This window comes from Polypterus senegalus, chromosome 3, assembly GCF_016835505.1.
Source record: "Polypterus senegalus isolate Bchr_013 chromosome 3, ASM1683550v1, whole genome shotgun sequence".
Taxonomy (NCBI): domain Eukaryota; kingdom Metazoa; phylum Chordata; class Cladistia; order Polypteriformes; family Polypteridae; genus Polypterus; species Polypterus senegalus.
In genome coordinates this window covers 73,035,893-73,107,981 of record NC_053156.1, presented here as the reverse complement: position 1 = coordinate 73,107,981, position 72,089 = coordinate 73,035,893, and the positions used below count along the sequence as shown (strand labels likewise).

Below are 72,089 nucleotides of genomic sequence, written 5' to 3'. Positions count from 1 at the left end.
CTTGCAGCGCATTTTGGATTAACTGGAGGCTGTATAGAGAACAGTTTGAACAGCCAGTGAACACCGCATTGCAGTAGTCAATCCTACTAGAGATAAATGCATGAATTAATTTCTCACAATCCTGTTTATTTAGAAAGCGCCTTAATTTCCTAACATTTTTAAGATGGAAAAACATGTTTTGGACGACTTTGTAATATGCTTTAAATGACATGCTAGAGTCAAAGATAACTCCTAGATTGCGGGCTGATTCAGTAAAATTAATTGGGATTCCAACTGAGTTAAATGACGACAAAATATTGCTGTGATCAGCGTCATTCCCTCCAACAATTAACATCTCTGTTTTATCTGTATTTAAAGACAAGTAGTTCTCATTCATCCATTCCTTTAATTCACTAACACAACTAATTAAAGACAACATCGGAGAAACTTCATTTGATTTAAATGAAAGGTATAACTGGGTGTCATCTGCATACGAGTGAAAATTAACATTATGTTTCCTAATGAGAGATCCCAGTGGAAGCATGTAAAGTGAAAACAGTAAAGGTCCCAGTACTGAGCCCTGCGGACACCATATTGAACTTCTGTGTATAATGATGGAGTACTGTCAGCACATTTCTGTACATACTGGAATCGATTTGATAAATAAGAACTGAACCAAGCGAGCACGGGCCTGTAAGCCCAACATCGTTTTCTAGCCTGTGCAGTAAAATAGAATGGTCAATGGTGTCAAATGCTGCACTTAAGTCCAACAACATAATTACAGTGGAATTTCCTTCATCAGAGGATATCAGAATGTCATTTACAACCCGTGTTAGTGCCGTTTCTGTACTATGACCAGTCGAAAGCCAGACTGGAATTTCTCAAATAAATTGTAATGTAACGTGTGACTGAAGCTGACTGGCGACTACTTTCTCTAGTATTTTAGAGAGAAATGGTAAATTTGAAATAGGCCTATAGTTATTTAGTATGTGTGGGTCTAGGTCTGACTTTTTAAGTAAAGGTTTAATGACTGACACTTTTAGTGCATCAGGTACTGTGCCATGCAGTAATGAACTATTGATAATGGTTAGAATAGGGCTGCAAGAACATCCATTGCACTTTTACTAGTTTTGTTGGCACTGGATCTAGGGAACAAGTAGTGGGCTTCATTTTAGTAATTAAAGTTAAGACTTCCTGGTGAGTTACAGGATTAAAATTATTAAAGTGCTGAATGCAATGTGGCAGGGTCTGCTAAGCTAGTATTTGGTTTGTACTGTGATGCTGAGATCTGGGATCTTATATTTTTAATTTTCTCATTGAAGAAGTTCATAAAGTCTGTACTGCTAATATCTGTTGGTATTTTGCACTGTTGATCTGAATTCCCATTTGTTAATTTAGCCACTGCTCTAAAAGTACCCTAGGATTTTTATTATTGCTATCTATTAATGTAGAATAGTATTCTGAGCGAGCTTTAAAGAGGGCTTTTTTATATTTATTTACACTCTCTGTCCATGCAATTTGAAAGACATGTAGCTTTGTTGTTCTCCATCTGCTCCAGTTTTCGACACTCTAATTTAAGAGCTCGAGTGTTTTCATTAAACCAGGGAGAGTTTCTATGTGCTTTGATCACTTTTGTTTTAGGGGAGCCACTGTGTCCAGAGCATCTCTCAAGGTCACATTATAATGTGATATTAGCTGATCTAAATTGTTTTCCACGTTTACATTTGATGTTAACTGATCTAAATGGTTTTCCACAATTACACTCGACTTACTCAAGGTATCTATAAATTTTGAAGCAGAATTACAATCTAGATGTCGCACTGTCTTTGTTTTAATCTGAGAGCGCTGGCATGGGCAGAACTAAATCAAATGTAATTAAGAAGTGATCGGAAATAACTACATTTAATGGAGTAATATTTAAATTTTGAATTTCAACTTTGTAAGTTATAATTAAATCTAATGTATGGTTATGATTATGAGTTGGACCTTTGACAATCTGACAAAATCCTACTGAATTTAACAAATAAGTAAAACATTTGCTAAAAGTGTCAGTTTCCACATCAATGTGTACATTAAAATCCCCATCAGAACTACGTGATCATAATTTATAGCCAAATCAGACAGAAGGTTGCTAAATTCAGTCATGAACAATGAATATGGCCCTGGTGGTCTGTAGACTAGCACTATAATTGTGTTGGAATCTGTTTTAATATTTAAAATGAATGCCTCAAAGGATGTAAAGTTGCCTAAATTTTTAGGAGTGATTTGCATTTTGTTACAATGAATTATTCCAAGGCCTCCTCCTCGACCAGAATCTCTAGACTTATGAAGGAACGAGTATCCATCTGGTGACGCCTCAGCTAGGGAACAGTGTCACATTTACTAAGCCAGGTTTCAGTAAGAAGACACAGATCAGATTTTGTACTTAATATTATATCATTTACCAAAACAGCTTTAGTGCCAAGAGAGCGAATGTTCAATAAACAGCATTTAAAACTGCATGGTTCTTTCTGAACTGCTGATATATTTTTGTTTTAATTTGAATTAAATTTCTATTACAGATGCCCCTGGTGGAGTGTCTGGTTTTATCCCTTGGTCTAATTATACACCTTATTTTTGGTTATCAATTAATTTATGGTTTGTATCAAGACTAAATTTACTGGATGCCCCACAACAGGGATTATGGGTAACAGCTTCAGGAAAATAACAGGTGGGATAAAGAACAGCCTGTGATTTAAGATCACATGACTGCGGCCTGGATGGTGCTCTAATCAGTCAACCAGGCAGTTTTGCTGCCATATTTTGGGATAATACATAAGATCCCTCCAGTTAGGATGAAGACCATCTCTTCTGAAAAATCCAGGCCTTTCCCAAAAATCATCCCAATTGTTCACAAATGCTATGCTTTTATTTGCACACCAGGTTTCTAGCCAGCAGTGAAAGGAATGCAATCTGCTATAAATCACATCCCTCTATATAATCTTGGTAAGGGACCAGATACAATTAAATTCCGACATTTTGTTTTAGCTTTGGTGCATAGAGATGAAGTTCGCTTTAATACCTCAGATTGCTGTAAATAAATATCATTAGTGCCGACATGCAGCAATAAGGTAGATACTTCATCGTCGGCAACACGGTCCAATGCGGCCTTTATGCCAGAAATCTTGGCCCCTGCAAGGCACTTAACATTAACTGCTGGTTTAACATAGTTTGGAATTCTAACATTCCGCACTATGGAATCGCCAATTATGAGCACTTTATTATTCTCAGTTTCCACAGGCGCTGGAGAGCTGAGAACCTGTTCTGGGTCCGAATTGGTGACCTGGGTGCTGGGGACTAAATTTTGGATTCTTAGACCCCGTCTTACTGTTACCCACTCGCCCTGTGGCTGAATTGGTGCTGCTGATTTCGGCCTCGCACTGACTACAGTGGGACCTGGAGAGACTGAAGCGAATCAGATGTAGCCGAATTGTCTAAACAAACCGAGTCGATCCAATTTTCGGTTTGCCTAATCGCTATCAGATTCCTAACGCGGTCCTCCAATTCGCGTATTTTCCCGACCAACTCTAAATTAACTAAACATTTTTGGCAGGTGAAGCTATCTGCACTGTCGGCCGGAAAACCTGAGCTGTACATACTGCAGGACACACAACATATAAACGTGCCCTCGATGGGCAGAGAGCAGATAGAACTTACATTAAATGTTGAAGTCATCTTTGCCGTTTTATAGGTGCTTCGCGCTTTCCGTGTTCAGCTGAATCACCGCCGCTTTAAGTTTCCACCACCCGCTGAGCGATCGACTTTAATTTCTCACTGCCGGTTATTTCTACTGGTCAGCTGCCGGCTTTACCTCAGGTGAACTTGCTCGGGTGCTTTCAAGGGCTACGTGCCTGTGGGAGACGCCGCCGCTCTCTGCTTCCGCCGCTGATCCGCTCTCTGCTTCCGCCAATATCATCCACTTGCAGAGCCACAGCACCATACGTCACCGCAGTTTCAGACCCGCAGTTGTAGACCTGCAGTTGTAGACCCGGAAGTGTCGTTTCAGGACTGACTTCGTAACATTACTTTCGGAAGGTTTCGGCAAATAAGTCTTCTCCAAGTCAGAACTGACGTCACCGCAGTTTGAGAACGGAGAATCGGAAGATAACTTTTGGAAGGTTTCGGCAGGTCTCTTTAACATGTCGACAAAATTAAAATCGTTAAGATCTGTGTTATTTGAAAATAGTTTTCGTTTACATTCATGAAACGAAATATACAGTATAATTACAATGTTTGCACCACGTTAGATTTTAGTAAAACGTTAATAATAAAAGTGATTACATTTTTTAAAGAATAAACATTTTAGCCAATCTAATATTTTTAAACATGTATGTGAAGAAAAACGGCAATACGTTATACACTGAATTATGCTATATATTAATTGCCTTACATTGAACTTCTCTAGTTTTTATCACTTATTATTATAAGCCACCAAAAAAATATTATTAATAACCCTAATGTATTTATATAGCACCCTTCCTATGCCCAAAATTCAGAAAGAACAACAAGACCTATATAACATTGGCTACAAATATCTCCACTAAATAAAGATAAATACAGGATATACAAAACATTCAAATAGAATAAAAACAATAATCCAGACTAATATACAACATATAATACTACAACAAATTTTTGAACAAATAACATAATTTGTGATAAGGCAAACCCCAGTACTTGGACAGATAGAGGGGTAAACTGAAAGGGCAGAATGTCAGGTCTGTTTAATGTCTTCCTAAACGAATGAGTTAAAAACAAATGAATGGAGTCAGCTGATGTCATTAATTTTGGGAGGTCATTCTACAGTCAGGGCGCTATATACAGCTGAAGGCCCTGCTGTCACCCACAGAGTGCAGGTTAGTGGGGGGCACAGAATGAGAGGACCTCAGTGGGCAGGTCAATAACAGAATTTGATATTCAATCCTGTAAGACACAGGGAGCAGTGAAGCTGCAGGATGGCTGTGATGTGCTCGCCGTTGCCAGTCCCTGTCAGGACTCTTGCAGTTGAGTTTTGAATCAGCTGGAGCTGTGATATACAGTAAGATTAGAAGTGGCACCTGCCAGTAGTGACTTACAATAATCAATGCTGGATGTGATAACAGCAGGGACAAGATTTTCACCATTAGAAAGGGACGGAATGAGCAAACATAAGAAATGTGACACAGGTGGTAGTTTCTTAATGTGGCTTACATGGCTGAAATAAGAAAAGGAGGAATCAAAGTGACACCGAGATTCTTTGCAGTAAAAGAAGGTCTGATGAGACCATCACCCAGAATGGCTGAAGAGGAGCTTGTTTTCTTAAGTTCTTAAGTTTCTACTTTAGTGCCGCTTTGCAGGAGATAAGTTATGTTGCAATTTAATTTTAAAGAGTTTTGCTCTGTTCAGGTTTTAATTTTAATTTAATTTCACTGAAGCAAATTGTGAGCTGAGAAGGCTGTGATGAAGTGTCACTTTTAACATTGAAACAGATCTAAACATCATCTGCATAAAAATGATAAGCCAGTCCAAAGCTACAAATAACTTGCTCAAGGGGAAGCACAGAGGATGTCATTTCATTAACAAGGGGAAGTCAGATGGAGGAACTCCTGTGAGAAATTAAGGCATGAGGCTTACCCTGGACATGACATAAGCTGCATGGCCACAACGCCATATGCAATAACTTTTACTTTTACACAAACTGGGACAGGAGCTCCTCAAGATGAAGGTAACAATGCTTAGCTCAATAAGGAAAAATAAGCCAGAGCTCCCATCTCAACTGCTGGCCACACAGAATAGGCCAGTGAAGACCTTCACGTTTGTATAAACAAATGACACATCCTTGGTGCACAATGTGACCTGCACAGAGAGAGGAGATTCCATGGCCAGAAATGATAATGGACGCTAATTCTACAAAAAGAGGAGTGGAGAATTTAGACAAAACATTACGCTGGATGCTGGCCACAGACAATTTTTTCAACGTATTGAACATCTCATAAAAAATACTTTTGTCATCTGGGCAACCTTGAACCGAGGCTGGAACAGGGAGAAGACAGAGCCATCTTGAGGAGCAGAGTAAACCATTGGTGACACCTCACATGCTACTGGGATGACATGTGCCAAAGACCCCAGCATGTACAGCCATTGTGTCGATTCAACAGTCCAATCCACAGAGGAACCAATGATGGTACCTGTAGTGTGTATGCATAGTGAGTGTGTTTGTGTTTCTCACTGTGTGAACTGTACAGTTATTACAGTATTGTGTAGAAAATGAAAATATTAAATTCTGCTTGATAAACACATAGAATGTGATCTGAGAGTAAACAGGTTATTTACATTGCTTGTTAAACTAAAGTGACCTTCTGATTTAAAAAAAAAGTCCCAATAGTACATACGTAGAAAAAATGTAATCATAAATTGAGATTCAACACAATTCTTTCATGCTTCTCAAAGAGAAATTAAAATATGAGGTTTGTAAACTACTGTATTTGTGAAGGACTGAAGTGTGAGGCTATCTAAAACTACCATTGAGTGTACTTCAGTAATGTGTTAGTGACTTAGAAAACCACAATATTACATTATTGCACATCAGCATCTTCATAATGTCCAAGACCTCAAATCTTTCACTGCTGTACCAAAATAATGTTCTGTCCTCCAAGGAAACCCTCAAAAAAACACTACATTATCTCCAAAAGGAGACATTTTTACTAATTTTCGTGTTTGTTCTGTGATGAACTATTTTTAAAAAATATTTTAAAGGAGCCTTTAGATAGCACTAAGTGGGCTTTAAATGAGCAATAGACCCAAAAAAAGACTTGCAGTTAAATTGTTTATTTTCAAAAACTACCCACCATCAAAGGAAAACAGAAAAATCAAAGTATTATAAACTGAAATCAACAGAGTATTAATGCACAATAAAATACAAGTAACAATCAATGTAGCAACAGACAATAATTATACTGATTCATTAAATATGCAGTTTACTTTAAGTTTCATTTTATCCCGACATTCCCGAGTGAAAAGTTCCATATCATCCCTAAACTGAAAAATAAATATAAAGGGTTCTTTTGCCAAAATTAAATCTTCAGTTTCAACTGCATCGATGATGTCCTGGAGAGCTCGGCTTTGGTCCTCCTCCTCCATCTCCAGAAAATGGGGCTCAGACACGGCACCTCTGAACAACTGTCTATGTTGGCAACCATTTTACTGCAGTGTGGAGGTCCCTTTTTATTAGTGGTTCCTTTAGATAAAGACCACAAAGAGAATTAAACAAAACATGTATTTCTACATGCCTATTTAAATAATATTAGATATTACATACAGTATATACCTCCTCACTGCTCTGGGTCTCATTCACACTCTCCAGTGCCCCTTTAGTGAACGCCTTTGTCCTGTAAGAAATATTCACACGTTAGCCAGAGAGAGAGAGAGAGAGGAGATACCTTTCAACAGCAAAATTCTCCAACAGAATGAAGCACCACCACCTCCTGATCAAGGGTAAATCACACTGCCATGCAGATGGAAAAAACAAAGTACATTAAAACCAGTAACAGATATTAACAAATAATCAGAGACATAAGTGAAAGCTTACAGCTGTGAAGTCAAATGGCATCCAAGACAAGGTGCAGAGCATACTGTGGAGCACACAAAAGAATTATCTTAAATTAATATTTAATCTATTTGCATACAGTACAGTGCACACTCTACTTATTGCAATTTATTTATAGTGATTCTAAAGAATTCCCAACCTAAAAAATAAGTTTCTTTGATTTTCTCACCATCAACATGAATACTCCACAATCCACTGACCCAACCAACTGCTGTGGAAGATTCTGAAATTGAAATGGATTCATATCACCTACTGCAAGTTACAAAAGAATGTCCATTACTTGTAGTCCTCTCAATGACATTCCTATAAACTAACCTTGTTTTTAATTAGTATCCATGTGCCTGAAGATATTCGTTTTGTCATGTTACTGTAACAAAACAAACAAACAAGTCTTACACATACAAATGTAAATATCCAATATGTGCTGATATTTAGGTAGAGTAAGAAAATCTTGATGTAAGCAGAATATAAGCACAACTTCTTAAAGTAGGCATGTGTTATCAATATTAGTGTGACGGCATTTTGCATATACGGGTTGGAAAATGGATGGATGGATGGATAACTTAAATATTTATAATATACACTTGAATTAAATAAAATATTGTAGTCTGGCAGTAGGGGCAGTGATAATGCTGTGATGGTCTGCAGTCTAAACCACATCTGTGGATGGCAAAACCTAAAATGTGTAACAGTATAAATTGTTATAATGTAGAATACCGAGTTAAAGTATACAGTATGTACCAGTACTGGACATACATTAAAAATAAACTCTCAAATGAATTTACCTTCATGGAGAACTGCCTTCTTGAAATGACTCTTCAAATGCTTTTTTAATTTTTCCAGTTTGGAGGGCTTAAAAACATTACCACTACAAAAAGGACAATGGAACAAGGTGCAACATCTGTTGCATTGAGTCAGCAGTGGTACTGACTCTCCCAATTGAATAGTTATGTGTTTCTATAAAAATGACAAAAAAGCAGGATAGCTTTAGCAAGTTTAAATTCTGTATCTACAGTAATCACTCACAATACTAAATAACTGTTTTAATCAAGCAATCAAATTTGAATTATTTTGTGCATTTTACAATTAGTATTGTCACAAAGCAGCTTTAACTATTTCCAGGCCATAAACCTGGAGACAAAAATCTTGGTGTCAGTACCAGATTATAATTGAACAAAATAAAAAATGGTCTGTTTTGTTTTACACAAATTAAAAATAACATAGCAAGTTTAAAAAGAAAAGACAAAGGACAAATAGGAATGCAGATTCATTGTAAATTTTACTTATTGGACTGACTAAGCAAATATATTTTTATCCTAGATTTGAAGGCTGACAGACTGTCAGAATCTCAAACCACTTTGGCAGGGTTGTTCCTAAAACAGTGTGCTTTACAAACTACTGTTTTATTTCCAGCTACAGCTTTTTTTATTCTAGAGACAACAAGATATTCCACTTCCTGTAAGAGTGATTGTAAGGAATTAAAAGGTAACTCAAATATTGAGATCCTTAACTATGCAAAGTGATACATGTGATCACCAGTACCTAATAATTCAATACAAAATACAAAATTTGCAGAAAGAAAATGTAAAGAAAGCAAAACAGGGTGATATATACTGTTCATATTTCCTGGCTCTTGTAAGCTCTTCAGCGCTGTATTTTGAACTAAATTAAGTCTGTTATCAGCCACAAAGCCTTATAGTGATCCATGTAGAAGTAATAAAAGCACGGATAAGTTATTCAGCATCATGGAATGCTAACATAATCTAAGTTTTGCAATATTTCTTAAGTAAAATGAAGACTACTCTAGATACATGTTTAGTATGTGTATCAAATGAAAGATCATCATTTTCATTGTAGATATATCCAAGTTTAGAATTAGTGCATTGTGAGTGATAGGGGTGCCATCAACAGACATGTTACATTCAGACTGACATTTTAGCAGCTTTCAACCAATGACTAGCACTTCTGTTTTTAGAATTCAACAAATGAAAATTTCAAGGAATCTACTTTCTAACAGGTAAACCTCTATTTTAGAACACTGAGATGGTTCATGTAGTTGATCAGATGAATATCATGGTCTATAGTATCAAATGTGGCACTTACTGTAGATGTAATACTATGGGCCTAAAATGCAACCTTCGTCAGTGGAGTGCAAATCATTGAATACTTTGACTAAAGCAGTACCTGGGTGAAAATGTTACAAGAGATTACTTTTATTTGCAAAAATATAGAGAACCACTTACCTACACCTTTCTCTAAATTTCAGAAATACAAGAAAGATTAGAAAATTGGTCTATAATTTGATAGATCACAGTTAAAAAGATTTCTTTTTTTACATTAAGAAGAGGTTATTAGCCAGTATAAATAATGTAGGTACACATCCAAGATTTAAAAACTAATTTATAATACTTAAATGTGGCTTACCAAAGAGAAAGAAAAAGATCTTTCACAAATGTAGTAAGAAAATGAAGGAAGATTTAGACTTGTTAACTAATGCACCAAATTCTGAACATTCAATTTGGGCAAAGGATTTTAATTTCTCAGCTTTCTTAAAAGCAACATCATTTGACACTACTTCACTGGCTAAATAAGAAAACATAATTTATTATAAAGTGGTGTAGAATTTTGAAGCTTATACCTAGATTACTTTCTCATTTGAAGACTTAATGTTCACTTCTTAACCGAATAGGAATATGTTTGTTTCATTTTCATTAAAAGTCGCCCACCCCCAAAAAGAAAATAATTAAAAGTTAAATAAACACTACGTTAACATTCGTTAGGAAATGAATGGATGGATGAATACAATTTATAAAATATATTACAAACAACAAAACGAAACTTAAAAGATCTTAATTTAGGTTAAATATCGTCTTAAAGTATTGGGAATTTTCCGTTCATCAAGAACATAGACTGAACTTTGAGCAAAATGCATTTTTATCGTATTTTGCTGACAATGCAACATTAAGTGTCGATTTCTCCAGTTTTACGAGGCAAACCACCGTAACCAGTGTTGCAGTCATTAACAATTAGCTCGCCAGCCAAAGATTACATACATGTAAACGTAAAGTTAACTTTTCAAACTGTTCTGAAAAACGTTTTGCAAAATGTACAGGTTTATAATTATATTAAGAATAACAGTAGTAATAATAATAATAATAATAACAACAACAACAATAATACCGTGCTGTTTTCTGTCATATTTTGTTCGTGCTCAAAATGCTGCGCTCGTGCTAAAAACTAAGACTTGTGTTCGATAAATGGAGGCGTTGTTTTCGCCTTGCCTAGAAATGGTAACGTCACTTCCGGGTCTAAAACTGCGGGTCTACAACTGCGGGTCTGAAACTGCGGTGACGTATGGTGCTGTGGCTCTGCAAGTGGATGCTTCGCTTCCGCTCGCTGATCCGCTCTCTGCTTCCACTCGCTGATCCGCTCTCTGCTTCCGCTCGCTGATCCGCTCTCAGTTACTCACAAACCCTGTTGATGGCTGGGAATTCAAAGACATCAGCTGCAACTAAAAAAGTAAGTGGATCTACTCTGTGCAACAGTCTAGCCAAGCACTTTGGATACTTGAAATTGACACCATTAATATTTTAAAATCATACCTGTTTATTATAATACATTACAACTTGCTGAGATAACTTGTTATTTTTCCTATATACGTTTTATTATGGATGCCAAAAAGGTGACCGGAGCTGTGTGACAGAAGTGCCAACCACCATGTCTCTGAGAGATCAAATATATTTCGTCAAAACAAAGCAGAAATGCTGATATATTTCGTCAAAACAAAGCAGAAATGCTGAAATCATAGTCAAAAGTCAGAAAAAGTGTGTAGATCTTTGAAAGGCAGAAAATTCAAAGTGGCATGTCATGATTGAAACTGCTGGTTCATTCTATGTTACGGGGAAGGCTCTCTAAATTGTTTGTGCTGATGCTTTGCACTCTTTATTCTATAAAAAAGATAGAAACTTGTAAACAGTAATAAATCTTTTGTTATTATTATTTCATAGAGTCTTCTCTATTTGGGGGTGGAGTTAGGTGTCAGGCTCCTTCAAGATTTGTTTTCACTCTTGCCACGCCACTTGGCTAATTATCAGATAGATATGCATGGATAAAAACATCTGCTCTCCTTTACTTTGCCTTAGGGACTGACTGTAGTTACTGTGTTTGGAAACTTGTTTGTGATCATCACTGTTGCTCATTTCAGGCAGCTTCACACTCCTACTAATTTATTTGTCCTTTCACTTGCTGTGACAGATTTTCTAAGTGGTTTTCTTATTACGCCAGTTAGGTCAACAATGTTAATAGGCAGTTGCTGGTATCTTGGGGATGCATTTTGTCTTTGCTATCAGATATATTTCTATTTTCTCTCTTTTATTTCTGTTTTAAATATAGTAGGTATATCAGCTGATCGCTGCTTTGCTTTATGCGATCCATTTGTTTATAGCAGAAAAATTACAAATTCTCTGGCAGGTATATGTATAATTTTCATGTGGGTCTTAGCATTTTTCTACACATATGTATTGATCTTTTATACTGGAGGTTTAATTAATACAGAATTTTGTGTTGGTATATGCCTGTTTCAAATGGGAATTTATTTCTGGCAAACACATAACATTGTAACACTTCTATTGCCTATGGCGATTATAATATGTTTGTACACAGTAGTATTTATTACAGCAAGAAGACACGCAAAAGCTATCAGCTGTATAATGAAAAAAGGAAAATCTGCTGGCAGCAAGAAAATGGTCATTTCTGCATCATCTGAAAGAAAAGCTGTTATGACTTTTGGAATTGTAGTAATAGCTTCTCTTACATTCTGTTCAAATAATTTTGTGGCCTTTATAGTAGAAAGATATATTTATAGATTTGATATGTTGGTAGTTGTGCAAGATATAATTAATTATTCATCAGTAATCGAATATTTCATAGTAATGTTTTTCTGTATAGACTCAATTATTTATGCATTGTTCTATCCCTGGTTCAGGAAATCCTTAAAGATGATTGTGACACTAGAAATTTTTAAATCATCATCATCAATGATGAACTTATTTCCAAAATAATTTTTAAATACATATGGTTGTCAATAATTTTACTGAGTATCTTCAAAATATAAACCTGACTTATCAAATAACATAAGGAGGATTGTAAAAAAGGCTCCTGTGCCTTTAAGGTGCTGAAGCATGATCACGTGAAAACCGTGGTGTGTGCAGTGAGCATGTGTGTTTGTGAGATGTACCTCGTGAAAGCCGGAACTACTGGAGCCAAGTTTAAGTTTGCGTGTTGTTGACCAAATATAAGTGCTTATGTACATACTGTATTTAGAAGTTAAGTGTTAAAAGAGAGAAAACTGTTCTGAATTAGTAGTTAGGTTAATATTTTACGTTTCCACATTGAAATTGTAATTGCAAACACCTTACGTTGAAAGTGTGAAGCTATAGTGCCACCTATTGGATATTTGTGTGTAGAATAGTGAGATAACATTTATATATGTACTAAATGTCTTATTTTGTTGTTTGCCTGTTAGAACCACACATTCACCTACTCACCTACCTGTACAGTTGTTCTACTTCATGTGAAATTTTGGCATCTCAACATTAAAGCGATGTTCCTGAAATGGTTGTATTAGTTCCTGTGTTCTAACCAACACACCACGGCGACTACAGCGTATTGCAAGTCTGCCTTTCTTCAAAACAAGGATATAATTTTATCCCTTGTTTTTGACTTTTTCTTCACAAAACAGGCACTGTTTTCAGTGATTAATACTTTCCAACTTTATTTTTTTTGTCTTGGACTAAGTCGCTTCATCTGTTGCAGCTGTAACACTTTTTAAATAATTTAGGTTTATGTATATGTAAATTAATTTTTTTTTTTCCTACACAGGAACTGTCATGTGCTACAAACATTGACATTTTAGGTAAAAAGGTATGTTTTTACATGCCTATATATAATTACAGTATATAATAGTACGACAGTCAAAAAAAAAAGGCACAGCCTGTCATGCAAGAGTTAAACAGCATCAGCTGGACCCTTGTGTAAAAATGTGTAGTCACTGAGTTCGAAGATTAGTGTGCATACTGTAGTCCTCATAATAAATTATATCAGCTGCATAGAGTTGATAGTATGAAGATATTCACTGGGTACAATGTAAGTTATGTTTTAAACTAAAAAATAAAAGCATCAATATAGTTAAAATATTTTTCTGAGTCTAGTTAATGAATAAAGAACATTGCAAACATTGATATGTGTGTGAGTTTATCATATTAAAATCTGTAATAATCATTTTATCAAAATATTGTTGTATTACAATACAGCATTAAAAGGACACATGTACTTGTATCTGTGTTTGTAGAGAGTTTCCATAATAGTTAAATATACAGCTACCAGAAAGATTTCAGCAATTAGTATGACCCATGTATAAAACATTCCACCATTCAGGTGTCATCATTTTAAAGGTTTTACTGAAATTCAAAGTAAACAGTTCACACAAAAATTAAAAAGTTGATCATATGCACATTCAAAATAAAATTCTTCTGATGTGTCATTTAAGGCTTAAGTGTCTTGCTTACATTTCTTACAGTTTCTATATGTTGTCTCATACACTAGGACCTGTACGTAAAGGTCAGAAAACTATATGCCTTTCCGTCTGACAGCTCATGTTTTTATCTAGCTGTCTACCTACAATCAGATCATTGTGTTCTCTAAACACAGCAATAGGGCAGAGCAATTGGAATATTCAATTATCACTTTAGCTTACAGAATCTTCCATTATCTATGTTGCTATATTAAATTTATATTCTATTCAAATTAACCATGAACTTATCATTAACATTAAAAGTTTTGGCTCTTAAGCGTACTCTGTGCATGTACATGTATGAGTGTGGATATACTGTATATATTGCATGATGGTTCTTTCAGTTTCCACGTTACTTTGTTTTTATAAAGATTGCATAGTACATTGGGTTCATAAGTGGAAGAGTGAATAGCAGAAAAAAATAACATGCAGTGTACATAGGCAGCATAATGGTACTGAAGGTAAATATTAAATTAAATACTAAAATGAAAATGAACAGTATGTTTACGAATTAATTTTGCTAGTGTTGTTAGAATGCACAACAAAGAGGAGACTTTTTGTCCTTATACTAGCTACATTTAATTGGCAGATATTAAACTGATTATTAGAGGCATTGCTGATTCTAAATCTGGAATGTTTTTATTGAGACAAATCATAATGTCAGATAATCTGATGGGATGGGTTCACCTGTCCAGGAAATTTAAACCTATAAATCAGAACAATGTTTGCTAAACAAAATTTTGATCACTTTATATCCATTATAACGAGAACAAACAGAGGAGACACAATGATAAAGGTTTGTGGGAATTCCCTGTATAGTGTCAAACGGTCCAAGTAATCTATTCAGACTGATACAGCTAGAATGAGCCATGTGCGGACAATGAAACAAGGACATGGTATTGTTATTGTTTGTTTTACCTGCATTTTTATCACTCTTTAATTTAATATTGTTTTTTATCAGTATGCTGCTGCTGGAGTATGTGAATTTCCCCTTGGTATTAATAAAGTATCTATCTATCTATGATCAGACTTTTATGTAGAAATGACAGGAAGTGATGTATACAAAAGGAAATGATGATGAGGATTAGCAACAGAGATGACAATAGAATCAGAAGCTGAACATGAGGTCATCAGGAATGGACCAGAAGTGAGGTCATTGGGTAGGGATGGAAGGAGAAATACTCATTCCTGAGATGGCGAAGTGAAGTTGTCTTGTACAAGTCGAAAAAGGACATCAGCCAGGCGGACTTCTGAAAGATACAATATTCAGTCCTTCGGTTTTCTGCTGAATAAGGGAGAGAGGTATTAGTGCTCTGTTTTAAACCCATATTTCTCATTTTGTTGTGCTTTGTTGAGCTCGTTGGCTGCCCCCTAATCGCACGTGTGTGACACCATGGGGTTCAAAAATTAACAAACAAGTTCAGCTGAGATTTTGATTCTATGATCTTCAGTATGTTGCATCAATTTTGAAACAATTCAAACTTTGAAACAATCTTGTGCTGGAACCCAGACTAGGCTCACAACTACACTGAAGGGAGAAGAGAGAAAATCACTCACAGGTTCCATTCCTTAATCTGTTTCCACAGTACTTTGGACTGCTGGACTTCATTTCCGGGTTGCACCTTTGCCTTTCTCATGGTGCCTCACTTTCTCTGGAGTGACTGGTCCTGGCCAATGGAACATCCTTGATGTAGGGTATTCCCTTGCCTGACAGCACGTCATGGCAATCTTGCCTAGGTATGCAAGGATGAAGGCAACATAAAGTCACAGAATCGCCCTCATAAGAGGTAAACACAATTTACTGGGTGATCTTTCCCTGGTAATTTTAATCGCAAGGCAAGTGTTCCGTCTCCCTAAGAGCTTCTCTTGGAGTTCTTCAGGAGATGTGAGCCCATCCTTGGAGATATCACTTGTCCTTCAATTTTTCTGGCCTCCCAGCCAGTCCATGTGTGCTGTTCATTACATTGCCTGCCCCTCAGCTGAGCCTTGTTGGGTTAGGTGGCCAGTCCCACGTGGGGTACATTCCTCTGCAAGAAGTTGTTGTCTCCACACAGTCCATGACATCTGTCTTTAATTGAAAAAGAACAGTCAGTAAAGGAATGATCCTGCCTGTAATTATGGTCTCTGGCCTGTGTCGTATAGGGGCAATGTCTCCATCCATGCCCAAGCCAATGACACTCAGAGCAGCAGATCTCTCTCTCCAGATGTTGTGTCTTGCAAGCACTGAAGCAGGAGAGAAAGCCTGGCTTTTCTTTCAGCTCTGAAGATTATGGCTCCGCCTTTGTGTCTTCTAGGCTCACTGGGGAAAATGCAATAGGAACACGTGACCCCAAATGCTCTTGCGCTTGACTTTTAAGAGAAGAACACCTTTTAACAGGATTCTCCTTTCTACTTTGTAGTATGTAGATGGTCTTGGACACTCTATGAAGTAAAGACAGACTCCTTATTCTCCGTACCCTTTTCACTATGGTTTTAACAATAATGGGATTTATAGGAGTCAGAAAAGTCTAGACACTGGCATTAAAACAGCGCCCCTTTTAATTCTGAAGTTCGTCTTTCTTACCCAATGTGAACTCCTCAGTCTAAACAGTTCGTTCTCTGACTGATGGTCCAAGTAGTGGGAGATCAACCATCATACTCTGATGAACTATCAGAACAGTGGCGACTCGGTTTCCTTTACCTACATCTCGAACTGCTTTGCCCTGTGTTACTTTATGCTGTACTGTATAAGGATTGCTCACCTGTGTGGCCAGATCTTATGATGGTCCAGGTTAGCTCCATTTTCCCTGTTGCATCCGGAAGCCACTTGAATCCAAACTTTCGATAGTCATGAACCAAGATGAGCCAGGCAAATGAGGATACTTACATCAAAGGAAGGGTTACAAGTGTCATTGCTTTTATTAACAAATTCAAAAATTGAAAGTGCAATTAGTGCAGTGAATCAAATGTTCTCCTCTTTTAAATAAATAAATAATCCATAAAATAGTAAAATCTTTGGATGTTAAAAATATTTCAAATAAATAATCCAATAAAAACAGAGATAAAATCCAGAGACAATTTGTAAAAAAATGTGAACCCCAAGTCTACCCTCTAAATCATGGCATCTGCTCAGCTTATCCTGTCCTGACCGCACAGTAAAGGGGAGATGCCCACCGACAGGTGCAGTCTACTTTCACTTTCAGGCTTGTGTCCCCATTACCTGATTTAAGCGCATGAGGTGCCACACCAACATGTAGTGAAGTTTGTGTGGATTTAGCATTTTGTAATCTCTCTATTATATAAAAAAATCTGGGGTTGAGAAGTGATTTTCTTGGAGACACTTTAATGTCCTGCAAGACAAGGAGGACACCTGCTGTACAGGCTTTTAAATGTTTGAAACACTGTGTGTCATGCAGATCACACAGCATAGCACAAGAAGCAGCAGCAGCAAGCCAGCTGATCGAGCACAGAGGAGGTTAAAAAATACATTTGTTTCCCATTGTATCACCGTTTAAGAGGGGGTTTCGGAAGAGCGACTGCATCTCCTTAGTGTGTGTTCAGCCCCTCTCTTCACAACGTGATAGGCAGAAAAATTAGAAGATGGGTGAGCGAAGCGAGCAGGGGGCAAAGCCCCCTAGTAATCAAAATAGAATTGAGGGTGTATAGGTTATTGAACCACTAGGTTCAACTGACCATAATATAATACAGTTCTCAGTGTTCTGTAAGAGTGCAGATGTAAAGACTAAAATTGTTAAGTTTAACTTTGGTAGGGTAAATTTTGAGCAGATGAGGCAAAGTATAAGGAGGATAAACTGGGATAAGCTGTTAAGTGTGGAGACAGTTGAAGAGCAGTGGAACAGGCTTAAAAATGTTTTACATGTGATGCAGGACAGATACATACCTAAATTTGGAATTAATAGGAAATTTAAAAACAATCCGCATTGGGTTAATAAAGAGTTAAAAAAGAAGCTACAAAGGAAAAAAAACACCTGTATAAGTGATATAGGACTAATAACTCCAAAGTGAATTATACGGTGTATGAGAACAAGAGGGCAACACGGATATTATTAAAAGACAGTTGGAGAGGAATATAGCACATTAGGTGAAAGAAGACCCTAAGAGATTCTTTCAGTATTTTACTAGTAAAAGAGCAGTCAAGGAGGAGGTGAAGTGCACCTGGAATAGTAAAGGAGAATTAAAAGATAGAGACAATGAAATAACTGACACCCTAAGCTTACATTTTTCTGAGCTCTTCATAAGTGAGGAAGTGGATAACCTCCCAGCGGTAAACAGGACTACTAAGGAGGTACTGAAGGATTTAGAAATAGTAGAGGGAGAAGTACTGGTTAGATTAAATAACCTGAAATCAAACAAATCAGCAGGACCAGATAATATTTACCTTTGAGTTCTTAAGGAGGCTAGTGAGTACATATATAAACCCTTGACACATATTTTTAGGAAGTCACTGCACACTGGGGAGATTCTGAAAAACTGGAAAATGGCAAATGTCATCCAGTTATATAAAAAGAGTGACTTGGCAGATCCAAGCAACTATAGACCAGTAATCTTAACATGCAAAAATAATGGAAGGAATTACAGTATTAAGGATAAGATTGAGCAGCACATGGCAAGTGCAGTAGTTTTTCTGAACAGTCAGCATGGGTTCAGAGGGTCATGTTTTACTAACATGCTGGAATTCTATGAGGAAGCAAGAAAAGGAAATGATCAAAGTGGAGCATATGATGTTATTTATCTTGACTTTCAGAAAGCATTTGATAAGGTGCCACATGAGATGCTGGGCATCAAACTAAAAGAAGTGGGAGTTCAGGGTGATGTTTTTAGATGGATGCAGAATTAGCTCAGATGCAGGAAGCAGAGGGTGATGGAACCTCATCAGAATTGACTGATGTTAAGAGTGGTGTTCCACAGGGTGTCAGTGTTAGGGCTGCTACTATTTTTTTTTTTTATAAATAAATGACTTAGATAGGAATATAAGTAACAAAATGGTTAAGTTTGTAGCTGATACCAAGATAGGTGAATTGGCAGATATTTTGGAATCTGTTAAATCATTAAAGAAAGACAGCACACAGGCTTGGGCAGATTTGTGGCCAATGAAATGTAATCTCAGTAAATGTAAAGTATTACACATAGGAAGTAAAAGTGTTAGGTTTTAATACACAATGGGAGGTCTGAAAATTGAGAGTACACCACTCTAAGCTATCGACTTCCAGACAGTGTTCAGAAGCCATTAAGAAGGTAAACAGAATGTTAGGTTACACAGGTATAGCACCATATGTGGAGTACAAGTCTAAGGAGGTTATGCTCAAGCTTTAAAATGGTCCAGGATGGATTATGAAGAAAGATTAAAAGAACTGGTCTTTTTCAGTTTAAGCAAAAAAAGACATGATAAAAAGTGTTTAAAATTATGAAGGGAATTAGTACAGTGGATTGAGTCTGTTATTTTAAAACGAGTTCATCAAGAACACGTGGACACAGTTGGAAACATGTTAAGGGTAAATTTTGCACAAACATTAAAAGTTTTTCTTTACACAAAGAATCATAGACACTTTAAATAAGCTACCAAGTAGCGTGGTAGACAGTAAGACTTTAGGGACTTTCAAAACTCGACTCGATGTTTTTTTTTAGAAGAATTAAGAGGATAGGACTGGTGAGCTTTGTTTGGCTCAATGGCCTGCACTCATCCAGATTGTTCTAATGTTCTACTGTAATACTCAGAAAATACACACTGCTATCTGCAACAAGATTGCTAATAAGTTCAGCAATAAAAACATTTTAATTTAAAAAGCATGCTTTCACAAAGAAATTGTGCAGCGCAAACAAACTTCTACCACATATGACTGACAATATCAATTTCTTCCCTAGAAAACTAAGATGTGAGGTAGAACCTGTTTGAGAACCTTGCTGCATTAAATAAAAACAGTGAAGTCAAAGAAAAGTCTCATGGGGTACATTTCAGCCATATAAAAGCATTTTTTTAAATATTTTTTAGCAAATTGCAATCAATTTGACTGAATCTAAGATCCTTTCAGTGCTACAGCACTTGATTTTACGTCTTTTGCGGAGAACCAGTGGATAGAATAACTTTGGGGCTCATTTATACTTCATGCTCAGAATGCGTATGCGCATGCATCATGGCTGCCACACATTCCCAGCGTTCATTTGACGCGTCCTCTGAGCATGTCCTCAAAAATGAACGTGACGCATGTGTGAGTTGCAGTACCAGCAAAAAGTCGGGGAGGGTGCAGTGTAATAAAAGTCAGAATGTGACGTTGAGTCTCTGTTTACTATCTACATGTCACAGAAAGCTGCTATGCGGATCCTCCGGGATTGATGTGCGTGCTTCGATGTTTGATGAGTGTTTTGATGTAGTGAAGCAAAATGCCGACATACAAATTTATTCGTGGTGCTTTTATATTCAAGCATCGCATATTCCCGATCGTAATGACACAATATATTTTAAAGGTCTCACATACTGTCCACTGTGTCATCTTTTTTTACACCTTAACAACAGTATCAGAATGTACAGCAGCGTATTTGAGCCACAGAGAAAAATATTAAGGACATGGTGAAAAGGTGTTATTTTGTGATTAAAGTGGATGTTTCGGCTTTAATCTCAAAATGTCCACTTTAACCTCGTAGTTTACTTTATTATTAAAGTAGACCATCGTAATCACCATCTTAAAACTGGGACAAGTACGTATGTTACATTTTACAGATAAGTCATTAACTTTATTTAAATAATGAATACTGATAATAATTACACATGTTGTGATGACACGGTCTGCCTCGCAGGGAGTCACGTCACTAGTGTTTCCTGCCTGGAGTTTGCATGTTTTCCTGTTGGGTTTCCACAATGTGCTCCGGTTTCCTTCCAAAGATATGCAGATTTGGTGGCACTAAAATGACGCCAGTGTATGTGTGTGCTTTTATTCACCTTGTGAGAGCTGATGTCCTGTCCAGGGATTGTTTCGGCCTTGTCCCAAATGCTAACTGGAATGGGCACATCCCTGGATTGTTGGATTTAATCATTAAACATCCTTTTCAGAGATATTGCGGCAAGGTGTCATCGGAGTTTAATGGGTGTTTCAGACAATTGACAACACAGCGAAGCTGACCATAATATCGCCGTGATAATATCTTCCACTACCACCTGGCGGATTCTTCCAGATTTATGTAATTACAGGCGCAAGTATAAACACTACAACGCTTGCATAGCAGTAGAGTGCGCTGGAGCATGTGTTGCATGAAGTATAGTTCAGATATTAGGGGCTGAGTGAATTCTGACTTGGTGCGGAGAAGGAGTTCCCAATCAGTAGATAAAGGGTTGTGGGCATTTTTCTTCCTTTTGCTATCTATGTGAGTTGTGTTTCTGTACTGTTGTGTGGCTTCACTGAAATAAAAATCAAAACCTAGTATTGTCAGTGACTTCACAGTGGCGATATAAATACTTTCAAAAGCTGAGAAAAAAAAATCAATAAACAGGCTCACTACGGTCACTGATTACTATTATAAAAACATTATGTATATTCAAAGTGCAAGGAAAATGTTCAATTAATATTATTTGTTAACAGTGTGGTCAAGTTTGTTCACATTATTTTCCCATTAGCAGCTTACACTACTACAAAGTACAGCTCATCTTTTTAATAAAGACAGTAAAATGTTTTTTAGACAGTTTGTGATTTCACTTCAGGAATGGCATAAGCACCTGCACACTGAACTCCCCCGGATCTGTCTCTAAAAAAGACCTGGACTCCAGTAGCCATGCATTCAGGTGACCTTAACTGAATCTTGTAAATCATTTCAGTACAAAGAAGAGCAGCAGCAAAGATATGTCAACACATTAAGTGCAAAAGTCTACCTTGGGATCTTGCATCAGACAAGGAATAGCTGTTATTCCACAAAGGGTTGTACCAAAGTACAATCAGGGTAAAGCATCAAAATGATGTAAAAAATACCAAAGGGACATATAAAGATGCATGCTTATGATTTCTAAAGTAAACAGAGTGCTATCACCTTGTTCTATAGAGTATAAATTAAAGGTGATAAAATAAAAATCTTATGATCATAACATTCCTGTTTAAATACAGGGCAAGTTTGCTCTATGTTTTAGTACTTCTTCACTCCATCTATGTCAGCACCCCCTGAATGAATGAAATTTGGACAAATCAATAAACATTAACTTTTTCCATATCCACCAAAATGGGATTAAAAGAAGCAGAACAAGCTTATTGTCCTCATCCAAAAAATACAACATGTTCTCTACAGAATCCGTCGCTTGCTGCCAGCATCATTCTCTACACCATCTTTATGACTGGAATAATTTTAGCAACATTTGGAAACCTGGTTGAGATTATTTCCATTGCGCATTTCAAACAGCTGCACACACCAACAAATGTGCTGACACTCTCAATGGCTGTTGCAGACTTTCTTATTGGAGTATTCGTGATGCCTGTTAGACTGATTCAAACAATGGATAAATGCTGGGATTTGGGAGTTCAAACATGTATGGCAAGTTTATTTTGTTACGTAACTATTACTGCAATTTCTGTTACACATCTTATTTTTCTTTCTATAGACAGATACTACGCTGTTTGTTACCCACTACACTATTCCACAAAAATAACAGTTAGAAAAGCTTGGGTATTTGCTGCAATCAGTTGAATTTGTGCAATTTCTTACTCTGCTTTGATTTTTTATATACAGTTTACTTATCTGTTTAGTGACAAAAACATTTGTGCAGGATTCTGTATTTATGTAACTTTTTATTTAATCATATTTTATATAGTAGATATGCTGTTTAACAGTATGCTTCCATTTTCTGTCATGCTGGTCCTTTATTCTAAGATCTTCTTTGTTGCAATTCAGCATGTAAAGGCATTAAGAAATATAAGAGATGAAGCTCACACTGGGCAAAAGAAGAAGCACAAAGGATTTACAAAAAGACAAAATAAAGCTACAATCACAGTAGGCATTGTAATTGGCACATTTTTTGTATTAGGCAGTCAGTTTTACATTTTGCAGTTTTTATCAATAGTCATCAAAGTATCTGGTTTTGCTTTGCATATAACTGAATTTTTTACTTTGTTCAATTTTGCTTTGAACCCACTCATTTATGGGCTGTTTTACCCTTGGTTTAGAAAAGGATTTAAACTTATTATAACGTGTAAAATATTCAAGCCAGATTCTTCCTTATTAAATTTACTTTCATAAAACAATTAAAACACCTATATTTTGCCCTCATTTCTGTTCGATGTTTACAGTATATCCTAACTGGAACAATAAGTGCTGCTCAAAAAGACAGGATGGACACAGCAGTACAACTTTATGCCTTGTAATTTAAGTTTAAGAAAAAATGGAGTGACCTGCACTCAGCTGATAGTGACTGAAGTGATGGGGTGTGTAATAACTAAAGAAGTTTAACATTCATAAGCTGTGAATCTTGAGAGAAGCATCAAATTAGATGAACTACTGTTAAAAAAAGAATAATAAGTGTGCATATTACTAAAAAAGAGGTCACTGGAGAAACATAAATACATATTCACAGTGTTGAACTATTGCTTTTTAAATAGTTTAAACCAGGATTAAGACCCATCTTCAAAAATGTAAATAAAATGATAACAGAAATCAAATCCCCCTCCAAACCCTTTGATGCTTGATGCATCGCTGGATACCCCAACCCCAGGATCATCAATCAAGTGTCTAAGCTTCACAGGGGACACATTTACAAGATTTTTGAGATTTAAAAAGGTAAATTGCTCAATTTAATATTTCAATTTTATGCTCTGACTTAAAAGATCATTTTTTAAATTATTGTTTTTCATCTGTTCACCACAGTTTTTTGGTTCAAAAATTAAAAATTTGACTTCTTCATCTTCAAATGTGATATTACTTTATACTTTACTAGGGGGTGTGAACACAAATCAAATATTTTCAGGGGTTCAGGGTATAGAAAGGTTTGGTAACCATTGTGCTAAATCAATAAATAAAGAGCTAATTAAACTGATTTCATACATACATGAAAAGTGAAAATTTTATGAATTAAACCTTTTGTGGCTTTGAAAATCACAACATACCTGTCTGCAGTACCCACATTTAACTTGAAAATGCATCATGTTTCACTGCAAACTGTTCACATTCAAATGGAATGAATTCAGTTTCCACCTAGGAGCATGGGGCACCAGCTTCAACAAACAAAATTTATGATCAGATAAGGCAGACCTGGACAAGGATAACTCAAAGTCCAAGGAGTCAAGAGAATGTGAAATAAAAATACAGTCAATATGTAATTGTAAACTATTCAAGGGCAAAAAATAAGAGAATTCTCTGGCTCAGGGATAAAGCACCATGAAATAATATAATAAACAAAAATCAGATACCAGTTTGCATACTTATGTAGAACCAGATTCATCACAGCATTAGCATCCGTGCCAAACACAAGTTTGCAGTATTTCAGCAGGAAACCAACTAGATTTGGAAAAAATGTGAGCCAAGGGGGATGTTTCTATATACAGAGACAAACAATAATTTACGACCACCAACCTCAGCTTGCAATAAACAGACCTGCTCTATATTATCACCTCGTGCATTCAAATCTAAAATTTGAAGATTGCATTTTACAAGGAGGAGGACCAGATACTTTTTGGTATGACCCAAGGATGCCATATCTTATCTATCTATCATATCTTTGATTGCCGGTGCAACAAATAGTTCTGACCAGGCATCAACCATAGCGGCAACTGTGGTCATTGCTGCTCTTTTGAAAACAATGGAGATAAACGCCATCAACTTAGAGAGGGAGAAGCAAGTTCGCTGTAACATGTCAACGTGACTGAGAGAAAAAAACTGAATAAATAAAAAATGTTAACTTTTACAGGTAGCAAAAAGTTACACTGGGTGTTACAGACAGTAATAATAGCAGCTCACTATTCAAAATGAGGAGAACCAGGGCTCGAACCTGTAAGCTCTTGTCTACAAGGCAGCAGTTCTTACTTCTGCACCAGCCAAGCCAACACATTGCTTTTCTGTTATTTAACATTTGGGCTTGGGTTTTCACACTGACAAAAACATGTAAATTGAATGATTTCCTTTTCTTAGGTTAAATTCTTGAATGCAAGTGTACTTATTTTGTTATACCTTTTGTGAAAGTGTTGAGCTGGGAGAACATCAGCTGCTTTGCTGGGGAATGGGATAGCAAGCTGCTTGCTGCCTGTGCTGATTGACACATCTGCAAAACAAAGACCTTCTGCAAAGGAGCTGAAGGTGGCCTGGCATTACAAAGTTTTTTCATAGGCTCCAGGGATTCTAGTCTTAAATTCAGTGAGCTGTGATGTCTGAGCTAAGGTCTGATTTGAATGGGAGGTGCTAAGCCCCCTTAGGTGAACAGGGTGGGCCACCTGTCGGTTGGGCAAGCGCCCCAGACTGTACAGAGTCATATATTTATGTGCTAGGCACCAGCAACCCCGTCAGGAGGGTTGATGTTCCAAATCAGGAGCAGGCAGAGATGGGGCCCAGTCTGATGCTCTGGTGACCACTGACTGGCCCTCTCTGCCCAGAGAGAACATCGACCCAAGGTGTGCCTCAGGTCTGGGCGTAGGGGGGAAAAGGGGCCTGGGTCCCTGCAAACACCCCAGCGTTGCCATGTCACCCAAGAGGGACATGGAGCAATTAACTGGAAGGCAACCCTCAGATAGGTGTGGCTCTGGAAGGGAGCAGAGGCCACCAGATGCATTATCAGTGATCAATGAGTCCTAAAATTCACATTAGTTTTCACAGTTGCCCAAGTGATCCACAACCAAGAGTTTCTCATTGTGGTTTGTGTTGGGCTGCAAAGGGAAGCATCAGCCCATGTAATCCCTGGCTGCTGGTGGGTTATAACACATGGACACTCTTCACTATAATGTGCACTTGCTCTGGGGTATTTTAAATAAAGCAAAAAAAAAAAGTGCTGTTCAAAAGTTTTGAAAAATCTGCATTCTAAACTCGCAGACGGCTTGAGATTCATTGCAGAGCTTATTGTGTGGTGACTGGTTACGTGGAGAAAGGAAAAGAAGGGAAGGAATTGGGGGTTTGTACATTTGAAAGAGACAGTACTGCTGCAATAAATTATTTCATTGAAGGTCGTGCACAGCGGAGCAAGCATCTTGTTGGGGGCAGGAACAATTTCTGAACAGTGTGCCAGCTCGCCGCTACCACTGTGCCACCGTGCCCTCATATTTTAAAAAAACTTTAATTCCTCTTATCATGAAATTTATATCAAGTATACATTTTAGTATTTAATTTGTTCAGAGAGGTATAATATCATGAATGTAACATATTCTGTGTCCTGTCGGCATAAGAGAAAGCTTGTTTAAGAAGCACATAGTGATTCACACACATAGAGTACACAGAACACATAGAATACAAAGCATTTAACATGCTATTTCAGTTACGATGGAATTTGAGAAACTAGTAAATGAAACAATTTTAAGATGAAGTTCATGATGTTCTACTCTAATGACAAAATAAACTATGTGATTAAAGTGGATATTTCAAGCTTAAAGTTGACATTTCCAGCTTTTTTTCCACTGTGTCCCTTTTTTTTTCTCTGTACGCTAATAAACTTCCATTTTACATTCAGATGGTGGGCTACAATTTTTCATTGAGACTTTTATATCTGACAACTTCTTTATTTCGGGCAATGTGCAACTTTCTGAACTTGAAATTTAGATCAACTTCCTTTTGTTGTTTATACAACAGCTTAAACAAACAAATAGTACATTTTTTATTGCCTCCACTTGGCATTCGCTGAAATTCTTCTTTTTTCCTGTGTTTTTGCCATTGTCTTTTCACAGAACACAGAACTTAAGGGAATATTTATATTGATTTGCATATTCAAAGAGGCATAATTCTGGGAGTGGCTGAAGGCGCATGCACGAGCATTACATTTCACACTGACCAGAATTTATGTAGCGTAAATGTGTGGTAGCTGACTTATGTATGGTTTTCTGTATCTGAATTTTTTTGTGTGTATGCACATTTCAACTTTTGTCCATACGGCATGTTTTAATGTGAATTCTATGCATGGCATTATGCATGTGGCCCCAGTTCCTTTTACAGTGCTAAATACTGATGGAAATGAACCTGGAACTGCCTTAAAATGGTTTTCCTCTTGTTTATAAAATCTAGAAAAATTTGTTGAGATGAACAACTTTAAATATGATGATATCCCATTTTCTTGTGAAGTTTTTATTTTTACACATTCACCAGTTTGATTTTCACGTTTCATATCGATGCTGATGAAATCCATCTTCTTCAGTCTTTTAGTACTTGTAAGTACCTGAACCAATCTTAGAAAGTTAATGCTTTAATTTAAACTCATATTAGTATGTGCTTAATTTTAGTAGAATATAATTTCCTTTCAAAGCCATGGACAATGGTATAGTCTTTTACCCCCTGTAAATTAATATGAGATAGAACCTTATTGTTATATCTATAACTAGCCGAAGCCTGTCGTAGCATATGGCGGTGTAAGAATAGTACCGGAAAATGGTGAGAAAGGAATTCAGTATAGCAAAGGCTTAGGAAAAATTTTCACAAATTTGAAAAGGTACTGAGTTGGCAAGGTAGGATCCTGCATGTCAAATTCATAACAAAAGAAATTTCCCAGTCCAAAAATGTTTGTTTGAAAAGTTTTAGTAAAAATTTAAAAGGAATAAATCACAAAAATTTTGAAAAAAAAGTTATTACACACATAATTGAAAATGCAAAAAGGAGCTTTCTCATTCTTTTTAGTTACTTTCTATATCTAAAGGTTGTGTTATTTCTCAATGGCAAACTTATATAGGCTTCACTTACTACATTCAGCATATTCTGTATGTATGGTACGGTTTAAAACTGTTTGCCTTCCATGCTTTACCAACTGCAAGGCAGATTATAATCTGTAACTAGTCAATAGTCAAAGGGACAAGAAATAATTAGAATATCCATCCATCCATTATCCAACCCACTATATCCTAACTACAGGGTCATGGGGGTCTGCTGGAGCCAATCCCAGCCAAGACAGGAAACAAACCCCAGGCAGGGCACCAACCCACAGCATGGTGTGCACACACACAACGAAGAATTTACAATCACCAATCCACCTAACTTGCATGTCTTTGGACTGTGGAAGGAAACCAAAGCACCCGGAGGAAACCCACGCAGATACGTGCAGAACATGCAAACTCCATGCAGGGAGGACCCAGGGTCTCCTAACTGTGAGGCAGCAGCGCTACCCACTGCTCCACCATGCCGCACATTAACTAAAATATTCCATTGGTAATTTAGCTTGTGGGGGTTATAACAGAACCTCCCTTTGACTATGTGCTGGACAGATAAAAAAATACTGTGATCAATTTAACGTAACCAAACTAACTGACAAATGGCTCTTACATACTGTATCTGGCCCCTAATTGTTTATGTTGACAGCAAAGACAATTACTGCAACACTACTTGGTTAACAGCTGTAACTTATTCAAGAACACTTAAATGTAAACTTAAAAAACTTAAATGTAAAGGCACAAACACAATTTAAGCACAAAGTTCTTCTTCTTCTTTCGCCTGCTCCTGTTAGAGGTCACCACAGCGGATCATTTTCTTCCATATCTTTCTGTCCTTTGCATCTTGTTCTGTTACAGCCATCACCTGCATGTCCTCTCTCACCACATCCATAAACCTTCTCTTAGGTTTTCCTCTTTTTCTCTTGCCTGGCACCACTATTCTTAACATCCTTCTCCCAATATACTCAGCATCTCTCCTCTGCACATATCCAAACCAGCACAATCTCACCTCTCTGACTTTGTCTCCCAACTGTCCAACTAGAGCGGATCCTCTAAAGTACTCATTTCTAATCCTATCCACCCTAGTCACACCCAAAGCAAATCTTAGCATCTTTAACTCTGCTACCTCTAGCTTTCTGTCTCCTGCTTTCTGGTCATTGTCACCGTCTCCACCCCAGGTAAGACAGCTGGTCTCACTACCGTCCTGTAGACCTTCCCTTTCTCTCTTGCTGATATCCGTCTGTCACATATCACTCCTGACACTCTTCTTCACCCATTCCACCCTGCCTGCACTCTTTTTCACCTCTCTTCCACACTCTCCATTACTCTGTACTGTTGATCCCAAGAATTTAGACTCATCCACCTTTGCCAACTCTACTCCTTGCATCCTCACCATTCCACTGACCTCCCTCTCATTTACACACATGTATCCTGTCTTGTTCCTACTGACCTTCATTCCTCTCCTTTCTAAAAAACCTCTCCAGGGTCTTCTCAACCTGCTCCCTACTATCACTACAGATCACAATGTCATCAGAAAACATTATACCCCAATGGAAACTCCTGTCTAATCTCGTCTGTCAACCTGTCCATCACCATTGCAAATAAGAAAGGGCTCAGAGCTGATCCCTGATGTAATCCCACCTCCACCTTGAATGCATCCGTCACTCCTACCACAGACCTCACCACGGTCACACTTCCCTCGTACATATCCTGTACAACTCTTACATACTTCTCTGCCACTCCGGACTTCCTCATACTATACCACAGCTCCTCTTGAGGTACGCTGTCATATGCTTTCTCCAGGTCCACAAAGATGCAATTCAACTCCTTCTGGCCTTCTCTATGCTTCTCCATCAACACTCTCTGCACCAGTATACTTCTTCTCCACTCCTCAGGCATCCTCTCACTTTCCAAGATACCATTAAACAATCTGGTTAAAAGCTCAACTGAATCTCTCCTAAATACCTCGATGCTTCCACAGGTATGTCATCTGGACCAACGGCCTTTCCATTTTTCATCCTCTTCCTTACTTCCTCCTTGCTAATCCGTTACACTTCCTGAATCACTATCACCACATCATTCAACCTCTTCTCTCTCTCGTTCTCTCCATTCATCAGCCTCTCAAAGTTCTCTTTCCATCTGCTCAACACACTCTCCTTGCTTGTGAGTAAGTTTCCATCTTTATCCTTTATCACCCTAACCTGCTGCACATCTTTCTCAGCTTGGTCTCTCTGCCTAGCCAATCGGTACAGGTCCTTTTCTCCCTCCTTAGTGTCCAACCTCTCATACAACTCATCATACACCTTTTTTCTAGCCTTCGCCACCTCTCTTTTCACATTGTGCCTTATCTCCTTGTACTCTTGTCTACTTTCTGCATCTCTCTGACTATCCCATTTCTTCTTTGCCATCCTCTTCTTCTGTATACTCTCCTATACTTCCCCATTCCACCACCAGGTTTCCTTTTCCTCCTTCCTCTGTCCAGATGTCACGCCAAGCACTCTTCTTGCTTTCACCCTTACTACATCTGCTGAAGTTTCCCAACTGTCCGGTAATTCTTCACTACCACCTAGTGCCTGACTCACATTCTCCCTAAACTAAACCTTGCTGTCTTCCTTTTTCACTTACACCATTTGATGCTTGGCTCTGCCCTCACTCTCTTCCTCTTCTTGATCTCCGATGTCATCCTACAGACCACCACTTTGCAGCCTTCAATCTCCTTCAGATTGACTCTTCTGCATAGGATGTAATCAACCTGTGTGCATCTTCCTCCACTTTAGTATGTAACCCTATGTTCCTCGGTCTTCTTAATACTAGAATTACCAACGTCTACGAAAAAAATTCTTAAATCCGGCCCAGCTTAAATCCCTTTGCACTTCTCTGTCAGCGTCTTTTGTCCTGTAAATGTGCCATTTCAAGACAAGCAGCAAGCAGCCTGCAATTCCATACCTCCACCGCCGCAGAACATGCACAAAGTTCTCCCAGCTCATGCCATGATTATTTGGGAGTTAAGTATTGGAGTTTTAGAGTGGAAATAATAGATTGTTATTTGGAACACATGCATTTCATGCGTGTTCCGTTTCTACAATACACTACACACCAATTTTTTTTAAAGTCTTGCTTCCTGAAAAGTTTTTGCTGATTTTGACAGGTACCTGCTGGGTATGCACAAATATAATTTTGGTTTTACTGCATTATGTAGAAACTCACATTTATATGTTTACTGACAATAACGTATTTAGTGACGTTTATGTTTCGCATAAGCTATTAAATTCAACAGAATTAAAAGTGTTTTGCTCCTGATTTTCTTTTGTATTCAATGTCTGGTGTTCACGTTACAGTGTCCAACAGTAGTCAGCAAGCATTGATGGATTCCAGTTGCCCTGGTATCGTTTCTCCATCATAGCAATGTTCTAGTGAAACCTTTCACCGTGTTCATCACTGAGAGCACCAAGATTTGCGGGGAAGAAGTCCAAGCGTAAGTGGAGGAAATGAATCTTGAGTGACATGTTGCACTTCATTGTTGTGTATGCTTTGAGAAGTTTGTCTACCAGCTGAATGTAGTTTGGGACTCTGCAATTGCCCAGAAAATTATCAACAACATCTTTTAAGGCTTTCCTGGCAATTTTTTCTGGCCCAACTAACAGATCTTCAAACCGCATGTCACTCATAACATGTCTGATCTGGGGGCAAACAAAAATGCCCTCTTTGATCTTGGCATCAGCTCTTCTTGAGAACATCTGTCTTAAATAACGAAAACCTTTGCCTTCCTTGTTCAGTGCTTTCACGAAATTCTTCATGAGTCCCAGTTTTATGTGAAGAGGAGGTAAAAATATCTTTGCTGGGTCGACAAGCGATTCATGTACCACATTTTTCTGTCCTGGAACTAACTTTTTACGGAGTGGCCAGATCTGTCAAGAATAGTGCAACTCTTTGGCACGGCTGTCCCATTCACAGATGAAACAACAGTACTTTGTATAGCCGAGCTGGAGTCCTAGTAACAGAGCAACGACTTTAAGATCTCCACAGATATTCCAGTTGTATCTGCTATACTGGACGTGCTTCAGCAACAGTTCCATATTCTCATATGTTTCTTTCATGTGTGCTGCATAGCCAACAGGTACTGAAGGATAAACATTGCCATTGTGTAGCAGAACAGCTTTCAGGCTTAACATTGATGAGTCAATGAAGAGAAGCCACTTTTCAGCATTGTGATCAGAATCCAAGGCCAAGAACAGTCCTTCAATGAAACAGAAACAGAGACTGTTGATTTGTGCAAAAAATTTTGTTATATAATGATGTTGGCTTCGAAACACAGAAATTGTCGTACCTGGTGACATCAAACATCATTCCTGCAGTCTCGAACCCAGCAGCTCAGCTTTGCTTTTGACAAACCCAAATCTCTGACCAAATCATTCAATTCAGATTGTGTTATCAGATTTGGACCGCCTGATGAGCACGGTTTAAAATCCGGGTCAATGTCACGGTCAGTACCCTGCATTGCAATTTCTTCATCTGGTCTAAGGTCCAATCCTCTGGTGATTTTGGAATTGGAACACATTAGTCAAGCAGAAGTAACAGTCCGTCACATGGTCTTTCTGTTCTCGCCATATCATTGGAACAGCAAACGGCATTGTCTTTCAAATGTCTCTGAGTCAGACTGACAGCACATGCCGCACAGCAAATGTGAGACGCCCATTTCTTGTCTTGATCACCAATTTTGCAGCTGAAATACAGACGATAAGCTTTCTTCATAAGAGCAGTCATCCAATTTCTCTGAGGCGCAAGTGTATATTTGCCACAGATATATCCGAATGAATTGCGGCTGTTACGACATTGATGAGGCCTGACACCAAAACGTCTATAGCATGAAGCTTACTTACTGTTATATTGCTACAGATACTATACTTTACTATACCGATACTATACATACACACTGACTATCTATATTAACCAAATGAGCAGGATCAGTGTATGCAAGCCACATTTATAGCATGCTGAGACAGCGTCAAGCTCGTTCAGACTTGAACAGGATGCCCAGGATGTCAACCTGTACAGAACAGCTTCCAACCTGGCCTGATTCCATGCCTGGACATGCCCAGGCTGCACAAACTGTTGTTGATAAGTCTCTTATGGGAGTGAAAATGTTTGGATACAAATAGAAATAATCATGACAAAACTTTGAAATGGTACATGATGGGTAAATTTTGATGTGACATTCGTGATCAGCACCCAAAAATCTAGAAGAAAAAAATGTTCAAGAAACAAAAACTTTGTTGTGCAGTGTAATCTGTGTTAACAGATTGTTAAAATAGAAACGTTTTTCAGATTTTAGTAATAAATAACAAAAGCATAAACTGTATAATGTGTGAAGCCAACAGTCCAAAGATCAAATAAACACTTTCACAAAAGGTTCAAGGATGTTACAACAGCTTCCGTGGTGTAGCGGCAAGAATTTCTGACTTGTAATGAAGCGTCTGCTGGTTCAATCCTGACTGCCTCCTGTATTACCATTTTGAGTAGTGTGCTGCTCTTATTGTTAATATTATACAATAAAAACATACATTTGATTTGCATCTGTAACAGCAGGTGTACATTTATAGGCCTTTTATTTATAGGTAAAAGTTAGCGTTTTTTTTTTCACTTTTATTCTCTCAGTCACAATCATGATACAGGCTACTGCCCTAGCGATCTGACGCTGTTAGTTTTCATTTGAAACTGGGAATAACTGTAGATGTGAGTGGTGTTTTGGCATTGTAAGGCATTGGAGGCAATGGAACTGAACATTCTCTGATCTGGAGGAATAAAATCTGACCCACAAACGCTGGTAAAACTGCCTTTACTTGATTTTTTTTTTATTCAGTTTTATTGAGTGTTCCTGCTCACGCTGAATTAGTATGCACAATGTGTTTACACAGATTATTGTAGAAAGGGGGCACAAATGAAATGCAAGTATTCCAAATAACAATCTATTATTTCCACTCTAAAACTCCAGCACTTCACTCCCAGATAATCAAGGCATGAGCTGGGAGAACTTTGTGCATGGTCTGCGACCGTTGGGGGATGGAATAGCAGGCTGTTTGCTGCATGTCTTGATTGGCACATTTACAGGACAAAAGACGCTGACGCAGAGGTGCGAACGGATTTAAGTTGGTCCGGATGTACAAGTTTTTTCGTAGGCTTTGGTAGCTCAAGTGCTAAAATAAGTATTCACCATAGCCATGTCCATCCTTTTGGCAAAATCCACTGTCCTCTGACATTCTTCATTTCTCTCCTTGACACCATATCTAACCATCACCTCCTCGTCTCCTCTGTTCCCTTCACCATGTCCATTGAAATCTGCTCCAATCACCATTTTCTGTCCCTTGGGTACACTGTTCATCACTTCATCCAACTCACTCCAAAAATCTTCACTAACAACATTCATCATCACACCTCCAATTTCCAGCTTCATGATCATCATTCTGTCTGACACTTTTTTCACCTCCAAAACACTCTTGAAATACTGTTCCTTAAGAATAACCCCTACTCCATTTATCCTTCTATCAACACCATGATAGAACAATTTGAATCCACCTCCGATTCACCTGGCTTTAATCCCCTTCCATTTAGTATCTTGCACACATAACATATCAACCTTCCTTCTCTCCCCTTACAAGTCATACTGCCAATATTTAAAGTTCCTACCCTCAGTTCCACTTTCTCTACTTTCCTCCTCTCTTCCTGCCTCCGGACACGTCTCTCTCAACCCCCCCCCCTTCTTCTTCTTCTCCTTCGGCCAACAGTAGCCCAATTTCCGCCAGCACCCTGTTGGCGGTCCTTGTTAACCCGGGGCTCGATCGATCAGGTATGGAAATTTGTATTGTTGTCCACATATTGATTTGGTAAAATTTTACACCGGATGCCCTTCCTGACGTAACCCTCACCATTTATCCAGACTTGGGACTGGCAAGAAGAAATACACTGGTTTGTGCATCCCCGTGGCTGGGTTTCAGTGCAAAATCTACCATTTGAATTAATTGCTGTTTCTTGGAGGAGGCAAATCTTGTTCACTTGTCTGTCCAGTATGCTGGTTTTAGTCTGGGCACAAACTTATTTGACTGCACCTTTGGCGCCTGGCATTGTCTTGATGATTCAACCCTTTACCAAAGAATTGCAAATCATTTTGATCATCTGATACTTTGTGTAGGGTCTGTGGATGATAATGGATTCTACTTCACACATCATTGTTTGAAGACTTTCATCTAATGTTTGCTGGTTAAGTACTAAGATTGGGACTTTTCTTATGCTTGTAATTTGTCTTTCCCATACACCACCATGATGTGTGGCTGATGTTTGTTGAAAATCAATTTAATTTCTTTCTTAATTATCATGTTACTTATTTATTTATTTTTTTATGTATTTTTTATTAACTTCATTACAATCCATAAAAAGCAATCGTTTTTACAAAAAGAAGAATTATGTTAAGAACAGATCGATCCCCACCCCTGAGAGAGACAGCAAGCCAGACAGCGTTAAATTTAAGGCTTGTAAACATACCTAAATTAATAAATTCTCTGTGCTTTATGAACTTATTTTAAAATATTACTGATTAGATCCTGCCATGTTTTGAAAAAAGTCTGTACGGATCTTCTAACTGAGTATTTGATTTTTTCCAGCTTCAAATAATATAACACATCGGTTTCCCACTGACTTAAAAGAGGAGAGTTTGGTTTCTTCCAGTTTATGAAAATAAGTCTGCGTGCCAAAAGTGTAGTGAATGCAATCACAATTTGTTTGTCTTTCTCCACTTAAAACCCATCTAGAAGAACACCAAACACAGCTGTTAATGGGTTAGGAGGGATTGTGAGTCCAAGACTGTCTGAAAGATAATTAAAAATGTTTGTCCAGAATAATGTTAATTTGGTGCAGGACCAGAACATGTGACCTAGTGAGGCTGGGACTTAGTTGCAACGTTCGCAGGTTGGATCATGCCCTGGAAACATTTTGGAGAGTTTTAGTCGAGATAGATGTGCTCGATATATAATTTTGAGTTGTATAATTGTATGCTTTGCGCATATGGAGTGAATTCTCTGCTTTGCTACTTTCCACTCCTTTTCTGATATATTAATTGAAAGATCTTTTTCCCAGTGTCCTCTTGGATCTTTGAAAGGGAGGGATTGTAAAATAATTTTATATATTGTAGAGATGGAGTCTAAGTCCTTGAGATTGAGCAATATTTTTTCCAGCATGGATGAGGGTGCAAGATGAGAAAAATCTGGAAGGTTTTGTTTAACAAAGTTTCTGATTTGAAGATAGTGAAAGAAATGTGTAGCTGGAATGTTAAATTTGGAATGTAATTGTTCATAGGATGCAAAGACGTTGTCTATATAAAGATCTCTAAGCAAGTTAATTCCAAATTTTTTCCAGATATTAAAAACTGCATATGTTTGTGAAGGTTGAAAGAGGTGGTTCTCTTGCAGGGGTGCCACAGATAGAAGCTTCTCCGTCTTAAAATGCTTTCTACATTGGTTCCAGATTCTAAGTGAGTGGAGCACAATTGGGTTATTTGTATATTGCCAATAACGTGTGTTTATTGGAGTACAGAGCAAGGAATACAAAGAAGTACTGCAGGATTTTACTTCTATTGCGGACCAAGCCTGTGTATGTTCTTATCGCCTGTATATTTGCTGCCCAGTAATAAAACTGGAAGTTAGGTAGAGCCATGCCGCCTTCTGCCTTTTGTCTTTGTAAGGTCGCTCTTTTGATGCGTGGATGTTTTGAATTCCAAATAAATGAGGTTATTGTCGAATCTAATTGCCTAAAAAATATTTATTAATGTATATTGGGATGTTTTGAAATAAAAAAGGAGTTTAGGAAGAATATTCATCTTAATAGTGTTAATTCTTCCAGCTAGTGTGAGATGAAGGGTTGACCATCTATGCAAGTCTTGCTTAATTTTTTCCATGCAGAGTTTTTGATTTCATTTTATAGTCTTACTAGCAAAATACCAGCTTCATAGGAGAAGTAGTGTGTTAAAGAAGCAATGAAAAGAAAAGGAAACATTTTGAAAATAACGTAACATGATTGTCAATGTAATTGTTTTGTCACTGTTGTGAGTGATGAGTGTTGCTGTCATATATATATATATATATATATATACTGTATATATATATATATATATATATACTTACACACACACACATATAAACATATATATATACATATCCATACATATATACATATACACATATATACACACACACACATATATACATACATATATATATATATGTACATACATATATACACATTGTGCCTCCTCCAGACCACGAGGGGGCGTCTGTCCTGGTTATGTTGGGAGCCTCGGGTGGCACCCCAGTGCCTGAATATCCCGGGAGCCCAGCACTTTCGCCACATCAGGAAGTGCTGGGGGGAAGACGACGGGGGACACCCGGACCGCTTCTGGGTGTGCAGCCGGCACTTCCGCCACACTGGGGTGTGGCTTCGGAGGAATGCCGGGAAGCAGCTGCAGCCCATCCGGGTTCCCATTTAAGGGGCCGCCTCCCTCCAGTCATCGGCAGAAGTCGGGTGGAAGAGGACGGAGCTGGAGGGAGGACTAGAGGCGGCCAGGAGAAAGGCAATAGGACTGTGTGGCCTAGAGATTGGGGGAATCGGTGCTGGAGGCACTGGGGTTTGAGAGTGCACTGAACTGTAAATATTTGCAAAATAAATATGTGTTGGGTGAACATAAGATGTTCGTCTGTGTGTGTCCGGGCCAGCGTCCACAACATACATCCACATATATATAATGTCACGCACGAGCGAGTAGGAGGCCGCTGGACGGATTCGGCGCACCTGGGAACGTCTTCGCCGGCAGGGAATGGCGGGGTACTAACTTTCTCCTTCTGCTTCCTCATAGGAAAAAAGACCTTCCTCCGCCATAGCCGACTGTTAACCGCAGTGCGGCACTTCCGCCCTCCCTCCGCCATCTTGCCCTGACGTCATCCATCCCATCCTCCCTCACGGTCCTTCCCAGCATTCCTCCACTTCCGGCTCCTCCCCTATAAAATGGCTGCGGACGCCATGGTTCGTCGTCACACTTATGGACTTTTTGTTTATTAAAACTGACCTATTTTCTTTCTGTCTGTGTAGTGGATTCCAGACAATATACGGGGCCGGAGAACCCCAAACCTTTGTGCTGTCTCCTGCTCCGTTTGTTACAATACATATATATATATATATATATATCTACATAAACACACATACATATACATACACACACATAATTTATATACACACAAATACATATATATATATACATACACACACATATATATAAACATATATATACATACATATATACATACACACACACACACACACACATATATATATATATAGTCTTTGGGTGCGAGCAACTGTTGCTGGGGGTGCCAGAATCCATGAAGGAAGAAAAATGAAAAACAATATTTGTACAAAATCTTAATTTATTTATCCATTCCTAAATAATTAAATGGGCAGGCTATTTCGTATCAGTGCAATACGCTATTTGTTAAAACGGATGACTCCCGCTCTTACGTGCAAGTCTGCCTGGATATTATGAACTATCGTATCTGTTAAAGTTCTATTTAAATTTTAAATAGAAGGAATTTTTATTTAGTCGACAGAATATTATCCTAGAATAAATCAACTCAAACCTTAAATAACTTATAATATTTTGCTCTCCATAAAAATATATCCTGTCTAAATTATACAAGTTAGAAATAAAGTAAACGTTAAAAGAACAAACATTCAAATTTCTTTACTCTTATGTAATTTTATATAAAAAATAAACTTAAATTTTAAATATCCCAAAAGATTTTGCTCTCCATAAAAATATATCCTGTCAAAATTATACAAATTCAAATATGAACATGGTGCATAACAAAACCTGGAAATATAAATAAAATTTGTTCTTTTCAGCAATAACAAATCAAATCATTCAGTTGTCTTTGCTCTTATGTCATTTTATCAGATTTGGACGCCTGGCATCTTTTTTTGGCGACAAGTTCGTTTCTGTTTGGTGTGAGGTTCTGTGTTGTGGAGATTCTCAGGATGGACTGCAGGTGCTCATCAGTGAGGCGACTTCTGTGTGCTGTTTTGTTAGTCTTCATGACTGAGAAGAGCTTCTCACACAGATATGTGGTACCAAACATGCACAAGGTTCGAGCCGCATGTAGACGGAGCTGGAGCATTTTTGCGGGAATGGAGTGAATAAACTGTGGGCTGTGCAGTATCGTACTTTGCCTTCAGTGTGCCATTACACTGCAGCTCAATCACCTCCATCTGAATCTGCACAGGTGCAGTTTCCACATCGACGGCAAATGGGTTGCGAAACAACTCAAAATTCTTTTTTTGTTCTTCAAAGCCACCAAAGCGCCGTGCGAACTCAGTGTGTAGTCTCAGTTTATCAGCAAAGTGCGTATTTGGGAACGCCGTAGTGCCGACTTGGTTCAACATTACTTGGCAACAGGGAAAGTGGGGCAAGTTGCACTGGTGCATTTGTGTCTCCCATAAAAGTAGCTTCACTTGAAATCACTTTGTGATTTTGCACGGTAAAAACGTCTGCTGAAGTGTCAGATTCTTCTTTAACTCTTCTGCTTTCTGTATCTTGTGCATTGCATTCAGGTCTTTCAGGTTATCTTGATGTTTTGTCTCATAGTGCCATCTTAGATTAAATTCTGTAATTACAGCCACATTAGCTCCACAAATGAGACACACGGGTTTACCGGCAATGTCAGTAAACATATACTCAGCCTTCCATCGGAATTTAAAGGCTCTATTTTCAGAATTACCTTTTCTCTTCGGCATCGTGTGGGCTAGCTTCGCAATAACTTGCAGCATCATAAGCTAGACTTGATTAACGCGGTAAGTGTTCGGCAAGGCAGCTGAAGTGCTGCATTATGGGATCTGTAGTTTATTGTGTTACCAGCGCTTCATATCCCCGGGCCATTAATAACAATAATATATAAAATGATCTCGCGGGCCGGATATAATTACACGCCGGGTCGGATGTGGCCTGCAGGCCTTGAGTTTGACACATATGGACTAAATAGAACTTGAAAAGATATATATATATATATTTATGCACTACAGTACATCAAGCCCGCGTGCTATTGTGGTTTTGCCTGCGTGCCTCAATAAGTTACCCTCCCCTCGCTCTTACTTTTTTACCGTTCATCTAATGAATACACTGAGTATGGCTTTACCAAAACAATCATTGATCGCGAATAAAGTATCCATTATTCATAAAGCTTCAATTGGTGATCTGTCTTTCTGCGTTAACCGCATATTTTTCATATGTCTCAAACCAAGGGAATGCGAGGCTAAAATGAAATCGGGAAGCGCGCGTACATACTCAGTGCATCCCCTCTCGGGAATCGAACATCGGAGCTAGAGGCGAAACCTCTACTATTGTGCCACGGTGTGTGGTTTGTCTATTTGAGCGTAGCAGTGTAATTCGGTTTTTGTTCAGCACTCTTTGCAACTGTTGCTTTTTGTCTGCGCTCTGCGTCAGTTCATGTGATCCGCTGAATATGGTTTTATATGTCATGCTCACTTCTAATTGTTTCGCTGCCTTCTTAATTATATAATGTATGTTTTCTTCAGCGGTTTTTGGAGCTCTTCCTGGTTTTCTACGTACTGCGTGACTACTTGGGAGGTGTGATGATGTCACATGAAACTCCGCCCCCCACGGCTTTCGAGCTCAACTCCATTACAGTATATGCAGAAAAATAGCTTCCAGTTATGACCATTACGCGTAGAATTTCGAAATGAAACCTGCTCAACTTTTGTAAGGAAGCTGTAAGGAATGAGCCTGCCAAATTTCAGCCTTCTACCTATACGGGAAGTTGGAGAATTAGTGATGAGTCAGTCAGTCAGTCAGTCAGTCAGTGAGGGCTTTGCCTTTTATTAGTATAGATTATAGTTATAAAAACTGAGAGGATAGATTAGGAATAGATCAGGCCTGCTCTCTTTCTCTCCCCCTCTTAACCCCCCACCCTCCCTTTTTGCCTCCCCAAGTGAGGCTAAAACCCACTTCACACAGTCCCAGTCCTCTGACATACCCAGAGACAGAGTACGTCCAAAGCAAAACAAGTTCCAATGCAGCGGCGTTCTAGGGTTAAAAGATAGAGATATCTTTAAAAAAAAAAGGAGTTTTGCACTTAAAATATATATATATAGTCTTCAGCAATTTTAGTGCATTAAGATGATACACCCAGATAGTAAACCCGGGGGGATGGTGTTAAAAATGTGTTCAGAAGAAGCATAACAAGTCTTAATGCAGTAATAGCAATAACAGTAAACCAAGGGTATGATATTGAACAGTCTCGTTTAGGGTAGAGATGAAATAATTAGAAAAGAAAAAGAGAAAAAAAAAGAATTAAGCACAATAAAACATAAACAGATAGCGCCCTAGTAATACTAAGTAATAATGAGAATATATTAGAATATATGCTGATAAAACTCGTATTTTAAAATGAATAGATCAGACAAAAGATTATTAATCTTTGCTTTATCATTAACCGCCATGACTCACTATTATGTATCAGAATAGTCTCGGGATCAGCTTTCTTAATTCCTTTTCTGCTGCTTCCTTGCATGAAGACATAGAATTGACCCTGCCATTCCACTTTTAGTTTTGCCAGATACAGGAGGCTGTATTTGACACTGGCTTGACATAGCCGCTGTTTAATATCATAGAAGGCTGCGCGTTTAGTAGCTGTTGCTGGAGAGAAGTCAGGGAAATAAGAATGTGGTTATTTTCATATATAATATCTTCCTTGTTTCTGAGGAGTGCCATCACCTCTAGCTTAAATGATAATCGCTCAAAATGAACTATAAAAGATCTTGGTCGGGGTCTGACGGTGTTTGATCCGCGTACGCGGTAAGCCGTTGCTATCTCAGATTCTGCTTTAAAGTCGTCCCCGATTATTTTCGAAAAAAGTTCAGCTGCGAATTTCACAGGGTTTGAACTTTCTCGATTTTCCGGCAGACCTTCAATTCTGACATTATACCTTCTACTCCCATCTTCTAAAGCAGCCAGTCTGTCTCCAAGTTTTTCTCCGAGTTTTTGCATTGAACTGACATTTACTGCTCTTTCCTCGGCACTGGCAGCTAAATGTTCGGCCATTTCAATCCAATTCGTGAATGTCTCCTTGAAATGCTCCAATTGATCAGTAAGCATGCTCAGTTTAAGAGTTTTCCTGAATGCGCTCTTCAATTTTACCCAGCACCTGTCGAAGCTCAAGTTGCACATCTTGACGCGGTCTTTCATTTGCCTGTTTCATCTCCTGTTTCAATTCCTGTTTCAGTCTCTCATGTGCCTTTGCCCTTGCTTTCTCATTAGCCTTCTCGCTTTTCTTTATATCTTGCGTGAGCTCAGCGAGCAACACTTTCATTTCAGATAGTTCAATTGTGCTTTCTTGTACCGTAGATGAAGCAGCAGACATTGCTGTAGCCGGTGTCCCCGCTGCTCCAGGCTCGCGTAATTGCGTAATTGAAGCCGCGGACTTCAAGGCCCTTTCCAGTTTCATGTGATCTTCTCCAATCGGCGAGCTATCCAGATCTGCACTTACGATCGCACCTTCGCTCCCCTTTTCGCTCTTAGCCGGCGACGATGCAGCGGACCGTGGTCCTGAGGAGTCTGTGCTTTCGCCCATCTGATCCAGGTCTGTCTCTGAAAGGCCATATCTAGAACTGGGGCTTGCTGATTGCAGCTTGGGTGTAGCTTTAGTTTTCGATTCTTTCGAACCCCCCTTCTTGTTGGCCATGTTTATATGTGCTTACATATACTGTAGCAGTCCCTCTCGGGTTGAATAAATACAGGATATCTCAGGATAATAAGCAAATAATATGAAAAATAACACCACTGCTAGCGGAGCTCCACTTCAGACGTCCATCTCTCGCATCGGACAAGACCAAAATCATGTTACTTATTTTGTCGTGGTCAATGTCTTTAATTGATTCAGGTAGCTCTTTTTCAGTACCAAGAAGTTTGTCCCATTATCAGAAGACGTGATTTTACCTTGTCCTCTTCTATAAATAAAACAACTTATGGCATTAATGCCGAAATCAGTGTCTAAACTGTCTGCAGTTTATGCATACAGCTCTTGCTGTTAGGTAAATTGAAATTACTCCATACCTCTTGACTAAGCTTCGTCCACTATTTATTTGAAAATGTGCAAAATTGACTCCAACATTGGTAAAACGTGGCTGATCAGGAAGTAGACCATCTTCTGGTAAATCTGCCATTTTTTGCTCACCTATTTTTGCATTGTATCTTCTAAAAATTTTAAAGAAATTAACAAATGATTCTACTTAGTTTATATTCACATATAAATTTATTTGAGTGTTAGGTGAGTCACATTCTGAAATGCATCATTCCTTGATAAACACTGACAATTTCACTTTTGTAAAACACATCTGAAAATACATCTATCATATGTAATAATACACTCACTCCAAGGTAGACCAACTGCTACCATGGATCCTAAGAAACGAAAGAAAATGGTTATAGATTTAGTATAAGTTAATCAAAAACAATTTTTCCAACTAATTAAAAGTAATGTAAGAGACCAATGTGAAACAACCCCACCAGCATCTCTGACCACAGTAATTTATGGTAAAATTATAAGTTTGCATTCTTGATTTAAATTTTAAGGCTGATGAGGCTTCTCAATTTCAACAGCTTGATCATAAGCTCTGTAATATTTGATTCTACCTGAACAAAAAGAATGAAATAATTTTAATATCCTGCAGCTTAAGAAATCAACTTACTTTTGCAATATTTCTCATCTGAAGAAACCTAGTTTTAGATAGCACAAAATGTAATGACTGAAGGTTAAATTTAATGACAAAAAATTTTAAACTAAACAAATATAAATTAAACTAAAATTAAATCTCCTTTGATTCAAAAGTATTCAGTATGGCCTTACTATTCATAGTTAACACCTGCTAAAATAATGTTTATTTCTGATGTTAAACAGAAATAATTATCATTCCTCCACTGTTCTACACAATAATCACAAATAGTGCACATTATACAATAACGAAATAGATTTTTGCAATTTCCTAGATTCATTTTTGTAATTATGTAAAATTGCTAAACTAAAAGTAGAAAAATCTATCTTTACTAATTTTTGGCCACTATAGTATGTTAAATTACAGCTCTGTGTATATGGTTTTAAAAAGCTTTTTCAATGATAAAATCTGATCTTTGCTTTAAATACAATGTTAACTATTTTGCTACCTCATCTGAAATGCAGCAAACACATAACTGTTCTGTTTTTTTACTGAAATCAGTTTTAATTTAGTACAATTTTAAACATTTATAATAATAAGGAACTAAGGAGTTGTAAATGTACTCTAAGAGTCAAACCTTTTAACTCAATGTTAATTTGAACAGAAAATACGTTTCACATAGCAACAAAGATAATGGAAGACTCTGTAAGCTAAAATATTAATAAAATATCATTTATGCTGTGCTGTATTGCTGTATTTAGACAATAGAATGATTGTAGGTAGATAGCTAGATAGAAACATGAACTGTCAGACCCAAAGGCATATAGTTATCTGTGTGTTACATGTGTAGGTTAAGTACTTAGGTCCTAGTATATGTGATAATATATATAAACCTTAAGAAATGTAACTAAGACATTTAAGCCTTAAACAAACATCACAGACAAGAAGTTTTTTTTATGTATATGATGCAGCATTTTTATTTTTTGTGTGAACTATTTGCTTTAAATTTCACTAAAACTTCAAAAATATAAGACACCTGAATTGCGGAATTTTTTTGCACACTGCTTATGGTAATTGCTGAAATCTTTGTGGTATTTGCATATTGAATGATTATGTAAACTCTACAAACACAAATGCAAGTACATTTGATCTTTTAAAGCTACATTTTAATGCAGATAAAATGACTATTTTTTAATATGAAAAACTCACACACATACCAATGTTTGCAATGTCCATTTCATTAACTAGACTCAGAAATTATTTTAGCAATATTGCTACTTTTATGTATTAGTTTAAATTCTCATAAAATTTACTTACATTGTACCTGGTCAAGATCTTCTTGCTATCAACTCTATAACAGTTAATGTAATTTATTATGAAGAGTACAGTGTGCACTCTAATCTTTGAATTCAGAGACTGAACACTTTTACACAAGGGTCCAGCTGCAAATCATCAATTATTTAACTCTTGCTTTTTTTGGGACTGTCTTGCTATTATATAATTATATATTGTACAGACATATAAAAATAGACCCTTTTGCCTAAACATGCAATGCATTACTTTATTTATACATAAATCTACATTAAAAAAATGTCACTAGTGCAATGAATAAGACAACTTAGCTCACAGACTTTTACAAGAAAGTACCTGTATATATATATACACATAAGCCTAAAACAAAAAAATAATAAAAAAAACATAAGTTGGAAATGATTAATCGCTGACAAAGTGCCTTTTTGTTAAGAAAAAGCCAAATACAACTGCAACAACATGAATAACATCATATCCCCATTGTGTTACATGATAGTCTTAACTTTGAAAAGTCACTTTTACATTTTAACATAAAATCAATGACAATCATATGTATTTTAAAAATTAATTTTGAAATAAGTTCACCAACGATGATGATGATTTAAATATTTCTAATGTCATTATCATCTTTAAGGATTTCCTGAACCAGGGATAGAACAAAGCATATATAATTGGGTCTATACAGCAATTCATTGTTGTTAAAAAATTGAGTATTACTCGCACAGATGCCAAGTCTGGAGAATCAATTGTAAAACATATTTGTACTAAAGTGTACATAAAGGAAGGTGAACAGAGTAAAATAAAAGCTATTATTACTATCCCTAGGGTTTTAGCAGCTTTTCTTTCAGATGATTTAGAAATTTCCCTTTTCTTACTGCCAGCAGACTTTCCTTCTTCTATCATACATCTGATAGCTTTTACGTGCCTTCTTGCTGTTATAAATACTACTGTGTACAAACATATTATAATCACCATAGGCAATAGAAATGTTACTACATGATGTGTTATCCACAAATCATTATACTGATAAAATGCGCACATACCTACACACCAATCTGTTACAACTAAACCTCCAGTATGAAAGATGAATGCATATGTGTACAAAAATGCTAAGAACCATATGAAAATGATACATATACCTACCACAGAATTTGTAATTTTTCTGCTATAAGAAAATGGATCACACAAAGCAAAGCAGCGATCAGCTGATATGCTTACCAAATTTAAAATAGAAACAAAAAGTAGAGAAATGAAATATGTGTGATAGTAAGGACAAAATGCATCCCCAAAATACCAGCAGTAATCTATTAATGCAGAAAACTGAACAGGTGTAATAAGAAAACCACTTAGAAAATCTGCTACAGCAAGTGAAAGGATAAAGAAATTAGTAGGAGTGTGAAGTTGCCGGAAATGAGAGACGGTGATGATCACAAACAAGTTTCCGAACACAGTAATTACAGTCAGAGTTCCGGAGGAAAGGTAAAGTAGTGCTGATATATTTTTTAGCCTTTGTAGTTTAGAGCAAGATGCATTACTGCCAGGATAGCAGTAACTTATTTCTGAATCCATGGTTTCAGTATAATAAAGTTCCTTTTAATGCATAATGAATTATGCCTCTCATTTTTTACTGATCTGAAATTCTAAAGATCATAAACAAAAGGCTTTTTTATACAGTATCCTCAGAGATTCACCTAAACCTTTTGTTTAACTCCAATTATAAACCATTTGCACTCCCAAGTGTAGCAGACATGTTATGGTTTCCAGAAACAAATTCTAATTATCCAGGTACTAATTATAAACAAACATGACATTCCTTCTTTTTTATTGTTATTTTATTCTTGTTGTTATAGAAAAAGCACACTGTTGGCTATATTTGTAAAAGTATTACATTTTCATATATTATGTCAAATTAAATTCTTAAAATGTAAATATTTTTTTTTCATCCCCCCAATCATTTCTTAATCAGTTTTGACTGACTTGATCAATGACTGGCACATGGCACAGAAGAGTTATATATTCTTTAAAGCATTACCACATTTATTTCTCTTTCTATATGAATTAATTGCATTTGTCTTGGTATTGTGAGATGCAAATGTAAATACTCATGTGATCATTATTTTAGAGAAAATTATATTATTTTAAACAATTTAGTATAGTTGCTTTTTCTGTCTGCAAAATATATGTACAACTTTAAAAATATTCTCTGCAGTACCAAATAGCTGTCTTTTCTGTACCAGATAGAAACAGTGACATAAATAGAAGACTATGAAAAACCAGCACTATATGCATCTCAGCAGCTGTCTCTTTTAAGGCACTTACCCACCTCATGCTACTTGCCAGTGTCTTTCTCCACCTTTTCTGTCTCTTCCTCCAGCATTCCTTTTAAAAATGAGTTCTTTCTAAAAGGCAATGGATGACACTGAACTTGACAAAGATAAAAAGTATAACAAAAAAAAATTAAAAGACTTAAGTATAATAAACTGTAAGAACTTTAATCAATCAAAAGTATTTAGTTAAAATGTTGTTCAATTCCAATGCACTTTACAAAGCTATTATACATCATATGTTGCTTTTATTGGCAAGCTAGTTGCTGAATTGGACAACCCAATCAGAAGAATTTATGTTATGTTTTCATCTGGAGAAAATGAAAAAACAATCTATAAAGTATAGTAGATGAGTTTAGGAAAGTGAAGATATATGACATGAGACTGTTTTAAACTAAAGGAACAATCAATGGAGTACTAAAATACAAGCTAGATTCAAAACACAATAAAGAGAAAAGCCGGAATACCAAAACCAAAATGAAAATCAGAAATATGAATTCAGAAACAATAAACTGATATGGAAGATTGTTTGACCTCTAAAACTTTGGAAAGAAAGTCAAAGTTCTGAAACTGCATTATGGGCCAAGTATTAAATCAGCAGCTTTACTTAAAACAGCATCGAGTGTGGTGTAGTGGTTAAGGCTTTGGATGTCAAACCCTGAGGTTGTATGTTCAAATACCACCACTGACATTGTGACCCAGAGCAATTCACTTCACCTGCCTGTGCTCCAATTGGAAAAAGAAATGTAACCAGTAGTATCCCAAATGTTGTAAGTTACTTTAAATAAAAGTGTCATCTAAATAAATGTAAATGACATTAAAGTCCACTAGTAATGAGTGAAAGTACCAAGATTCATTTTCCACCCTTCCATCCTGAAGTTGTTACCCATAATCCCTGTTGTGGGGCATCCAGTAAACTTAGTCATGATGCAGACCTTAAACTACTTGACAACCAAAAAATAAGGTGTATTGTTAGACCAAGAGATAAAACCAGACCCTCCACCAGGGGCATCTGCAATAGATACTTACTTCAAATTAAGACAAAAAATATATCACCAGTTCAGAAAGAAGCATGCAGTTTTAAATGCTGCTTATTGAACATTCACTCTCTTGGAAGTAAAGCTGTTTTGGTAAATGATATTAAGTAAACATTAGATTTAATTATAACTTACAAAGTTGAAATTTAAAATTCAAATATTACTCCATTAAATGAAATTATTTCCGATCACTACTTAATTACGTTTGATTTGATTCTGCCCTTACTGATACTCTCACAGATTAAAACAAAGAGAATGCGACATCTAGACTGTAATTCTGCTTTAAAATTTATAGATACTTTGAGTAGATTGAGTGTAACTGTGGAAAACCATTTAGATCAGTTAACATTGAATGTAAACATGGAAATTATAATTATAATGTGATCTTGAGAGATGCTCTGGGCGCAGTGACTCCCTTTAAAACAAAGTGATCAAAGCACATAGAAACTCACCCTGGTTTAATGAAAACATTCAAGCTCTTAAATTAGAGTGTCCAAAACTGGAGCGCAGATGGAGAACAACAAAGCTGCATGTCTTTCAAATTGCATGGATAGGGAGTGTTAAAAAAATATAAAAAAGCTCTCTTTAAAGCTTGCTCAGAATACTATTCTACAATAATAAAAATCCTTTAGAACAGTGGCTAAATTAACAAATGGGAATTCAGATCTACAGTGCAAAATTTTAACAGATATTAGCAGTCTGTAGACTTTATGAACTTCTTTAATGAGAAAATTAAAAATATAAGATCCCAGATCTCAGCATCACAGTGCAAACCACATACTAGCTTGTTAGACCCTGTCTCACCTTACATTCAATACTTTAGAAATTTTAATCCTGTAACTGAGCAGGAAGTCTTAACTTTAATTTCTAAAATGAAACTTACTACTTGTTTCCTAGACCCAGTGCCAACAAAACTAATAAAAAGTACAATGGATGTTTTTGAAGCACCTGTTCTTAGCATTATCAATAGTTCATTATTGCATGGCACAGTACCTGATGCCCTAAAAGTGTCAGTCATTAAACCATTACTTAAAAAGTCAGACCTAGACCCACACATACTAAATAATTATAGGCCTATTTCATATTTACCCCTTCTCTCTAAAATACTTGAAAAAGTAGTCGCCAATCAGCATCAGTCACACCTTATGCATCACAATTTATTTGAGAAATTCCAGTCTGGCTTCCGTACTGGTCATAGCATAGAAATGGCACTAACGCGTGTTGTAAACAACATTCTGATATCTTCTGATGAAGGAAACTCCACTGTAATTATGTTGTTGGACTTAAGCACAGCGTTTGACACCATCGAACCATTCTATTTTACTGCATAGGCTAGAAAATGATGTTGGGCTTATAGGCACTGTGCTCGCTTGGTTTAGTTCTTATTTATCAAATCGATTCCAATACATACAGTAATGTGCTGACAGTACTCCATCATTATACACAGAAGTGAGATATGATGTCCCGCAGGGCTCAGTACTGGGACCTTTACTATTTTCACTTTACATGCTTCCACTGGGATCTATCATTAGGAAACATAATGTTAATTTTCAGTCGTATGAAGATGACACCCAGTTATACCTTTCATTTAGATCAAATGAAGTTTCTCCAATGTTGTCTTTAATTAGTTGTGTTATTGAATTAAGTGGATGGATGAGAACTACTTGTTTTTAAACACAGATAAAACAGAGATGTTAATTATTGGAGGAAATAACACTGATCATAACAATATTTTATCATCATTTAACTCTGTTGGAATCACCATTAATTTTACTGAATAAGCCCACAATCTAAAAGTTGTCTTTGATTTTAACATGTCATTTAAAGCGCACATGACAAAATTGTCCAAATCATGTTTCTATCTTAAAAATGTTGGGAAATTAAGGTGCTTTCTAAATAAACAGGATTCTGAGAAATTGATTAATGCATTTATTTCTAGTAGGATTGACCACTGCAATGCGGTGTTCACTGGATGTTCAAATTTTTCTTTATACAGCATCCAGTTAATCTAAAATGTTGCTGCAAGAAGCATTACAAGAATAAGAAAACACAAGCACATAATCCCAGTTCTTAAATTCTTACACTGGCTCCCAGTTAAGATTAGGGTAGAGTTCAAAATCCTCCTTTTAACAAATATATATTTGTTTTTCCTTAATTTATTATTTTATTAAATCTTTTCTTTTGCTTTTAATTAATGTATACTAAAGCAGTTTTCTGAAGTGCAGCCCAGGAGTTTTTTTTTTTTTATTGAAAATGTATGCTAACATTTAGAGTGAAAATATATGCAAAGAATATTTGTTGTCAACCAAAACATTATGCATTTTTATTACCAGGATATTGAGCTGATTGTCCATTAGTGAGAACAACAGAGGACTCTGGCACTATTTGGTGTAGCCTTGGCAGTTTCAGTACTGAAAAATGCATGCTGATTCTAGACTTAATAGATTGTATTATTATTTTTATATCATCACCACTCTGACTATATTTTGTTTCATGGCCATCACCATTTCAAGTTTTGCTATACCACCGCTGGTCTTTTGCTTCTGTTAATGATATTCACCTAACATTCAACACATGGTGTTATTGCGGCAGCATCGCAGATACTGTGTGAATTATTAGTGTTAGTAAATGAAAAATACATTTGGGGAAACAATGTTTAAGTTATCTTTGAGTTTCTTTAATATCTAGGGCTTTGATATTTAGGATCAAAATTAATTTTCGTTTCATAACATTTTAATAGTTTTTTTGACTATGTCTCTCTCATTTGTTTGTTTTTCTGGTTGTCTCTAAACTACCTTTCCATTCTGTTGGTAGATTTGGCAAAATTTGCCATTTTGTAATAAATTCATAAAAAGATAAAAATTCACAACACATACACATGAGAATTAATAAAAAGAAAAAAAATTCAACTTGGCTAAAGATAAAAAGTGCAGTCACAGTGAAGCATTATAAACACATATTGCTATTGGTATAACCAATAGCACTACCCAGTAGTGCTTTTTGACATAATTTGTTGGCAGAAAGTACTCAGAGCTAGTGTGTCAGATATACAGTATATATATATATGTCAACATTGTCCCATAACTGAGCCTGCCTTTTTAATTAGCTTGTTAATCCGATGGGCCTCTCTTGAAGTGATATTACCAACCCAGCACACTGGCTTTCACAGATTTGCAGAACATGTAATTGATGTCACTTCCTACATTAAAGGAACATAGTCTACTAAGAGAAAAGATTCTGCTTTTCAGTTCCTTTATGTTACAAAACTAGACCAATCTGTCATTGACTTTGAGTCCTAACTGTTTATATGAGTGCTGTACCTCCACATCCACTCCATAAATAGTAACCAAGCAAACAGTATCTTTAGTGTGCCAAAACTCAATAACCAGTTCCTTGGTTTTGCAACCAATAAGTATAGTTCTTCACCTGACTTCTATACTCTTTCCCACCCCCCTTATCAATACACCCCTTTGTGCAAAATCATTTGTGAATTCCTGCAACTGATGATTTGGTGTTAGAGTTCTAGGCGTACAGGTGGAACAGAAAAGGTGACAGCACTTACAAAATGACTACCATTAATATGAAAAATCAGTTTACTTTTGCTAACTCAGATACTGTACACATTAGTATTTTAGCTAAACTTTCAGGCAAATAAACAGCCAGTCACCTACCACTAACTGTCCATTAACAGTAACCTGTTATTTTATTTTTTTTGTTTTGACCAGTATACAACACTCTTTATTTTCTGGTGTCACCATTACATTACTGTTTATGTTAATTGCCTAGAGTTTATTTTTTTATTTACTTTTTTCATTTTTTAGGCCTTGATGCCAAGCAAAAATTTGTTAACCCCTTACTCAGTCAAGTAATTAAATCTATGACCTTACACTACATTACAGAAAATCCAGCATATGGTTCTCTCATGCATTCCAGTATATGCTAGTTGGAGCCACTTTCTTTTGTCGATGCTGGGATGTATACCTTCAGACATGTATTGATAATATAGAATTAAACAAAGTAACCATATATAGTTACTTTCAGGTCCTTATTTCTCCCTTACTTAATTTAGTTGAGTTCATTTTAATCAGCAGCTCTCATCTTAGTATAAAGCATGGATTCTTCAGCCTGGGGCATCTCTTACACAAGCAGGGATAGGCAGATTCATGTAAATCAGTGTTTCCCAACCTCGGTCCTGGTGGCACACTGTCACTGCAGGATTTTGTTCCAACCAGCTTCTGTTTTTATTTGGACTCCTGGGCTAATTAAATGATGTGTTATTTCCCAAGTTCTGTGTTTTGGGAACAATATAGAAATTAGAAAACTAAGTTTGGTATATATATATTGTGAAAAGCATGCCCCCGGACACAGACAGACAGACAGACACCAGAATGTCCAAAATGCACATTTTTATGAAGTACACAGTACCACAATATCAACAGTCTCAGTCTCTCTCTCTCTCTCTCTTTCTCTTCACAATGACCTCCTCTCCCTTCCTCACAAGCTTTGTCTCCTTCCTCCCTACTCTGGCTCAGTTTCTGGAGGGAGGCGGCCCCTTTTATAATGACCTGGATGGGCTCCAAGTACTTTGTCTGACGTCACTTCCTGGTATGGTGGAAGTGTCAGGAGGGCACCCGGAAGCACTCCGGGTGTCCTTGGAATTTCTTCCGGCATCACTTCCTGGTGTGACAGAAGTGCTGCCATCCAGGGTTCCAACCACATCCGGGCATCCCCTGGAGGTGACTCTGTCTTCACAGAGAGTTGAGCTTCGCAGCTCTATGAACCCCATACATTCCTGAGAGGCCGCCCACCTGCGCTCCAGGGAAAATATTGTCCCATTTATGGACCCCCGCTTCTTCCGACATCCTGGCTGGGCAACGTCCCTGGGCGTCTATGACAATATATATATATATTAAAATGTACCATGCAGTTATATGGGAATAATGTATTTTTTTCTTTTTAACAATTTTTTCATCTTGATTTTTATTTTACTTTTCTAGGTGTTCGAATTGTTTAATTAATTCATTATGTATTAATTAGTGGGTCTAATTCTAAAGTACTTGCACCTTTGATTATTCAGTGTTGTCTGCTCTGCTCATTTATAATTGTCATTAATAAGATACAATGAAGAGGAAAAACTACAAAGAGAAAGGGCAAATTATAATGAAATCAACAAAAGAGAGTTAAGCATTTCAATGTATAGCAAAAGCAGAAATATTTCTAAATGTCTTATAAATGTATAAATCATGCTGCTGTGCTTTTCTGAATGTAGAATAAAAGAAAAATAATACCAGCTAATTAAATGAAATCAGTGTTATCAGTTGTTGTCACTGATTAGGAATCTGGTTGGAACAAAAACCTGCAGTCACAGGGGGTCCCCAGGACCGAGGTTGGGAAACACTGAGGTAAATGAATAGGACTTAATTAATTTAAAGTCCTACATGGAGGAAAAATGGTTTTAAAAAATATGTACAGTAGTTCTACTTCCTAGTTCTACTCATACAGCAGCCTTTTTGAATTTCCTAAAAAGTTACAAATAGTATGATCCCAGCAGTCTTAAACAACATATTACAGTAGTTATTTGTACTAGAAATAAATACGGGAGTTAAGTTAAAATGCTCCAAGAGAACGTCTTCTGGAGGGAGTGGAGGCGATTTTTTATAATGTTATCCAGTTTTGCGATCATCCTCTTTTTCACAACAGCTTACAGAGTTTGCTCAGTGATGGATCAGGATTTCTTGATAAGTTTGTTCAGGCATTGTGCTTCTTTTGTGCTCAGGTTAATATAATAACAAATATAACTATTGTTCATTTTTGTATTACACAATACTTATTTTGGATAATGTAATCCTTTCATTCTAGATATCAGTAAGTCTAATTTATTTTTTCTAAGTAATCAGATTAACTATAGCTAGAATCACTTCCTTTCCTTTCCCGGGTTCTATTTTTTTATATAACATCAAGCTGCTTTAATGTAGTTAACTTACTTTATTTACAAAATCAATGTTACTAGCTAAGGTAGTAAATAAAATTATGGTGTTTTTATATATGGTATTGTATGTTATGGTATGATAAAATAGCATAGCATAAACAATTTATCCTCTCTTGTGGCACATAACTAAGAAAGGGCCAGTGACGATTTGAATGAAAATGACATGACACCCATAGAGTAGACACAGAAATGTAACACTGACACTGCTGCATTGACCTGCTCATGAGAGGTATATCTTATGTATACTGCTGCTGATTTACTCTTGTTTTTCATAATACCAACAATGTTATCTTTATTTAATTTAAGATGTTAATTTATATATTTGTCAGCTGTATGAAGTGGATTTTACAAGTAAAGTTACATTCAGACTCTGACAGCTGTCATTTATACCATTTCATATAGTAAATAGTTTATATACCCTCTGTAGCTATATCTACACAAAATTACTGCAGTTCTGCAGCTTTAGTTTGCTTCATGGGATTATAGCAATACCTTGACACATTGAAATGATTCCACAAACAAAATATCTTCACACAAAAAACAGAGATAAATATCATATTGCAAAGTAAAGAAAGGTTCTTGTTTATAGCTTATATCTTGTTTGTTTTCTTAAGTTTTCTCACAAAGTTGAACCATTTCTAAATCAGAAAACTGTATGCCTATCCCATTTACAAACTGTAAATGGGTCTATCAGTCCATGCTAGCAATGGGATTCATTTTAAAAGACTGACTTAATTAACACTCTGTATCACAGATAAAGGAAGAATGTTCCTCATGTTAACTTACAGGGGATAAAAGACTACACCATCTTCTAATAGCCATAAGAAGCTAGTGTTCCATATAGATCAAGCAAACACTGTATGAATTTAACATCAATCATTAAATTTCTAAGATTGACTCTTACACCCTTGCATCACATAGTAAATTCCACAAATCAAAAGTCAAATCAAATCAAATTTTATTTGTCACATGTAATTATACCCAGTAAATATATGGTGCTAAACTCAAAAAATATAAAAAAGGCAATAAACAATAAATACACAATTCTAAATATCAACAAATAACAATATACTGGGGGTGTGCAATGTCTTTTTCCATATGAACAACTGTAAACCTACTTTTGCCCACCAATCAGAGGGTAATGTGAACTCAGAGGAAGAAGGTCATGTAGCTGAGGCAAGTGGGCAAAAATAAGTTGATATCTGACTCGCATCCTACATGACCCTCTGCTCTTGTGGGGAATTAGAAATTTTTCCAGTTACAATTGCAAACTACATGACCCTCTGTCCCTCAATCAGCTTGACCCCTTGCCTGCCTGGGCTACATAATCTGTGCTGCTCCATCGGGTCCCATACCACTCCTGCCTCTTTTAAGTTACATGACCCTTTGTCTTTTTCACTATTAAGTCCCCCCAACCCCCCTGTTAGAGTTCAGTGTGATCACAGCGCTGGGCCACTTACATCTGGCCATGTACCTGTCAGGACAGAAATGTGCACAAAGTTCCCAGGCTGTCTTCTTGGCATGTAGGTGGTGATGGTGTTCATGGGTCTTTTTCCATCCCTGGTATGGTATGGTATGGCCATGCCCGGGGGAGAAGGAGAAGGGAAGATATGGTGACAAGACAGGGTTACGGTATAGGGGAGGGAGAAAACAGAGATGGAGTGAGGAGGATTTTTGTGTTAGGGTTGGAGAACCTGGACAGGTGTGTGAGGGTGTGTGACATTGCGGGCTCGACTCCATGCTACTATTGCTGTTCAGGATCCCTTGAACCCAACACCTTCAATAATGTTACCGAGTGAGCTAAACAGTGAGACAACATTTTGAGCAAGGGGATGGTTCAATAAAGGTGCATAGAGCTTTTATTAAAAATATCAAAACAAAAACAGTGTTCAATAAATAGTGCAGTGCTTTCAATAATCTTCATTAAATAAATAATCCAGTAAAAGAAAACATGGAGGTTAAAAATCAATAAATAGACAAAAAACAATCCTTTAAAACCAGAGGTTAAAATGTTCCTTAGGAAGCAGTTTTTAAAAACAACAACAACAAGCCCGGTGCTTCTTCTGTGCTAGCGTCTCACCTGCTTATCCCGCTCTGGCTTAGCAGCAGGCGAGACACTCTCTGCAGCTGCCCTCTTCAACTCAAATATACACACGAGACTGGAGACCTCCCGATCCCTGGCTTCGGTCTGGCACTAATCCCAGTCCCGAGACTTGGTTTCCACCAACGGCCAGGTCGCTCACGTTGGGGACTCCACCACCAAGCCTCCCGACTCCCGCTGCCTTTCCAGTTTTCTGCGGCCAATCGCCTTCCCCTGGTCACTCCCGCTACCTGCTCGCTCAGCGGGAGTGACATCAACTACAACCCCTGGGTGTAGGCCTAACACCCAGGCCCTCACAGCTGCCCACGAGCGCTCGTTCTCCACACACTCCGTGTGTCTCTCTCTCGCACCGACCTGCTTCCTCTCTTGCTCCCATGTAACCTCCATCCTCTTTTTTCTCTTTTCTTTTTTTCGTTCCTCCTCTCCCAACCAACTCGTGCTTCTTTTATACAGCGAGGGGCCATAGCAGCTGCAGCACATTAGCCATTGGAACAATCACGGATGTGGGCAGTTCCTCACCTGTTCACTCCGTGAGAAACGCCCACACCGCAGGTCGCCCCGGGCTTGCTATTGCCCAACGCCCCCTCTCTAAGCTGCCGCGAGAGTGGTGATTATTTATTTAAATGGCCTTTACTAAGCAAGCTGTGCACCCATAACACCACAGGGTGTTGGAAAGTAGGGGTGAAGGGGACAAAAGCTTGGCTCAAAGGCTAAATTTCAATAGATCAGAATTCACCAACTTGTAAGAAAAAAGATGCAAACAGTGGACAAGAACTATTGCTGCAATGTACTCTTTTTAAACAAAACTTTCACTCAAAATCTATATTAAGAAAAAGGTATATGAAAATAAACTATAACATATAGTCCACATAATTTTTATATTTCCTCAATTTGTGGAATGAAGATATTCAGTGTCTAATAGGTTAAATATTGTAAACTTCCAATTTAATTTTCCAGTTTAGTCTAGTCTAAACTGTCTAGTCTAGTTACTTCTGCCTTTACGTCTTATCCATCTGGTGAGTCTTGAATCATTCAGAACCTGGAAGACATGTCCTTGACTACCTTTAGATAAAGAAGCTGTCATCACATTCTTGTCAGAATCCAAACGACTAAGAAGAAAGTAAATTTTGCAATAAGCATTACTTCAAGTTTGCGATGGTGTGGTTATTTTTGTACTGTAATCTGCAGGGTAAAATACTGATTTATGAATATCCATCCATCCATTATCCAACCCAATATACCCTAACTACAGGGTCACAGGGGTCTGCAGGAGCCAATCGCAGCCAACACAGGGCGCAATTCAGGAAACAAACCCCGGGCAGGGTGCCAGCACACCGCAGATTTATGAATATGTTAAGAAAAATAAAAGTTATATCCCTAATAGTAATTCCAAAATTTTTAATTTAAATATTAAATGAAAGATCACTTTTCTGTCATTACATTATTATTCCTGAAACCTTACTAGTTAGTTTTAAGCACAGAAATTGAAGAAAGAATGGGAAAGTCATACGGAAAGTGTAACTAAAACTGTACCCTAAATTTTAGGGACAATTGATCAAATGACACAGATGTTGCTAATATAAAGATCTTTAAAAGCCTGATTACATAATTACTTTCATACATTAACACGAGACTCATCATGCATTTTGTTCAGAACTATAACTGCCAGGGCTACTCCAAGTGGAGTCTAAATCCTTTTTTCTAAATAATGGACCATCACTTTTGCATCCGGAAAATACATCCCTACTGCCCTAACCCTAAAAACCACAGACATTTTAATACAGCTTGAGTAAATGTAACAGTGTATTTCATTTGCATATACACTCACCTAAAGAATTATTAGGAACACCATACTAATATGGCTATTGTTGGCTGCATCAGGAGTGGGCAGGAGGAGAAGTATAGGAAGCTAATCAAAGACTTTGTTAAATGGTGCGACTCAAACCACTTACACCTGAACACCAGCAAGACCAAGGAACTGGTAGTGGATTTTAGGAGGCTCAGGCCCCTCATGGACCCCGTGACCATCAGAGGAGACTCTGTGCAGAGGCTGCTAACATTATTCAAAGTTATTGTCTGTTTTTACATGCATTTTTATTTTTCTTTAATTTAATTTAATATTGTTTTTCTTTTTTTTATATCAGTATACTGCTGCTGGATTATGTGAATTTCCCCTTGGGATTAATAAAGTATCTATCTATCTATCTATCTATCTATCTATCTATCTATCTATCTATCTATCTATCTATCTATCTAGTCAGAAGCAAAACAATACATTTCAGTTATCTAGTGACATAAAATAGCAAATTAAGTAGAAATACATTTTTTAACTGTGACACTTTACAAAGTTTTCTTTTTTATTCTGTGTGCACTCTCTAATTTTGCCTTTTGCAATCCGACTTGGCATAAAACCACTTCAGTATTTAATTGTAAAATGCAAAGCAGCGCTAATCAATCAGATAGAAGTATAAAGGGCTAAATAAAACAAAAACAAAATTTTTTTTCTATATACAGTGGTGTGAAAAACTATTTGCCCCCTTCCTGATTTCTTATTCTTTTGCATGTTTGTCACACAAAATGTTTCTGATCATCAAACACATTTAACCATTAGTCAAATATAACACAAGTAAATACAAAATGCAGTTTTTAAATGATGGTTTTTATTATTTAGGGAGAAAAAAAATCCAAACTTACATGGCCCTGTGTGAAAAAGTAATTGCCCCCTGAACCTAATAACTGGTTTAGCCACCCTTAGCAGCAATAACTGCAATCAAGCATTTGTGATAACTTGCAATGAGTCTTTTACAGCACTCTGGAGGAATTTTGGCCCACTCATCTTTGCAGAATTGTTGTAATTCAGCTTTATTTGAGGGTTTTCTAGCATGAACCACCTTTTTAAGGTCAAGCCATAGCATCTCAATTGGATTCAGGTCAGGACTTTGACTAGGCCACTCCAAAGTCTTCATTTTGTTTTTCTTCAGCCATTCAGAGGTGGATTTGCTGGTGTGTTTTGGGTCATTGTCCTGTTGCAGCACCCAAGATCGCTTCAGCTTGAGTTGACGAACAGATGGCCGGACATTCTCCTTCAGGATTTTTTGGTAGACAGTAGAATTCATGGTTCCATCTATCGCAGCAAGCCTTCCAGGTTCTGAAGCAGCAAAACAACCCCAGACCATCACACTACCACCACCATATTTTACTGTTGGTATGATCTTCTTTTTCTGAAATGTTGTGTTCCTTTTACGCCAGATGTAACGGGACATTTGCCTTCCAAAAAGTTCAACTTTTGTCTCATCAGTCCACAAGGTATTTTCCCAAAAGTCTTGGCAATCATTGACATGTTTCTTAGCAAAATTGAGACGAGCCCTAATGTTCTTTTTGTTTAACAGTGGTTTGTGTCTTGGAAATCTGCCATGCAGGTCGTTTTTGCCCAGTCTCTTTCTTATGGTGGAGTCGTGAACACTGACCTTAATTGAGGCAAGTGAGGCCTGCAGTTCTTTAGACGTTGTCCTGGGGTCTTTTGTGACCTCTCGGATGAGTCGTCTCTGCGCTCTTGGGGTAATTTTGGTCGGCCGGCCATTCCTGGGAAGGTTCACTACTGTTCCATGTTTTTGCCATTTGTGGATAATGGCTCTCACTGTGGTTCGCTGGAGTCCCAAAGCTTTTGAAATGGCTTTGTAACCTTTACCAGACTGATAGATCTTAATTACTTCTGTTCTCATTTGTTCCTGAATTTCTTTGGATCTTGGCATGATGTCTAGCTTTTGAGGTGCTTTTGGTCTACTTCTCTGTGTCAGGCAGCTCCTATTTAAGTGATTTCTTGATTGAAACAGGTGTGGCAGTAATCAGGCCTGGGGGTGGCTACAGAAATTGAACTCAGGTGTGATACACCACAGTTAGGTTATTTTTAACAAGGGGCAATTACTTTTTCACACAGGGCCATGTAGGTTTGGATTTTTTTCTCCTAAATAATAAAACCATCATTTAAAAACTGCATTTTGTGTTTACTTGTGTTATATTTGACTAATGGTTAAATGTGTTTGATAATCAGAAACATTTTGTGTGACAAACATGCAAAAGAATAAGAAATCAGGAAGGGGGCAAATAGTTTTTCACACCACTGTAAATACTTTATAAGAAATAACAGCATTTTTTACATACTGTATATTACAGATTAGGTGGGTAAATTGCAGGCAGCATGATGGATTGATTATACTACTGCCCACATCAACTATGCTTTTTGCAGTGTAAGCAGCTTGTGCACCAAAAACAGGTTCACTTTATTCACTTCTGTCTCCTTGTGCTGCCTTTCACAGAGGGCTGGCAACTCCCCTCTCATTCTGTTCATAGTTCGTTATGTAGCAGACGTGTTTATAAGACAAATAGCTTATTTGCCATAAAAGGACATCTGAAAATATTGTCAACAGTGACTTTTCTCCCATTGCCTGTGAAAGTCTCAATGAGTCACATCACCACAGTCATACTGTTTTAACCGGGTATTATAGTGTGATGTTTCTCCAGAGAGGTAATATTACCTGGTATATATTTGTTTACCTCAGCAGCTATTTAAAATTTGATTCTAAACTTATCATGTTGGTTTGACTTTCTCTGCATAAAAGGGCATCACTGTTTCATCAGGAATAGCTTACTTACTGTAAAATAAATAATGAATTTCTGCCCAAAGTGCACCAAGTATCAGAAATGGCATGTTTGTCAATATATAAAATATTCAAAAATAAGCAGCTTTGCTTGTGTAAGAATCTGCCATCAAACCATGTACGTGATTCATTAAATTCAAGTGTGTGTCTGTAAGTCATTTCATATAAGCACAAGTATTTCAAAATAGCTGTACTCAAAAATAATATATATATATAGTCATAAGATGTATGTAATAAGTTAAAGGTAAAAGAATTGTAGATATTATTTACAAATGATGAGTTTATTGAATTTTCAGGAAAAACTGAATGAAATGTATCCAATTAAAATGAAATGGAGAAAAATAAAGGGTTTGTTTACAAAGGTCAGAGGAAGAACTTGCTGAATACTGGGACAGGTTAATGGAGTATTTGAGACGTATGCTAACCATAGTGTAGGAAGAATTAATATGCCTTTTCTATTAATATGTTAATAGAAATATTTACGGATGGGTTTTAAAGTGCAAAAAACTATTGAACAGCACTGAGTAGATTGGAGAGGTTTACAGAGACATAAGCTAAACCAACAGCCACTCATTTTCATATCAAGAATAAAGAAAGAATGAAAATACAAAGTAACAGGGGCTTTGAAACATTTAGACAGCAAAGGTGTAGTGGTCACTGGAGAGTTAATTGTCCTAAAAATGTACAAAGTACTCCCACTGTGAGAGAAAGTGCGTAGCCCTAATACACATAATACTGTGTACTGGACTAGGCAAAATCTGATCAAGCATAGGAATTTGTGAATCTGAATTCTGCCATGGAATCAAATACATGGTAAATTTTAGGAGAACAATCAAATAATGGAATCAATGCAAAAAATTAAATTTAGGCAAGTGAGAAATATTTATATCAATACAAGAAATATTGACTTAATAAAAGTATGTATTTATGATTATTTAGCTTACTTTAAAGAAATCTTGTCAAGTAAATTTTGCTTACCCAATTGGCAGATTTTTTTGCTAAATAAAAGCAAAACAACTTCCATTTAAAGTTTTTTTGTCTAGTTTTTGCATAGGCTTTTTTTGCAGTGTACAGATTGTAATTTTGTTAAAAAATAAAATGAAGCTGTAAACCAGAATTCACATACTGTACAAACAGCTTATCTTTTTTTTCCAATTGAAAGTACTCAGTTATACATGCCAGAGTGAATATCTAAAAATACTATATCTCTCCTAAATTTTACTAGTAATTATGAAATTCTAAATTTCAATACTTCACTCTTTACAAATTCAGCAAATATTTGTTAGCACACATGGTAAAGCTCCCAGGAAAATACTAAGCCTTATTAAAAAATACAGCAGGACAAATCTGATCATTTTTTATTTATAATGTTAAATACACAAACAGAATATAACAATAGTAATAATAATAGATTTAGTAAAATTACCTTAGAGTTGTCATACATATTATCATGTCAGACAAGACAAGACAATGAAACATTTGTAAATATCCTAACAAGAAGGCATAACCAGATTGTGTTTCAAATGTTGTTATGAAGTAGGAATGCATAATTAATAAGGAAGAGATATTATTAAGTTGTCAAACTGTGACACTACACTGGATGTATGCTGTTCATTTTGCTATACCCCAGTAGTGCAGCAGACTATATTCAAACTGAAAATGCATCTACAATACAGTCATTTATAATGAGCACTGTAAAATTACAGACGTAAGATCTGTGTTTTAATATCCAGTTCATACCAAATGCATGCCTCAGACTATCAATCACTTCCTAACACCGTATTTTATTTCATTATCATGTTGAGTAAATGTATTTACAGCTGTGGTCTAACGGTTTATTGAGAATAAGTTAACCATTGAGGATTCACGACTGCATATTTTTAATGTCACAATAAGTTTAATGGATTTCTGAAACCAAGGATAAAATAAAGCATAGATTATTGGATTCATACCAGAGTTAAAATACATTAGCCATGCGAAAAAATTTATAATAACATTAGATACAGCCAAGTCAGTGTATGTATTAATAACAGAACACAGATAGAAAGGAACCCAGCAAAAAAGGAAAACAAATATGACAATTCCTAATGTTTTTGCAGCTTTTCTTTCAGATTTTTTAGGTATTTTCTTTCGGCTTTCTTCTATTTTCAATGTCGGCTGTTTTACCAGATTAATTATTTTTAAATGCCTCCTAGCAACCATGAAAATTTTTGTATAAAGACTTACCATTACAGTACACGGAAGAATAAAAGCTATACAGAGATCCACTAGCCCCAATATGTCATTATACAATCTTACACATTCGCCAAGACAAACAGAAGCAATATCAAATGTAAAATAACATCCCTTGAAATACATAATTGCCCAAGTGCATAATATAGATAATAACCAACTAGCTGTAATACTTATCTGTACCATAGGAATTGTAATTTTAGTAGAATAAAGCAAAGGATCACACACAGCAACATAGCGATCAATAGCTATAAATACCAAGTTACTAATAGAAACTGAGGTCAGTAAAAAGCTAAATAAAGCATGAAAATAGCAGAATGTGTTCCCAAAATACCAGCATCCTTCTATGATTTGAATTATCATGAAAGGCATCAAAAAAATGCCAACCAAAAAATCTGCAGCTGCAAGTGAAAGTACAATGAGGTTGCTTGGTGTGTGAAGCTGCCTGAAATGAGAGACAGAAATGACCACCAGCAAGTTTCCTAAGATGGTGAGCATCACGGAAGCTGCTGAAAAGAAATACATCATCACATACATCTCACTTGATCTTGTTTCTCTGAGACAAGAAGTATTGTCAAGAGGGTAACAATACTTTTGGATTGTATTTAAATTCATAATATAAGTTAATTTTTTAAAATTTAGTTTCTCATAATGTAAGAAAATTAAGTGCATACAGCAGTTTCTGGTATGCAGTATTTAAGGGAATAATCTTATTACTCTCAAGTGATCTCAAATAGACATAAGGAGGAGTGTGAAAAATATCGTAAGAATGATGCAATTATCAGTTGTGTAAAAAAAACAAGAGCTTAGAATGAGTTATGTTATTTTTATTGGATTATTAACAGACATTCAAACAAAGACTCAGATAATATATATGGAATTGAAAATGGAAAGAAACGGATTGAATAATTAATAGCACTTACATTTCTTTCTATTCATTATTGGGCAGGATCTCTTTAATATTGCTTAGAATGTAAAGCCCTCTCTATTATAACATCTATTATAGAAACTCATATACCCGCACTATAATATAATATAATATAATATAATATAATATAATATAATATAATATAATATAATATAATATAATATAATACCCATCCAACTTCATAACACATTATGTTCCATTCCTTCTGGGTTGCTGGAGTCAATGTAAGTACCAACAGCATCTAGTGCCATGTGGGGAATAATAATAATAATAATAAGGTCAGTAAGGACCACAGTCTGCTGGCTGGGCAACACCTGTTGCAGTTCTCCAAAGCATTTTGTTCGCCATCCATCTAGTTTGGGAGAAAAATGTACCTGTTGGTCAATAGAGCATATGGCAATAGAGCAAAAATAATAACACAAACTAAACAAATACATGCTACATTGCTTGTCACATCCCCCCATGAACACTGAGCAATCTGGACATGAAAAACTGCTTATTGATTCAGAAATATCTTCAAGCAATTCCTCAGATAAACAGATTGAGTCAATTACTCAAGTTGGCCTGTATGAATCAAGAAAATAGCTCCAAAACAAGAATACAGTGGATGAAGGAACAATGATGTTTGGCTGTCCAGATCCAAAATAGTATAGTACTGTGACAATAACATCAGAGCCTGCCAGACCAGCTGCCTGTATCAATATCTGAAGAGGAAGTAACATCACATATCAAGGAGAACACTGAAAGCAGGGCAGCTAGTGATATGAAGGCTCAGATTAACACTGTGGAATTTTATTCTGCTTATTGATGTGAATCTTTTATGAGTTATAATTTATGGGATTTTAATTCTGCATGATACAATCTTTGTTTTACATTGCTGAAGTTTTTTTATTCCTTTTGTAACTGTTATAACACAAGTCTGCTGTGATGCCTTTGATAGAGGTGAACATTTAAGACAAACATATATTTTAAAGTGACTTGGCTAGTTTTGTTATTGCAGAGATAAACAAAGCAATTCATGAGAACAGTTAATCAAAATCAGTTTGTTGTGCTATATATTAGGGCCATATGAAATATGCCATATTTTAATAGGAGAATAACAAACCTGCAGGTCTTTCAAATTGCACGGACAGAGAATGTTAAAAAATATAAAAATCTCTTTAAAGCTCGCTCATACTGCTATTCTAAAATAGTAGATAGCAATAATAATAATCCTCGGGTACTGTTTAGAACAGTGGCTAATTTAACAAATCGATATTCAGATCTACAGTGCAAAATACCAACACACATTAGCAGTACAGATGATGAAGGAAACTTCTCCTTCACTGATGAAGGAAACTCTACTGCAATTATGTTGACCAGTGACTATCATTAGCAAGGTGAACATGTGGTATATGTAGGTCTCTCTCTCTCGCTCCTGTCCTTGCTGTCCCTCAGCAGTGTTAGACTAATTGCATCCTCATCCAAACTCTAATGCAGATGAGTATTCCATTCTTTCAGTTCAGTGCAGTTGCCCTTTGGAGTAAAGAGATTGCTTCAGCTTTTGTTCGGTGTGTTCTGACTATGGGCAGATAAATTAGGTCAAGCTGTAGCATAGTGAGAGGCGACCAGTCAGTTAGGGAGTTACAAGGGATTTGATTGGAGTAATAGAGGTCTTATCATTGTTTTTTTTGGGTGCACATAAGCCCATCCTCATGGTTGACCACTGGTGCAAACTTCTGTCTATCAATGGTTCTTCATTCTGGATTTACGATCCTTTGTCCAGAACTTGAATCCAACTGAGAAGTCCCTGGCTTTTACATGGTCTGGATTTGATCATTGTATCAGATAGGAGTGCAGATGCTGTATCCCAAAGGGAAGCCCATTCAGGCAAACTGAGACTTTTAACTGGTGGTAAGAGTGTCTGGCAGCAGTTTGCTAAGACAGGATGTGACTGTACTGGTCGGGTTCATGCTTCCAATTCCGTTTTGGGAGCCACTCAAACCCAACACCATCGATAGTCATCACTGGAATGAGCCAGCTAATAAGGACACTTACAAAAATAATAATAATACATTTTATTTATAGGGCACTTTACATTAGCAGTATATCTCAAAGTGCTACATAAAACGTTTAAACAAAGACAAAGCAAGATAAAAACAGAGATTAAACAACAGTAATTTTAGCATTTTTGTTAATATTCTTTCCTAAATAGAAAAGTCTTTAGCAGTTTTTTAAAACAACCCATAGGCTGCTATGTTCTTAGGCTCTCTGGTAGGCCATTCCAGAGCCGTAGAGCAGTGGCTGCAAAGGCTTGGTCACCCATTGTATGAAGTTCGGTCACAGGAGGGCAAAGGGGATGGGTATTTGCAAAACGGAGGTTTCTTGCAGTGGATTGTAGTATTAGGAGTTCCTTCAGATATTCTGGAGCATTTCCTTGGATACACTAGTGAGTAAGCAGACAGAGTTTGTATTCGATATGGAGGTGGATAGGGAGCCAATGAAGTGACCGAAAGATTGGTGAAATGTGTTCATATTTCCGCACCCTCATCAGGATTCTTGCAGCACTATTTTGAACTTGTTGGAGCTTTTGAAGGCTTTTGCTGGGGATCCCTATGAGGAGTGCATTACAATAATCCAGCCTGGTTGAAACAAAGGCATGAACCATTTTTTTAGCATCACAGAGGCAGAGGTAGGGTAGAGTTTGGTGATGTTTAGGAAATGAAAGAATGCAAATTTACAAAGGTGATGGACATGTGCCTCAAATGTCAGATGGGAGTCTAACTTGACACCCAGATTTGTAACAGAAGGAGAGAGGGTAATAGTATGGTCAGAAAAGGAAATACAATTTACAGAGGAACGAAGTTGATGGGGGGTGCCAATTAATAGAGCTTCAGTTTTGGTGCTGTTCATCTTGAGGAAGTTCTTGGACATCCAGGCCTCAGTCTCATCCAAGCAGGAAGAAAGAGTTGATGAAGGGGTAAGAGAAGTCGAATCCAGTCTCACATAGAGCTGCGTATCATCGGCATAACAGTGGAATGAAACTCCATGCTTGCGGATGATGTGGCCCAGGGGTAGCATATAAATATTAAAGAAGGTCCTTGTGGGACCCCACAGGTGACAGTGTGGGTACGAGATTTAGTATCCCCCAGGGCCACATACTCAGCCCTATCAGTAAGATAGGACTCGAACCATTCCAAAGCGAAGCCAGAAAGTCCAATCATATAGTGAAGACGATAAAGGAGAATATTATGGTCTACCATATGAAATGCAGCTGTGGGGTCCAGGAGGATAAGGAGTAATGGAGAGCCCTGGTCAGCAGGCGTCAGGAGGTCATTGGAAACTCTGACCAGGGCTGTCTCTGTACTCTGAGAAGTTCAGAAACCAGATTGAAATTTTTCAAACAGATTGAATTTTTTGAGGTGATCCTGAAGCTGAACCAAAACAACCTTCTCCAAAACCTTAGACAAAATGGAAGGTTGAAGATTGGACGATAGTTTGCTAACACTTCAGGACCCAATGAGGATTTTTTAAAAAGAGGTCTAATAATTGCAGTTTTCAAGGCCAGTGGGACTAAGCTGCTCTGGAGAGAATGATTAATGATATCAGCAGTGAGAGGGCTTAAGTCTGACACATTAGCTTTTACCAGAGGAGTAGGAAAGGGGTCCAAAGAACATGTTTAAGGTCTCATCCTCTGTATAATGCCCTCAACTTCTTTAACTGTGGTACAGCGGAACTGGGAGAGGCAGCCCATTGGCTTTGACGTAGAAACATACAGCGATGGAGGGCTGGAGACAGACAATGAGGAGCGGATGATGTCTACCTTAGAGGTGAAATATTCAATAAAATAATTGCACTTCTCCTACAGGCGAAGATATGAGGATTTAGTAAATGATTTATTATGGAAAAGAGTTGTTTGGAATTTCCAGGACTGTATTTGATTACATTTGAATAATATTGAGATCTGGCAGTGGTCAGTGCTCTGGAATAATTTTTTTTTATGTTCCCGATAAGCTAGTTTATGGTCCATTAAGCTGGTTGCAACAAAACGCCGCTCAAGGGCTCGCCCAACTTCTTTCATCTGTCGAAGCTCACTTGTACACTACAGGTCAAATTTTACAAAAGAGACCACTTGTGATTTAACTAGGGCATGGGTCACAAGGATGTCCATCTCAAAAAGAAAGGGTAAGGTGCAAAAGTGAACAGGTGCTTTTATTGTAAGTCCAAAACAAACAGTGCTCAAAGTACAGTGCTTAATCCATAATAAATAAATAAATGAAGGTGCTGGTGGAGATTAAAAAGTTCCAATAAAAAAAAAAACTATTAAAAGTTTAGGTTAAAAACACAGTCATTGAATCTTTAATGTTCTTTTTACTACAGGATTATCCCATCTTCACCTCCTTTTTCACCTCTCCAGCTTGACCATGACTTGCACAGCTGGCGGAGATTTTAACAGCCACAGTCTTCATCACCCAACTCCCATCTTAGCCACCCACATGACTCCAGCCAGACCATCCAAGGTCGGTCCTCCTCCGATCATCATTGTTGCACCCTCAGTTGTACATCAGATCCCTGGGAAGGACTCCTCCATGTTTGCATGCACTCCACTCAGTTATTCAGTAAGGCAAACCAGCCACTGGAACGGCAATCCTAAGATCCTTCGTGGGGCCCGAAATCATGCTGCCTTTCCCCCCTAGTTGGCCGGCTCATCCTGCTCAAGATTGCTCTCAAAAGCTTTCATTTTTTTGCTCTCAATTCTTTCTCCCTTTAACCTCCGATGCTGTTTCTCTTCTACCTTTTTCCTTCCTCTGTTCTCTCTCCCCTTCTAACCCGTGCTGTCCCTTTTTAAATTTGCTGCCTAATTTGGTGCAGGTGCAAGGAAGGCATGATTATTTATTTAAAATTGGCACAGCACCAAAGACTGCATGTCTTACAGGTTTTGGGATCCAGCCTGGCAAAATGGATAATGGCAGTCTATTATACATGTCTGTGACCTGTTACTTTTAGCATGGATAGTAAATGAGTTTTCATTCTCTTCGTTGCTGTGTTGTCTTGTTTGGTTTTCCCCACTTCTGAATGAACTGTTTATGTGTTGGCCGTGGTCTGTGCTTGGGCTGTTTAAGAGAACTGCTGTATAATTGTATAATTGTGCAGTATCAGGTTCATCACATATTTGGTGCGTAGGTATTTCCTACAGTTTTGAAATGTGAATTTTAACGTTCAGATATTTTTTTCTGCACTTGCTTTCATTAGCTTCTCCAGATGTTGCGATTGCAATACATTGGTCTCCGGCCACTGCATTTGTATTGGATTGATAGGATGGATATCTAATCTTCTAATTCAAATTCAAGGTTTAAGGCAGGAACAAAAAATTCTTCCTTCATCCTCTTAAAAAATAACAAGTACTACGCTCAAATGTTCTACAAGTGTTCATTATGCTTAATTTCTGAATAGTATAAAAACTGACTTTTTCATCCTCTTTGAAACATGGCAAACTGGATGAGTATAACCATTTAAATTAGTTGATGCCTTTTTTGTAAAAAAGTACAGTATATACAGTACAAGCTCTGTCTGAAATGGAAAGATGGTTGTCTGGCCACTGTGTTTTTGCAGAAATTTGATAACTTAACATATTGTCTTTCTGATGTAGCATCCTTTGAATACATCATGTTAAATATTGTTTGTTCCACTCCATTGTTGTTTCTATCAATTTATAGCCCCCTGTCATGCATATGTGTCTGGGGACTTGTTCTGATAAAGTAAGCAATACCACATTGGGGCGAGTGGGAGTGCTGCCATTAACTGCATCTTTTCTTACCACCTCAGTTTCAGCAAGAAGACTACTGAGGAAGACTGAATCTGCCCACACTGCCAGAGTTGGCCCCACCCCTTCTGCCTGAGACACCATAAGAACAGGCAACCTTGGGAAGCCAGCATTCACGTGAACCCAAAACTTCGACAAGGATGATCGACCTTTTTTGAGTGTTTGTACAAGACCAAGCCAATCTTTCTTTTGTGCCATAGACACAATTTTATTTTATTTTTAAATCAATTAAATGGGGTACTCCGGCTGTTGCCCCAGTTATATGCTCTGATATGACTTTGCTGGGAGAGTTTAATTTACATGTGATTAACTATTCTTGTACTGATAAACTTCTGGCTCTTCATGAATATTTTAAGTTAACGCAACATATTAATTTTCCTCTCATATTTATATTAAAACATTAGATTTGATCCCACTCTTTTGAGTACATCATTGTCACTGCCTCTAATTCTTTAATTTGTATTTGATCACAAAGTCATTGAAAGTAATTAAATCTGTTGATCCTTTCTATTTTTGTCACTGTTTACAGGTTGTTTTACATGTTATCAGATCACCTATGACACACACATCTAATGAAAGGTACCAAAAAATCTCTTAAGTTCTTTTCTCAAAGGGGCATAAAAAGAAATCTCAAAACCAGCTAAATATCTGTTACCTTTAAGGTAGATGAATAAGTCATGAAGGAAGAACTAGCTAGACTACAGAAAGCTAACTGGAAAAGGCTTGCATCTTTCTATTTTACAAGTTGATTTCTCCACAGTTCATCCAATATTACTCTAGTGCTTTCTTCTTCCATTTACTAGATAGTTTAATCTATAGTACATGGCACATACATTACTTCCTGAGAGAGTGTCACATTTTAGTAAGGGTGAAAAAATATGTCATTTTTGCTATATCTGATTTTTGTATTTTAATAATGCACGTTAATAACACCCCGAGATATCTTGGAATCTTGTTCACGAGTGAGGGAAGAATGGAGCGGGAGATTGACAAGCAGTGATGCGCGCTCTGCATCGGTCTGTCGTGGTGAAAAAGGAGCTGAGCCGTAAAGCAAAGCTTTCAATTTACCAGTCAATCTACGTTCCTACCCTCACCTATGGTCATGAGCTATGGGTAGTGACCGAAAGAACGAGATCACAAATACAAGCAGCTAGAAATGAGTTTCCTCCGCAGGGTGTCTGGGCTTTCCCTTAAAGATAGGGTGAGAAGCTCAGTCATCCGTGAGGGGTTCAGAGTAGAGCCGCTGCTTCTCTGCATCGAGAGTAGTCAGATGAGATGGCTCGGGCATCTGATCAGGATGCCTCCTGGACGCCTCCCTGGTGAGGTGTTCCGGGCACGTCCAAACGGGAGAAGGCCCCAGGGAAGACCCAGGACACGCTGGAGGGACTGTCTCCCAGTGGGCCTGGGAATGCCTTGGGATTCACCTGGAAGAGCTAGAAGAAGTGGATGGGGAGAGGGAAGTCTGGGCCTCTCTGCTCAAGCTGCTGCCCCCGTGACCCGACCTCGGATAAGTGGAAGAGGATGGATGGATGGATGGATGGATGAATTTTTCTTATCAGTTAACCTCTGTGATATTTATTCAAAGATTCACAGAACATTTAATGTTCATGATGCATTCATTGCTTCTCCCAATGTTGCTATTGCATACGTTGCATTTCGGCCACTGCTATCCTTTTGTTTTGGACTTGTAGGATGAATATGTCATCTCTTACACTAAATTCTAGGTTTAAATCATGAAATTCACAATCAGTCATTTTTTTTGACTTCTAAAAAAATAAGTCCAACTCTTGGATGCAAAGCAGACATTCATCCTGCCAGACTTATTTTGCTGAGTTTTCACTCCTTGATAAACAAGACACTCTTTCTGAATAGTACAGAAAAAACTGACATTTTCCTCCTTTTTGCAACAAAACAAAAACTTGCACAATATATCCATTTTGATGTGATGTTGCCTTCTCTGTTAGAAATTTAATC

General features: G+C 37.2%; 1 protein-coding gene and 1 long non-coding RNA gene across 3 annotated transcripts; both read right to left on the bottom strand.

Annotated features, from left to right (window-relative positions):
• Positions 1-7,187: 7,187 nt before the first annotated feature.
• Positions 7,188-10,819, bottom strand: LOC120525308. 2 transcript variants are annotated; one of them, XR_005632930.1, is made up of 6 exons: positions 10,784-10,819; positions 8,389-8,560; positions 7,919-7,970; positions 7,773-7,826; positions 7,325-7,385; positions 7,188-7,234 (listed from the first exon to the last, which is right to left on the bottom strand). It is a non-coding gene; the product is annotated as an uncharacterized LOC120525308 (long non-coding RNA). The 2 variants fall into 2 exon arrangements; XR_005632929.1 differs by lacking the exon at positions 10,784-10,819 and having other exon boundaries at positions 8,389-9,201.
• Positions 10,820-62,979: 52,160 nt separating this feature from the next.
• On the bottom strand, positions 62,980-63,921 carry LOC120526496 (trace amine-associated receptor 13c-like). Its single transcript, XM_039749661.1, has one exon. It carries the CDS (start codon positions 63,919-63,921, stop codon positions 62,980-62,982), a length of 942 nt encoding a protein of 313 aa, XP_039605595.1.
• Positions 63,922-72,089: the final 8,168 nt, after the last annotated feature.

Excerpts from the sequence above, each read along its gene's own strand:
- LOC120526496 (XM_039749661.1), bottom strand. The coding sequence starts at position 63,921 with ATGTATGTGATGATGTATTTCTTTTCAGCAGCTTCCGTGATGCTCACC.